Source organism: Telopea speciosissima, chromosome 10, assembly GCF_018873765.1.
Source record: "Telopea speciosissima isolate NSW1024214 ecotype Mountain lineage chromosome 10, Tspe_v1, whole genome shotgun sequence".
Classification (NCBI taxonomy): domain Eukaryota; kingdom Viridiplantae; phylum Streptophyta; class Magnoliopsida; order Proteales; family Proteaceae; genus Telopea; species Telopea speciosissima.
This window is the reverse complement of record NC_057925.1, coordinates 21984078-22056166: the sequence shown is the minus strand read 5'-3', so window position 1 is coordinate 22056166 and position 72089 is coordinate 21984078. Positions and strand designations below refer to the sequence as shown.

At 40.7% G+C, this 72089-nt stretch overlaps 1 protein-coding gene and 1 long non-coding RNA gene across 2 annotated transcripts; one reads left to right on the top strand and one right to left on the bottom strand.

Moving 5' to 3' along the window:
• The first annotated feature begins 11366 nt into the window (after window positions 1-11366).
• LOC122644157 (protein EARLY RESPONSIVE TO DEHYDRATION 15) lies at window positions 11367-13120 on the top strand. The gene is made up of 2 exons (XM_043837773.1): window positions 11367-11480; window positions 12532-13120. Exon 2 carries the CDS (start codon window positions 12575-12577, stop codon window positions 13079-13081), a length of 507 nt encoding a protein of 168 aa, XP_043693708.1. The 5' UTR covers window positions 11367-11480; window positions 12532-12574; the 3' UTR covers window positions 13082-13120.
• Window positions 13121-49891: 36771 nt separating this feature from the next.
• LOC122641876 lies at window positions 49892-67840 on the bottom strand. Its single transcript, XR_006329978.1, has 3 exons — window positions 67829-67840; window positions 66108-66110; window positions 49892-49967 (listed from the first exon to the last, which is right to left on the bottom strand). It is a non-coding gene; the product is annotated as an uncharacterized LOC122641876 (long non-coding RNA).
• Window positions 67841-72089: the final 4249 nt, after the last annotated feature.

Sequence of the window (72089 nt, the reverse complement as noted above, 5' to 3'; positions counted from 1 at the left end):
GGTTCGACACATACACAGCTTGCTTGTGCGAGCAAGTCTTGGACATATGCCCCCGCTTGTTGCAGTTGTAGCAACGAATGCCTAGGTGATGGGTTTGAGGTGTTTGTGAAAAGGCTCAGGTGAGCTTTTCTTTTGTATAAATTAGCTATGTGCTAATCCATCTCAATGTGTAAGCTTCTTCCCGTTCCTACACTTGCTTATGGTATGATTCTCTATTCAAAATGTTATTCGTAATGTGCCTAACCACAACTTTTATTTTTATTTTTTTTTTTTTGTAGACCAAGAGCCCCAGTTCTTAATTGGTATTGATGTATCTTGAAGTCGTTGGGCTTATGCAACAACAATCCTATAATGTATAAATTTTCCTAATATATACAATAGCTCTTTATGGTTAGACTAATCCCAATTATCATTGTATTTTACATCATTGTTCATGACTTTACCCTCATAAACTTTAGTATATATCTTTTTCTTTTTTTTTTTTTTTTTTTTTTTTTTTTTTACTCCTAGGGTTTAGTATGTAGTTTCTCATCATTTCTTCATTTCTAAACTGGTTTATGTTCTATGGAAGTCTCCTACCTTTATTTGTATTATCAAAGCATTGTTCTATCAGTAAAATTTATATATTCTCCCTTGTTCTACTGATTCTTGTTTGTGGATAAGGTTTTTAGTATTTAACCCTAATTTAGAGTAAATCGGGTTGTGTGAACACTGAGTTAGTCCATGAGGTAGAGCATCGCGCTCTGATACCAAGCTGTCACACCCCCATCCCTGAACCACGGGAAATACAACCGGAGCATACAACTACGCTCTCCAACCACCAGAATCATTGATGCAGTACCCAAGACTAACTCATTCACAACGATAGATAATAAGTAAAAGGAAAGTATTAATATTAATAACATCAGAGTTAGCAGAAGCTAGGTGATAGCATATAAAATATTGTCTATTCAAGTTTACCCCTTCAAGTACAATTCGTTCTAATCAGGATCTATGTATTATCACTGTTTAATAAATACACCTATCAAGAAAGGAATAAAATGAATACACCTATGAAACAAAAGATAGTTTGTCAAAGTGTAACAAAAGATGGCCACCAGCCAAGAATCACTGTTCCCTCGTGGAACACATCTCACAGTAGCACTCCGGTCCATGATCCTCATACTCTGAAGTCCACCACTCTTCATGACCTTCTTCAGGAGTCTTGAACTCTACGCCATCCTGCTCGAATGTACCTGGGGCAACTAAAAATATGTTTCCTCGAGGAGTGAGCTCCAACTGAGCCCAATGAGTGGCTAAGCCACACAAGCATACACAATAATAAAAATGAATGGGGTTGACTGCAAACCATACATGATGGACGGATACCCAGGTGTCCCATACCACAAGGTAGACCGTACATCACATACAATTTACAATCATGCTACATGAATGAATGATGTTGTATAGTTTTATTGTTATCCACCTAACACACAACTAAGTCAGGTATAGTACTATAGCAACACCTTAGGTAGCATCCCCGACATCGGTACCATAAACGGATGGTATACGGGCAATGACAAACCCGAGTTACACTGGAAGCTTGCCGTACCACTCTCCACCAAGAGATATACGCAAACCCCCAAGTCAAATCCCGTCCTGGCATTCGGCCCAAAATATGGTTGGTGCCCGAACTTCCCGGGTGGATATACCCGAATAAAGGTCAGAACCCACGGATTTGACTGACACCTAACCCCCTGTCGGTAAGGGTCATAGTACTGGGTAAACATTTATCCTAGCCAGCATTCACTTATTGTATGAGTGAGGTACGCATGTGCATAGGCCAGAGGCAGAGTCCATAGATACCGAAATACGATCGGCCGGCTATCCTCTCGCCCCTCTAGCCCATACGTACGTATACAAGTACGAGATATGAATACCGAAGGTAGTCGGTCAATCACCATCCCGTTTCCACCTAATGCAATGGACAACTCTAATGTAATTTCAAGTACGGCAATCTCAAGCCCAGCACCCACCGGCACTTGGATCCCGCTTCCGAAGCCCTAGATCTACATGCCATGAGTGAGTCCATATTATGGAATCTCCCGGTCCAGCACCAACTGGCACCCGAGTCCCATAACTAAATCCAATACCATTCGCACCATAGTGCAATAAAATAAATAATATCGCAAGACAAGAATGTAAAGTCCAATCAACATCTAAACATTTATATCGTCCTATATCTTACCAATAATTATACATTATAGCACACATGCATGAATGGCATTCACAAGACACGACACGTAAACATTTCATAAATTAAGACGTTTGCTTAACTCACTCACCTTGATTCTCAGTCAATCGTCAGTACAGAGCTCTTCAAATCGGCGTTCGATGCCAAGTACACTATCCCATGTACTAATACGCCCCCGAGCCGGGTCAGTCAACCTAAAGAGAGTGTACAACGTGGGGAGAGATTAGTGCCTTAGGGCTAGAAGAGTTGGGCCCCATAAGTTATCAAACAAGGCTAAAATAGGGGACCGGCACATACAGCAAGGCTATATCATGTGCCTATCCATGTGCCTATCCCTCTCGGACTTTCCCACTGGCAAATCTAAGTTCTCAGGGACTGGCACTTGCATGTGCCTGTTCCTCTCGGACCTCCCACCGGCAGATCTTTCTCAGGGACTGGCACTTGCATGTGCCTGTCCATGTGCCTGTCCCTCTCGGACCTCCCACCGGCAGACCTTTCTCAAGGATTGGCACTTGCATGTGCCTGTCCATGTGCCTGTCCCTCTCGGACTTCCTACCGGCCGATCTAGTTTCTCAGGGACAAGCACTTGAATGTGCTTGTCCATGTGCCAGTCTTGCTGTTCATGTCATTCTGAGAATGGTTTTACCTTGGGGTAAAATGGGGTATTCTTAGGGGTTTTTTGGAGGTCTCTTTGGCCATGAAAACAATTCAATCAAGGTGCCATAGCACACCCCTAACATGGGTTTGTAAACCCAATGATCGATTGATTGGGTTTTCCTCCATTAAAATACACATGGGAAGGGAACTCATGGGTTTGGGTATTGGGGTTTTGAAGTGTCTTTAATCAATGTTATTTAACACCCCTCAAACCACACATCTACGGTCTTCCATGAGGGTTGGTGAAACCCATAAATGGAGGTAAATCCCTAACTTAGGGTTCATAAATGGAGAAAGGGTAAAAGGGGGTTCAAGGTAGGATTAGGTGTCTTTATAACTAAGCTTCAAAGATTAGCCATTAAAGGCCTTTCCATTAGGGTAGATGAAGCATTCATGGCTCATAATTCCAAACCCTAGGTCTAAAAATTAAGAAATGTGTGTGAGAGAGAGAGAGAGAGAGAGAGAGAGAGAGAGAGAGAAGGCTCACCAAGGTAGGAGAGCGAGCTTGAGTTCCACCTCTCTCCTTTCTTCTTCTTCTTTCTTCTCCTTCTTCCTTCTTCTTCTTTCTTTCCTTCTCTCCTTTTTTTTCCACGATTTAGGTTTTCTATTGTGAGGTGAATAGTGGTTTGACCCCTATTTACCTCACTTTAGTCTTAGGTCATGTTTGGTTAGTCTTAAGTCCTTAGGACCATTTTCTTAGGGGCTTGTTTGGTTAGGTATAAGCCCAAGGTCTAGTTTAAGTCATTGGGCCATTGGATCCACTTGGGCCCATGGCCCATGGCCCATGTCCTAAGTTCTAGTTACAAATAGAAAGAGACTAAGCTCCTAAGCCCAAGCCCATTCTAGTTCTTATGCTTATTAATGGTCATGCATAGGCATGAATTATTCGAATAGTGACTTATTACCAATCATCGCTAAGTGGATAAGGGCGATTCAGGTGCGGGCCCCACAGATCCCTATCATAAGGGAATTCCAAGAATATGCTTTCGTGGACGATTTTCCCCCTGTCTCTGACGGTGGATCTTTCCTCGAGGACTTTCCCTGTTTCGCGGGCACAGATTCACGAGCGTACTCCACTCCTGGTTCTACGAGGACCCACAGTTCACGAGCATACTCCACTCCTGGTTCTACACAAAAGGTTCAAACCAGACCGGTGGTCAGATCGCGTTTCAAACCGGGTTTTGGGCACGAATTTAACAACTATTACCTCTTTGAACTGAATTCAGGTTAGTTCCCTTCTGTTCCCATGCTATTAAACATGTCTTCTCCCTCTCTTCTTTCCTCTTTTCCATTCTATACCTTTGGTAGCCATGAAAGTTCTATAAATCAAGCTTTGGAAATGGGAATTTGACCTATATATATCTGATTTAGGTTAGAAAAGGTTCAAACATAGTAGAAAATCATGGTTGCCTCCCAAATTGACCCTAAATCTGGTTCCAAGAACCAGATTTTAGAACCCTAGCTTTCCAATTTGGGTTAAATAACCAAAATCCCCAAATTGATGCTCAATTTTTGAAATTGAATCATTGAATGAGGTGACCCACCTTAAAAAATAGGCAATTTCAGAAATTGACAACGTGCATGTCAAGATCCATCAAGTATAGACCAAACCCCCAATTCTGGCCCTTGAACCAGATGCAAAATCAGGGTTGAACCGGTCGTCCGATTCAGGTGCCCTGTGAATCCGATTCAGCCAAATTGGACCAAAATACCCCTGACCCCTTGGATTGACCCCTGGTTATATTCTGATCCCCAAAGCTTGGTGATTTTCTGCTGTTTAGGAACTGTTTCAGCCTGTTCTTCGCTAATCGTGTCTGTGTTGCTGGGACCTTTGGAGGGTAGTTGTTAAAACCTGATCTACAGATTCAGGTAAGGGAATTTGTCTTATTTTATGTGTTTGTTACTTAATTGTTATTTATTTTGTGTACCATGTCATGTTTCATCAATAATACACTATTCATGTAGTTTGTTAGCTTGTTTTTTCTTTGCACTAGTTTGCATGTGATTCTGGGCTGCATTGGCATCTTGCATTTGCATTGATATCTATTATTACTGTTCAATTGATGAAAGTGAAGTACTATTTATTCTTACAACTCAACTATCCATACATGTTTCTTCATGCATAGATTGCACTGGGCTAGGTTGTTACATCATAACCCAGTACTACGCCCCTTACCAATAGGGGGTGAGGTGTTGGACAACCCGTGGTACAGCCGAAGGGTATGCTGGGGTACTATTCACTGTCCCATGTTAGCGTGTGTGCTCCGATGTGGGAACAAACAGTAGGGTTGGTCATTGGGGGTCTGTCGGGTCCGCTGCTTGGTGACATGCCGATCTGGCGGGTCCTCACCGTGGTAGAATGGTTTCGCTCGGGTGATCGACGTCTGGTTATGTGTTTTCGGGGCCGAGATTAGCATCTACCACATTAGTACTTATACCTCATAAGACTTAGTTTCCATGCTAGGACATGCTTACTTAGGACATTCATCATAATTGCTGCGATATGTTTTGCATGCATTCCTTTACTGGGCTCAGTTGAGAGCTCACCCCTGTGAATATCCCCATTTTTCAGGTGATTTAATTACTTTTAATGATGGATTTACGGCGCTGGAGTTTGAAGCGCATGATACTTCGTGCGCATGTGATGATTGCACATTCTTCTGATCTTGGCCTGACAGTCTAGGCTATCTCCCCACTCTTTTATGCTTATAAATATTTCTGTATAGATATAACATAGTTCTTGTATAGTTTTACCCTGTAGTACCTTTGAGAACTGTATAGTAGTATCACAAGCTTTAATCCTTTATATATTTGAAATATCACATAGATTTCTCTTACTATTGATGTTACCCTTATTATTTAATTATTTTCGCTGCCTCTAATTACTGTATTTGTGAGCAATGATTGTAAATAGGGTACTGCACTTGTGATCCTTGGGGATTGGTTGGATGTCAGAGACATCCCGCCACACTTGGCCCTTATTAACTGGGCCGGGGTGTGACACATGGTGTAAATCTAAGTGTGGAGATTGCTTGGAAGAGAAATCTACTTTTCTTAGATTGTTGGGGAAGTATGGTTTGGTTGTTGGTGCTTGTGGGGCCATGGAGCTTGTGTCTGAAGTTTCTTGAAGTGTATATTCCCATTTCTTTTGGGTCAGAGTGAGATGTTGTAATGTGACATCTCTAACTACAGATCATATTTATAGTTCATGGGAGCTCCTTCATTCTTTCCATGATCAACCTATGTTCGATAATTTTTACTAAAGAATACCCACCTCCTTAAACTTCATAAAGATTAATTCTGTTATTATACTAATTTTCCTAGTGATTAGGAGGTAATGTGTGACTATATCTCTATGAAAGGGTTTTTGAGTTATTATTATTTTGGTAGAAACCATGCATGATTTTAGTAGTTGCAGTTCAAGGCTTCTAGTTGTAGGTCTTATTGAAAATTTCAAAGATCCTCCTCTGATAAGACTTTAGTCCTTGGTTGAATTTTAGAATTAACCAGTTGACCTATGAATTTTGTCTTGTGTATATTGTAGTTGTAGTGAATATAGATGAATGTGTTCTAACATGACAAAAAAATTGTTTTGGGATTGTATCTGATGAAGAAAGCACTTCCATTCTTTCTAATAGTTAGATGATTTACATAGGGTGTTTATTGGAAGCAAATTTGTGAGGAATGTTTATTGATTTTAGTTTGCCAACTAACCAAATAGTCGGAAGAAAAATGTAAGAAAAAAGTTTGTGGGAATATATATAATATATTTTTTTGGATAAGTATTCCCCAAAGAAAATTGAATGGGTTAAACACGCTTACCCCCTAAAATGCACCCAATATTCCTCATGCTCCCCAAGGTTCTGACTAGTCCACACACACCCCCTGAAAATTCCACGTACCACCCCTACTTTTCTTCTCAAAGCCATTTAAGTCCACACGAGGCGTGAAATGCTAAAAAATGACCAAACTACCCTTTCTTCTATCCTTTCTAAAATTTGAAAAGACCTATTTGCCCTGACCTATTTACTAAAATTTGAAAAGTTCAAAATGCCCTCATCTTCCCCAATTCATCATCTTCTTTTATGTAGATACCCAATACTACCACCACCACACCACCACCGCCACCGCTGCCGCGGCCACCCACCATTAACACCACCACCACCGTGAAGCCCCACCTCCAGCACCACCACCAACTCCTCCACTGGTACCAATTCCACCACTGAGTTCCCCTCCCTTGCCTATTCCTCCAACACCGTTCTCCCTTACCAAATCCAACCCCAGCTCCACCACCCTTTCCAAACATCAGTAGTCCCAAAGACCAGGTAACATTTTAATCATAAATTCCTGAAATAATCTCATGTGGTAACACAAAAAGACAGCGGTAGTTCCAGATTTGGTTTGCATAGCCTTTTCTTGTATTTCAATCTGAAACTGGGGGTGCTGAATCACTTCGAGCAGAGGAAGGCCTTCCCTAGCTCTCAGCCCAAGCTAAAGTGAATTGATCGAATTCTAACAATTTCCCCCCAAAAAAAAAAAATCAATAGGTACCACCAGTTCAAAAAACAAGGGAAAATAATAGTAAGGGTGACAAGAAATAAGGGAAGGGAAAGAAAACACAGAGCAGAACAAGGAATAAGTTGGAAGACAAAGGAGGACTTGAAAAAAACAAAGAGAATAAGAACGAGGGAAGAAGAGAACCAGCCGAGCTCCACAGCCATAAGAGGTAAACCTAAAGTCAAAATTAATTCATACTTCAAATGAATGGTGCCCTAGTTACGGGCTTTGCAGATGAGAATGGAAAGGGCGGAAAGGGCCACGATCATGGAGTTGGTGGTGGAATCGAAAAGGTTGGCGGTGCTGGAGGTGGGTTTGGAAAGGGTGGTGGAGCTGGGGTTGGATTTGGTAAGGGCGGCGGGCGGTATTGGTAGAGGAATAGGCAAGAAAGGGGGATTCGGCGGTGGAATTGGTAGAGGTGGAGGAGTTGGAGGTGGTGCTGGAGGTGGGGCTTCACGGTGGTGATGGTGTTAATGGTGGGTGGCAGTGGTGGTGGTGGTGGTAGTAGTATTGGGTATCTACATTGTAAAAGAAGATGAGAGAATTTGGTCCTTTCAAATTTTAGCAAATAGAGAAATTTTCAGGGGGTGCATGTGGACTTGTCAGAACTTTAGGGAGATATGGGGAATATAAGAATATTGGGTGCATTTTAAGAGGGTACGTATCCGTTTAGCACTATCCGGATCCGTCCAAAAGCTAAACGGATGCGGATACGGATAGGCTATAGCAATCCGAAAAACTATATTTACATGTAAACGAATAAAATATCCGATCCGTATCCATTTAGAACTATCCGAATCCGTCCGATAGCTAATTGGATGCGGATGCGAATATAGCACTATCCGAATCGAATCGAATCCGTTTACAACCCTACTTATCGGTATCGACTGACACCGAAACAATTCCTAACCGATATCGATCAGAGCACGAAACCGCCGGAGGGTAAAATTGTAAAAAGTGTGACCCAATTCATTCCTTTGTGGGAGGGACCATTATCTGGACCTTTGTGGGTTCCTATTTGCCGCACTAGTCCTTGTCTAACCCCTACGTGGGGCCTACCACCTAAAAAAATATAAAACTTAATAATTTCCTAAGAAAAAGACGGTCTGAGCTACCTCAACTCCTGTCTCTATCTCTATCATCTCACCCTACCCCGCGTGTTCCTCGAACCCCTCTCTTATTGCTCCCATCCTTCTCAGAACACTCTTCTATTTCGAAAAATATCATTAGGTTCGTTAAACACTGGTTACATACTTACATGCTTATTTATGCTGAGCCAAATCGAATCTTATTTAATAACGATTTTAAAATTCATTTTTTTTTTCTAAGTTGATGTTTTTGCAGCGCAACTTGCGCCTAGACACATGGGCCTGCCATTTAGGGGGTAGGGGTCATTTTGCCACCTCATGTGTCTAAGCATAGAATACTTCCCCGATACAAAGAATATTTGCTTTTTTTTTTTATTGGATTAAATATACGTATCCCCTAAAATGCACCAAATATTCCTCATACCTCTCTAAGATTCTGACAAATCCATGTACCACCCTTACTTTACCCCCTTAAAACCATATAAGTCCACACCAGGCATTAAATGCTAAAAAATGATCAAACGACCTTTTCTTCTATCTTTTTTAAAATTTAAAAAAAATTAATTGCTCTGACCTATTTATTAAAAATTGAAAAGACCAAAATATCCTCATCTTCCTCAAATCATCATCTTCTTTTACCATATAGATACCCACCACAATCCACCATTAACACCATCACCACCGTGAAGCCCCACCTCCAGCACGACCTCCAACTCCTCCTCCTTTACACAGCCTGGTAGTTCCTCATGGAAATGCCACAAGCATGAGCAAACTAAAACACAGCCTGGTACTTCCTCAATCGAGATCTCATATAGAAACCCCTCAGCCAAACCAAACTCAGTGCGAAGAGAAGAGCCCCAGAAACCACAAAGAGACCCACAGCTCCCTCCCAAATGCTCCTTTTACCAAACCCAAAATCCCTAAGGGGACGCAAAGTTTGCCTCCAGATAGTCGCACGGACATCCAAAATAACCGCAAGTGGGTTCTTCCTTTCCGAAGAGGACGACGCCGGTGGACTCTGCCCTGTGTTGACTGAGTTCGCTTGGATGTGAACGAGCTTCTTCAATGGTCTATATGGCAAGAAGTTGCCGGACGACTCACCCTGGAAGTCAAACAGTGGAGTGCGCGATACAGGTGGGCAAGTAGACAACTGAACCCATTGCGGACCCAATCCACAGAGATTTGAATCAACACTCCCAAAACCTAAAAGATGTAATCTGTTTGGAATTTGTTACAAGAGGGAAGCAACACAACTCTTCCCGAGAAATCGACCTAAGGGTCTGATCATGAATCATCAGAGAAACGAGATGTACCAATCTCAGCAAGCTTGGAACCTTTTTCAACTCAGTCACAAACTGACTTGATGGAACCATAAAGTGGAGAAGGAAACCTAAAAATAAACTAGAAAATCAGCAAGAGTATCACCGTGAGGTAGAAAGACAAAATGGGAAAGTTTGAAAAGAGAAAAGATTAATAATGAGCTACGCTGTAAATCCAAAACAGGGAAATGGAACCGCAGTGGTCCTCTCAAAGCTAGAAATGCATTAAGACCTCCAAATCCGCGTTGTTAGTGGAGGAGTAGGCAAGGGAGGAGGACTCGGTGGATTTGATAACGGTGGCCGAGTTGTAGGTGGGGTTTCATGGTGGTGATGGTGTTAATGGTAGGTGGCAGTGGTTGTGGTGGTGGATATCTATATTGTAAAAGAAGATGATTTGGGGAAGATGAGGGCATTTTGATCTTTTCAATTTTTAATAAATAGATCAAGACAATTAAATCTTTTTAAATTTTAGAAAAGATAAAAGAAATGATAGTTTGATCATTTTCTAGCATTTAATGCCTAATGTGAACTTACATGGCTTTAAGGGGGTAAAATAGAAATGGTAAGTGGGTTTATCAAAACCTTAAGAGTGTACGAGGAATATTGGATGCACTTTAGGGGTATACGTATTTAACTCTTTTTTATTCTCCCAATACGTTTGTCTTCATTCCTTTTTATGTTGGACACGATTAAATAAGCGAGGCATAGGGAGTTCTCTGTACGGAATAAATCCTATCCGTTGATAACTACTAGATCATTGACATTCGTAGGACACCTCGGCTTCATGAGATCGAGCTCTAATACGGCGCAAAGGTCCGTCCCGTGCCAGACATCTTCTAGTGTGCAGAACTCATCACTTGGGCGAACTCTCATTTGAACGGCAAAGATCAAATTGGGAAAGATGAGTCTGGTACACATGTGATGGACGTTAGGAGATTTTAATTTTAAAATATGAATTTTCAACTCGATCCACACCGTCTATTTGAAAACTCATCCACATGGCGAACTCTGATGCCACGCCAGAAGATGTCTAACGTATCCCTGCGTCTAACGAACCCCGATCATCTTCCTTCACAGTTTCCTTACTAACCCAACGACCCAATCAACCATTTGAAAAACATTGCATGATTGGTGGGCCATGCATGCCCTTAGAGTATAATGTACAATAATTGACTTCAATCAGATAAATCCTGACCGTTGTTATAAACAATACCCATGCCTTTTTTTTTTATAAGAACAATACCCATGCCCATATCTACGATTCAGTGGATTTCTCATTTTCTTATTTATTTATTGTGGGACCCACACGGTTTGGATTAAAATATAATAAATACACAGCACCTAGTGGTCCTAGTCACCGACCTATGTGTGACGTTGTGAATGGGTGACCGGCTGCTAACCGGTTTTCTAGACGTTGAAGACAGGCTGTAGAGTGTAGTGTAGACCGTCTGACCCTAAACAATAGCTCCGGTGCTTCCGAATCTCAGGTTTGGAATCTCCGAACCTGATAGGTTCGGGATGCCCTTCTCTGCCTTTATAAGCGGGTTGCTCATTTAGGATCCTACACAAGTTCTAATTCTGGTTCATGGTCGGAGATCAGTTAGTTGCAGAGATATTTTTGAGAAGGTAATACATAGTAGATTTGTTTTCTATAATGAACTTATAGATTTGGAGTTTTTGCGGTTTTGATCGATGAAATCTTGTGCTTCGTATGAAACCTCATGGTCGAGATCTAAGATTTTTTTAGGTAATGAGAGACCTCGTCGTCTCTATCATGAGACCGTGAAGATTTCGGTTCTGAAATATTATTTTTGGTGAAAATTGTTCTCTTTTTTAATCCTTCCAGCAACGGATTTGGAGAGCCGCACTGAAAATCTTTGTTTCCTGAGAATTGGAAAAAATTAATCTTTTAGCTTGCTTATCGAGTAACTAGGTTAGCTCGAGTTCTGAAAATCTAAAAAATCTAAAGGGATATGTGATGATGGATCTGAATCCGTGATTATTTCCAGTTTGGGATTTTAGAAGATTTTGGCTTTAAAAATTCGAACTTTTAGTGGAAGCTCCATCGGCTTAAGAATTATTGGATGTTGGAATATATTTTTTTACCAGTGCTGTTGGTTTTGATTTTGGAAACGATTGTTCTTTATAAACCTGTTCGATCTATTTTAGGTTTTGCTTCTTCTAGATCTAATGTTCCACCGCTGTAATGTGATTTTGGTTTTCTCTTATTCCGTTGTTTTCAGTGAATGAAGGGTTTTGATTTCTCCGTGAGCGCTCTTAGATCTATTCTTAGAGATTTTAGTAGATGACTGCATATGGAACAGTTTTCGAAAATCTATGAATGTTTTACTTTCCTGCAATAAAAATTTCCTACCTCGGGTGTGGGTTCCTCTTAGATGAAGGCGTTTCCGTCTAAAACGATCCCTACGTGCTTGAATTGCAAGTGTTTTGGGACCTTGGCTATTCAGTAATTTTTGCCTTCGGTTACTGGTAGTCCCTTTGTTCGAATCCAATTGTTTCTGAATCACTCTGCAAATTCTCAGTAGATACATGATCCGTTTAGGAATTTCTTGAATTAGTTGCTAGAATGTAAAAGTTTTACTTTTGTTTTTTTATTGGGTCACCCAATTCGATTTTCTGTCTCAGCGCTTTTACATCCGGTTTGTCAAATATACAGATTTGATTGAAACGCAAATAGACAAGGTAATCAAGTAGAGGCGATGGCAGTAGTTTCAGGAAGAACATCAACTCTAAACCCATATGCCCCTGTGTTTATCCCAGCAGCTTTTCGGCAAGTAGAGGATTTCTCCCAAGAGTGGTGGGAGTTGGTGAAGACCTCTACATGGTTCCGTGACTATTGGCTATCCCAGCATCAGGAAGAGGAGAGCTTCATCAGCTACTCCGTTGATGAGGATGATGACATAGCAAATTTGCTTCCAGACTCATTTGATCTTGGCATTGATGAGGAACCTACTTTGGAGTTTCAAATGCAGGAGTTTGTGGGGTTTATGGAAGATTCAAACGAATCAGCTGTGATAGCAAAAGGGAGACCACGGAATGGCTTGGCGTCTGACGCTAATGAAGCTTTGATGAAGAACCTTGAATTGTTGAAATCTCCTAAGGAAAGAGGAGTGAAGTATATGGTGGAGCCTGCAAAGTATAGGGAGAAGGCACCCCAGTGCTTAAGCCCAAAGTGCAGCCCTCGCCGCATCCAACAGCCTCGTTGAAGGTTTGGAGACTTGGCAAGATTTGGATTTGGAACGCTGCCAAAAGGATTTTTAGGAGTTTGAATAGTGTCTCCTTTTCTTTCTGGACTCTTGTTTTGTTTTTTGTATAGATAGATCAAGGTCTGATAGTTGTAACTCTGGCTTAGTTTTCTTTGCCAATCATCATGTTCTTGTACCTCCGTACAACACTCCCAAAAAAAAAAATGTAGAAATTGAAAAGTAAAAAAAAAGGGTAGCGTTTAGTGGTTCATGTTCTGTGCGACTGTGGGATAATGTTGGTTTCCTTTTCTTATTTTCTCCATTTGATTGAGTGCGTGGTTGGCCATTGATTTATCTAGTTGATTCAGGTATTGAAAGAGTGGAATTGAGTTGGAATCCAGAATCTTCTCTCCCTTTGCTGTCGGCACCACTGCCACTTTGCAACTCATCGGAAGCCGGAAGCCGGAACACGAAGCCAATTCACTCTCATCATTGATGTTCAAAGAATTCGAAGGAAATCCTCTCATGTAGAATTTTAATCTCTTCCGTTGCAACACTCCCTCTGCAACTTCTCCTTCCCCGACCAATCCCGAAGGCCATAATAAAATAAAGGAATCAGTTGAAGTAATCAGCAAGACTATCCTTACTCGTATTCTACTTTGTCGTCCTTTGTTTGTTTGTATGCGTATGCCGCTGTGACATTCTGAGAGAGAAATGACTAAAGGATTAAAAGGAATATCAAATCAATGAGTAGTCGTCGCCCACTTGGCAAGTGTACTCTCCTAGTCTTTGTGACAACGACCACTCAACACTCCCTCACGGTATCCATGTGAGAGGTGTCTTTTCACATGATTTATTTTGGGTTTTCTTCAAATGCCCTCCCCCTGAAAATGGCCAAATGCACCGTTGCCCCCCTCGAACTTTCACTCATTCTATGTGCACTCCTCAAAACGGATCCTATTTTTGAACATTGATGGACCATTCTGTCCTTTGATTGGGTAAAATGACCAAAATGACCTTACCTAAAAAAACAACCCGCAACTCATCTTCCCTAAATCGGGGTAGAATGATCATTTTATCTTAATTACAAAGTCTTTCCTTTTATTTTTTATTATTATATTTGCACCTCCTCTAGATGACGGTGTTAGTCTGGTGTTAGTTATAGTTTGGAAAAGACTATTTTACTCTTATACTGAAACTTCATAAATTGAATGACAATGCTACCATTTTGATCGTTTGTTGGGAGGGGACACTCTGCAAAACCACTGAGCTCCAAGGTATCTTCTTGCAAACTCCGGCAAGAAAAAAGGTCCATCTCCGGTGAAGGTAAGTGTTGAAGATCTATGTTTCTTGCTTTGTCCTCTGTATCATTGCGTCCAGGGTTGTAAACGGATCGGATTTAGCTTAGATAGTGCTATATCCGCATCCGCATCCGCATCCGCATCCTATTAGCTATCAGATAGATTCGGATAGTGCTAAATGGATACAGACACGGATATGGAATGAATATTTTATCCCTTTACACGTAAAAATAGCTTTTCGGATAATTATAGCCTATCCTTATCCGCATCCGTTTAGCTTTCGGACAGATTCGGATAGTGCTAAACATATACGAATACGGATACAGAAACGATTTTTGGCTATTCATTTACACTCCTATTTGTGTCTCCTTTTTTTTGCCTCTGCAACCCTAATCATATTCATAGCTGGAGAGAGAGAGAGAGAGTCACACCTCTATCCCTGACTCAAAGGTAATGTGATAGGAATACCCCTGTATTCCACACCAAACCACAGGATCGACTCTCTGTTGTGTCATGTACACTATTCAGTTTCTCATTCAATGAATATGAAACTAATCAGAGTTACAGCTGGAGATAATTATAATAACAATCACATGTATTTAGGAATTCTAAGTGATATCATATACATAATTGTAAATTTACCCCAAATATTCACATTATCAATAGATTCCAAATACTAAATATCAAGTATAAGATATAAAGAAAAGTAATAATGTGCCAAATATAATCTATTACATTCATCGTTAAGTCTTCACAAAGTCAATAAAGTGAAGTCCATAAGGTTTGGGCCTAAGCCCAAACTACTGTGCTTCGTAAGCACACGCCTCACAGGCACAGTTGGGTCCATGCTCTTCTTCAAGCTGAGCACCCCAAGCCTCGTAGCTCTCTTCATGATAGTAAGCTGGATCAACCTCAGCTGGATCCGCTGTTCCTGTATCCATATCTAAAAACAAAGATTCTCGAGGGATGAGCTTCCTCTGCCGCAGCCACACATCACACGAGCGTGAGGTAGAGGCCGCGGCTCTGCTGCAACTGCACACTGTGCGGGCGCTAGGTGCAGGCCGCGAGCGTGCAGAGGCAGCAGTCCATACGTAGTGAACCTAGGGTACAAAATTTTTTTTTTATTTAATCTGAAATAATGGGATTTAATCCTATGATGGAATAAAATATAATAATTACAAAATCAAAAAATTTAATCATCATACAAAAGTTGTTACAACAACCATAACCACCCATGTGTACATGATAAGGTTGTTACATGAATAACTATCTTGTAACAACTCATGTGTATGTGGGAAGGTTGTTACAACCATAATACAGGCCATGTATAACCATCCATAACCATATTCTATCATGAATATTCCATTAAAAAGATTGCATCCCTACTATGATAATTGCATACAATTAATTATATGACATCCATATATGAGAAAGGTGGCTCTGGTACCACACGGTCCCAGAAAATTGGAACTAAACACCCACTCCACCACCTTGTACTACTACTTGAATTAAAAGTGCCTCAAAGAGCATGAAACAACAAAGACCGACACTGCCCACATCCAGGCTTTGAAGGGGAAAGAACTTGGGAAGGAACCAAAGAAGGAGAGAAACTAGGAGTTCACTGAACATTCTTGACCCATTAAGTGTCCAAATACGTGTCTCTGTCCGGGTTATTAGGCTTTCCTCCATCTATTTATTTATTTAGTTATATTGGCAAAACCAAGGCTTTCCTCCAAACTAGCTAGCAAATCATGTCTTTATGCCCAAATCATTTAAAGCTTTCCGATGAATATGGTTGCCATAAAACTAAAGGTTCCTATGTTCCAACAAGTTGATGCAAGAGTTCTTTTGTTGTTGGCCAGCCTCATTATGCTCATTAAACAGATCTGCGGGGCTGATTGTTGTATAAAAAGAGCATAACGACTCTTTTTCCCCCTCCCCTCTCACTATTCCTTGTTTCCAGGTTTTTAGAAAAGGTCAACAGAAGAAAAATAAGTCTATCAGATATGGCAGCATCTCTTTCACTTGGAGAACCACTCAAACCAGCAAGCACTTGGGCAGTTGGGTCCCCAATTGGGTCAAAACTTAGGTCATCAGTTATTTGGGACATTCGATCATGTCTACATTGTAGACAAATATCCATTGTTTCGGCGAAAATTTCTTTCATTCCAGCCGTTTGCCCCTCAAAATGGCCAACCAAAACTCATAGCAAAAAAATGCACTGTTTCGGCTAAATTCAGGCATTTCAGTAAGGCCAAAACAAGATCGAAACCTGAGTTTTTGAATTATGCACCTGACTCCTATTCTAGTTGGGTCAACACAAGAACCCAGCTTGGATCTTTCACAACAGGAAGATTCTTTGGACATGTCTGGGATGGACAGAAACCTTTATGGGTCAGTGAATGGACTGCTTTTAGAAATATTTGCTATTTTTTTTTAACAGATGGTAATGCAATCGGCCCAAGAAAGAAGGATACAAGCATAACAAAAAATACAAGCTGAACAAGCGAAGAAAAAAAAATTGAAGATGAAAACCAAGGTCCCCATAATATGTCTGTATTGTATACACTATGAACAGCAAACATTAAAAGAGAAAACTGATATCCAAGTCTCTCATTCTCACAAAACAGAAAAAATATATGGAAGGATTTTAACTATTCAAATCTCTCCAAATCCTAATCAAGATACAATTAGGCATGACTTTTTCCCTGCACGTAACCCAAGCTATTTGGCTTTAAATACAGTTCAATGGCTAAACTGGATCCATGTAGCTGACCCTATTTAGTTGGGATAAGGCTTAGTTGAGTTGTAAATAGCCTAGCTATTAATGAAATGATTGATACTCTATCACTCCCCATCAGATCCAATAAAACCTAGTAAATACAGAAAGGTTTATTCTTGACATCCTCAATAAATTGTGCTTAATGTGGTGTCAACCATTCTTTCTAAATGAGGGGGTGTGAGATTGTTGACTGCTGGTGCAGGTCTCTCATACCCAAATTGAGGCCATTGAAAGGCCATGATACCTCTTTTGCATTCATGGACCTCATCACATGGAATTTTATGGAATTAAAAATAGTGAGCTACCATAATAATGGCACAAGATTCTGTTCAAATGCAATTCAAAATATGAATGCGTAGAGCTTCCAATTTGAAACTTAGATTTAAATTTCCATAGCTCAAAGAAGACAAAACCACCTACATGCATATAAAAGCCAACTCTGTAATCTCCCCCCCCCCCCCCCCCCTTCTTCTGATAGGCAAGGGAAAAGATTTTTTTATTTTTATTTTTAAATAGAGGGAAGAATGTAAAGATATGTAGGAGATACACAGAGAATAACCAAAGTTAAGGTTGCTCCATTGTGACTTGGCGGTCGCGAGTTCGAGTTGGGAAACAGCCTCTCCGCAAAGTGGGAGTAAGTCCACGTACATTATGACCCTCCCCAGACCCCTCAGTGGCATGAGCTTTGTGCACTGGGCACGCCCTATACAAAGAACAGCCAAAGTTTACATAACATGTACTTATAAAGTTTGGGGAAAACAGGGGAAAAAAGGTGGGGAAAACTCTCTCCCTAATGACATAGCCAAATTTGTCATTTAAGACCTACCATCAGCATCAGCCTAAGCCAATTTCTTGATTTATCAACAATTCTGTTTTTCTGTCCTTTCCAAATCCCCACCAATTTCTTGATTTATCAACAATTCAGTTGTTCTGTCCCTTCCAAATCCACAAGAAACACCTCTATAGAATAAATCTTCTAGGTTCACCACTGGCCTGGATGTATAAATCACCTTCAAACAAGGAGAACCCCATTCAACACCAAGATAGGACCAGAAAGAAGAAACATACCAATGCAGAAATATGTGCTCTGTCATCTCCATACAGCAGCAAAAAAAAAAAGGTAACATTTCCTATCTGACTTGAAATGTCTGTTCAGCAAAAAATCCAGACATCTCCAGACCCAGCATCAGATAAGGATTCATAATCTTCTTTAACAAAGAAATGACCTTTAGCACAATTCTTCCTTACTCTGCAATCAGGTGAAGAACATACAAAGAAACCCCTTGAATAGTCTGCAATGAGTTTGAAAATTCTCCAGGGCCTAGTCCATTAAATTCCTTTGAAAGATCAGGTTCCAGAAGATCTTCCCATTACAATTATCCAAATACTTCTGTAACACATCAATTTTATCCAAAGCCAGATTGTAGAGGCCAGCAAAAACAGGAGCCAGAGGCCTTTCACCAACCCAAGTATCACTCGAAAACCTCACCAAAGAAGGATCCCCCACCTTATAAGGCCTTTCACCAACCCATGCTTGGACATGGTAGGTATTGTTCATTTTATTCTTCAAAACCCCCAAGCAATGAGGAGCAGAAATTCTTCTGGAACCCATCCTCCTCCTACATGCATATGTAACCCAACAATTGAACATAGAAGGCTGTTGCGATTGCAATCTGTTGTTTGCGGGTTCGAAACTCGGAAACAGCCTCTCCTGCGGCTCGCAGGGGGTAAGGCTGCATACATTTGCTCCTCCCAGACCCTGCAGTAACGGGAGCCTCATGCACTGAGATGCTCTTTTTTTATTTTATTTTATTTGAACATAGAACCACTTCTACACTGATTTCCAAATACACACAGCCAAGGGGATTTTTTTTGTCAATTTAAAGTGTTTTAAACCCAATCCACCAAATTTCTTCAAGCTTCACAACTACAACATTTCACTAGGGGCACCTTCCTCTTCCTCTCAAAGACTTGTCAATACGAATGTTTCTCAACGTGCTTTGAATATGGGATAACCTGCCACCAATAGATAAAGTATCTTCTTTTCTACCCACCTAATCTTCTTTTCATTCTCTCAATAGTAGGATTCTAAATGTTTGATGCTTTCATCCTTGCACCAATGGGAAACCCAAGTTCATAAAAGGGGTTTCCATCATATTTACATGATTCTTTACATACTACCAACTCTTCAAGATATCCTAATTAAACTCTTCTTTGCAGTGTATTTTTTTAGTCCAAATAAGTGAGAACTGATCTAACAATCACTACAGGTTGCACCTCTTCAAGTTAAAACTAAAAAAAAGCTCTAACACACTCGATTGGGATGTGGGTAATCACTTTGCACAGTCAAATAACTGTACGAAGCCCTACCATACTGACGCCATATCCTGCATAGATCAACTAGTCAACCTTCACGGGATTTCATTGGAGGGCCTCAATAAAGGGCACCATGTCTTTAATTGTGGACAGCCCGGGGGTATCTCTCGTCTTGGCCTTTGTTCGCACTTATATCATTTGCCACCATTTTCTTGTGTGGTATTGCGGAGGTCGCTTATAGTGCATGGGCGTCCTTTTTTCATCGTCTCCTAAGTGACGATATCATCATCTAGGACCAAAAGGTAGCTCTATGCTGTAGAAAGTATCGTATACAGATCTGGGGGTCAAAGCCTTTCGATGCCGAAATCGCTAGTCTCAGATATCGGAGTCTTGGAATTTTCAAAGAAATTCCATGTGGCTCCGATCTCTCATTAAAATATTATTAGAGCTGCGACCCACGCTCTGTTATGGATGCTAGTACAACAAAGTTAAGGGATCAAACAACCACTGTTGGCATCTAACCTGAATAATTACAGTCATCCATACGAAATTCTAAAAACATTGTTCAAAACATATATCTAAGCATTCATAATAACGACCTTATCTAAACTGAAAGCCGAATAAGGTCCTCCTCCTCAATCCGACTAATCCTGCTCAATCACTATACCTTTTCCCTTATCCTTGGCTCCTTGATCTATAGAAACATTTAACAATAATGGGATGAGCTTTATAGCCCAATGAGCAAGATAAACAACTATGCACTAATACATATACATAGGTCGTGTAAACATGAAATAATAAGGATGAGAATCATGGTTCTTACAATAGATCATAACTTTCATTCATTCATGATACATTAATGTAACATTCAACATTAGCATGGAATGAATAATATTTACATTACTTACGTCGTGAAGAATCATAGTTTCATCGTTGATCAATTGTTTATACAAAAAATTCTCTTATAGAGGTCCTAGCCTCAACATCCCCATTTGATCATATAACACATTAGTTAAGACACTTCGGGGGGGGGGGGGTGAGGTATGAGATAGCAAAATGGACGTTTGAAGATTTTAGGTACATGATAGCATGGTAGATGTTACATATTTTTGTATACATTTTTTATGAAGACTGTATGAATCTTATTGGGAATGGTATTGTTATGTGTAGATGTGATTGTGATGCGATAGTGATTTCTAGCGACAGTGTTAGGGTTTAGTGCATGTGTTTAGGGTTTCGATGCCTGGCCCTCCCACGGCAGGGGAGGATCCTCCAGCTATCCGGCTGCCGCCGGCGGGCTGTTTGGTGCAGCCTGGCCCCTCCATGGCGCTGCTCAGATCGTTTGCAGCAGTGGTGGCACCTGCAACCTCGTTGGCATCCTCCCAAGTGCCGGTGAAGACCCCCTCCTCCCACTTGGGATCTCCGACAGTGTTTTTCTCATCCGAAGAGATTGCGATCTCAGAAGAGCCTTTCAAGTTGGCTCTTATTGCGAAATGCTCCTACGGCATGCCATCCTTGTTCGATGTCAAGAAGTGTCTTCAGGCTTCGTTCCATCTCGCTACGGATGTGTGTGTATCCTCATTGGACTCGCATCACCTCCTCCTTCGATTTCAGAATCAGATGGATTATGTGAGAGTTTGGCTCAAGGAAGTGGTCTTCATCAAGGGTTTCTCCTTCCATTTCTTCAAGTGGACCAGGGCTTTCAAATCTGGGCTGGAACCCCCCATCGCACCAGTGTGGATCTCTCTCCTAGGCCACCCGGTTAATCTGTATCAGGGTTCTTTTTTATGGTCGATTGCAGAGGTGATAGGGAAGGTATTGAAGATTGATGGGACTATGTTGGGTTGCACCAGAACCTCTACGGCTAGGGCCTATGTTGAACTCGACCTCAACGCCAATCATTCAAAACGCATTTGGATTGGGTGTGGGGATGTAGGGTTTTTTCAGCGAGTTATTTATGAGAGAATGCCTGTAAACTGCAGGGTGTGCTCTAAATTAGGGCATACAAGGGTGAACTGTAGGAAGGCGGCACGTGGAGAGGTGGAAAGAGTTAATATGGCTATGATCGCATGTGATGAGAGTGGGGAACCGAACAACATTCCCGTCGTTGCAGCCAAGCATGTGGTGTCCAAAGAGAAGGGTAAGGCTGTGATGATCAACCAAGAGCCAAGGGGGGATCTTCTAGTTGAATGTGGGTTAGCGAGTCCTGATGATAGTCCAGTTGTGTTTGTGCAGAAGGGTAACAGTTTAATGGTGGAGACCGCAGCCAAGGGGCCTCAGATGAACATAATAACCTTGTGGAGGTGTAGGTTTTAGGGCAGACTGGAAACAACGGGCTGAATGACCGGAGTGCTACGGGTGGTGGCCCAACGGATAAGGGGTTGGAGACGATTCCCGAATATAGTCAGGAGATGGAAGCATTGGAAGAGGGCCAAATTGTAGGCGATAATGCACTCGTTGAAGCACTAGTAATGGAGCAACACATGGCAGCAAACCTGGAGCCCACCCTCCCCTTAGAATCCAGAACTCTCCAACCTTTCAAGTGCATGGGTGCCTATACTAAGGATGATTCCTATGCTCCAAAGCTCCCTACTCGATGGAATGGCAATGAAACTAAGGCGGAGCTGCGTCAAGCCAGTGTCATGATGAACAAGGCTTATGCCACCTTTGTGGTTCGCATAGGATCGCAACGAGGCCCTCATGAATTGGATCGTGAGCAATCTGTTGCAGGAACAGTGATGGGGGAAAAAACCAAGCAGCCAGGCTAGGGTACAATGGAAAAGGCTGGACGTGTCACAAGGTCCCTTAGGACTGCCAAACCCATTTCAAGATACTCTCCATGATTAGTCTTTTCTGGAACATCAAGGGATTGGGAATAAGCCTTCTATGAGGCATTTGAAATCCATCATATCTACGTGCAAAGTAGACATTGTGGCGATAGCAGAGCCAAAAATTCAGTTTTCGAAAGCTGATCGGATCATGCGATGGCTTGGCATGAGTACAATGGTGTTTAATGGAGTAGATAATGGTGACAGAATTTGGGTCTTTTGGAAGGGTGATCTCTAGGCTGCTGTAGTGAGAACTCATTTCCAGTACATCTCACTGGAATGTATGGTGAACATGTCCGTGAAAGTGCTCATAACCTTCGTGCATGCTCTCAACTTGGCAGCAGATCGTCGGGCACTATGGACTAGTCTTGCGAAGGACTTGGCAGACAATTGGCTTCCCTGGATGATAGAGAGTGGTTTTAATACAGTTGTCAGCCCGACAGAGAAAGTAGGGGGAAGAGCAGCCTACTCTGCTTCGATTGAGGATTTTGGCAGCTTTGTGAGTGCGGCAGGCTTATTGGATGGTGGTTTTAGTGGAAGCTCCTTCACCTGGACTAATAACCAGGTTGGAAATGCCAAAATCTTGGCGAGGCTGGACCATTTTTTCTTTAATAACATGTGGGCCACGGCTTTCCAGAGTTCTCGGGTGGAGCATCTCATTCATGCCAGCTCTGATCACTCATCGATCCTTCTTGATTGTGCAAACCAGACTACTTCTAGGGTGTCGACTTTTAAATTCCAGCAAATGTGGGTGTACCACCCTGACTTTCTTAGTATAGTCAAGCAGTGTTGGTCCAATACGGTGGTGGGTTCTCCCCTCTACATTCTCTATGCAAAGTTAAAGCTCCTCAGAACTCATCTTCGGTCGTGGAATCAGAATACGTTTGGGAACATTCATTAGAATGTGCGCAATGCGGAGGACAGGGTTAGCCATGCAGAGATCACTTTTAACCAAGACCCATGTGAGGCTCATAGAGGAAGCTTGGCTGAAGCCAAGAAGAACCTTCAAGAGGTTCTATTGCAAGAGGAGATTTTCTTACGCCAAAAATCCAGAGTGAAATGGCTGAAAGAGGGTGACAGAAATATAAGATTTTTTCATGACTTGGTGAAAGCGAGGATATCACACCCTGAATTCTGAACCACCAGAATTTGTGACCAGAGCATACAAATACGCTCCCGTAATACCGCCAGGATCACAGATGCAGTATTTAAGCTAACTCTTCCACACCGCATAAGACCCAAATGATCAGGAGAGACTATAATATTTAATTAAATCAGAGTAACGGAAGCTAAATGATATTATAATAACATAACGGTCAATGTTTATCCCTGCTTAATAAATCGCCACAAACATACTCAAAACCATGATGACATCCCATCAGGACTTATGTATTACATAGTATATAAATAATACATTCTTCATGACGGGATCAAAATAATGAAGTAGTTAGTATCGAAAGGTAATATCCAAAAGAGGCCATCGGCCCAATGTCTCAAGAAGCTACTCTCCTAAGTAGCAAGTCTCACAGTAGCAGTCTAGTCCATGCTCCCCTTCCTCAGGGGCCCACCAGTCCTCGCCACTGCCGTCCTCAGGGGCCATAGGCTCCGAGCCGATTGGCTCCACCAAACCTGCATCATCATCGAAAAGGAAGTTTCTACGAGGGGTGAGCTCCACTGAGCCCAATGAGTAAATTAAATCATGCAAAGGGTTAGAATATGCATGGATGATAACGTTATGATGCATGGAGCAATAATTACATGTGCACCTAACTCTAACCTCTAAGTCAGGTATAGTACTACTGCAACGCCCTAGGTAGCATCCCCGGCCCTCCATCTCTCTCACGCGGATGGCCTTCCGACGATGTCAAACCCGAGTTGAGTAGGGAGCCTGCCGGTCCCGGTCCTCGATCGGACTCGTCGGTCCCAGCACCTCAATCGATACACACTGGTTTACCCAGCAAACCCCCAAAGTTAATCCCACTGCCACGGTTCCGGTCCTCGCGTCGGAATCGCCGCTCCCAGCACCTCAATCGGAACACACTGGTGTCCCCGTGGGGGATTATCCAACACGTAAACCCCTATTGGCAAGGGTCGTAGTACGGGGTACGATATCGACCTAACCAATGACATCTAGTACCTAGAAAAGGTGAGTATGTACACGTGTAAGCCAGGGGCCGAGTCCATAGTCCCTCCGTCGGGCTCGCTATCATCACGCTCCCCCCAGCTTTACACGCACACATACAATCACAATACAGATATCGATCCCAAGCCCGGCGCACACTACGGTACTTGGATCCCATCACGCTCACACATTCCATCATCATTAACCATTCTCACATTTCAATATAACGTCACATAATGTTATCCATTTCAACGCACACACCATATGCTCTCATGCCAATGTCATATAGCAATTAAAGAATTTAAAGTAAAATGCACCCTAGCTATACATGTAATATGTAAGCATTTCAATCAACACATTTCTTACAACACATGGTCCATCAACCAACCATGCTCAATAACCATTCATACATGTAAATAAAGGTAAATCACAACCATGAAACATAACACATTTTCAAACATAGGTTCGGGTATCCGATTTCCTCACCTTGAGTTTTGGTTTGATCGAGTCGTGGGTGATCCAGCGTGCTAGAATGTGAGTCGACCACCGTGTTTGGGTGCCCTAGATGCACAAAAAGACACACAAGAGGCTACTACTAAGGTTCCCAAAAGGATAGGAATCAATAGGAGTTCAGAAAGGTTAATATTGTAAAAAGGTAGAAGCAATTAATGAAAACGGTAGAAAGGTTTTGGGGTTGCTTCTACCGTTTTCATTCTATCTTTTTTAGGCAGAGAGAAAAAGGTAGAAAGGCAGACCGAAAAAAGGTAGAAGGGTACCTGGGTTGCTTCTACCATTTTCATTCTACCTTTTTTAGGCAGAGAGAAAAAGGTAGAAAGGCAGACCTGAAAAAGGTAGAAGGGCACCTGGGTTGCTTCTACCGTTTTCAGCCGACGGCATCTACCTTTTTACAGAAAAGACCTACATTGAAATATTTTGCTTGGGCTTTGGTTTCATGGCTTAAATGGGTATATCCTAGGGTTATACCATACTATTATGGTTAGAGTTATCACCCAAATCTAGGGTTTTAGGTCTCCTAAACAAGAGGGTTTATAAATCCAAGCTTACACATGAGATGGGTTATAGATTTAAAATCAATGAACCCTAGCTTATGTATTCTTGAGCTAGAGTTGACATTGATGGCTTAGGTCACCAAATGGGGAGGATGGAAACCTTTACTTACCACATCAAGGAGGTTTTAGTACCTTCCATTAATGGTTTCTCTAATAGGTTGGTGAGCCATTAATGGTAGGACACCACCCAAAATCCAAGGATGGAGAGGTTAAATGGAGATGAGAGAAGTAATGGTGGTTAGGTGAGGGACTTACCAAATGGAGATGGTGAGGGAGTGAATCCTCCTCCCTTCCTCTCTTCCTTCTTCCTCTCCTTCTTTCTCTTCTTTCTCTTCTTTTCTTCTTTTCCCCCAAATCAATTTAGGTTTAGAATGAGATGAGAACAGTGGTTTTGGTGCTATCTATCCCAAAAGGTCCCTAGGGCCTAAATGCTCTAGGGTCTGTTTGGTTGGACACCAAATCTTGGTTTCAAGTTCAAGTTATTGGGCCTCAACTTTATGAGGCCCACAGGCCTTCTCTATCTATAAATTAAAGGGGTGTTATACACCCCAAGCCCAATCATCTATGCTTAAAATGGAGTATAAGAATAATGACTTACTCCCAATCGTCGTAAAGCAGTACATCGAATTGGGCTGGGCCCCACGGGTCCGCCTGCGGAGGGTACGCCGAGAACACTCCCTTATTTACAAACTTCCCCCTGTCTTTGTCGATGAACCTATCCACGATGACCTCCCCCATCTCAAAATTAACGATCTTATGGGACGGTTTGAGAATCATTGCCCATAGTTGCCTGGAGTACCCCGCCGCCGATTCTACACAAGTTTAACCAGATCGGTTAGACCGGGCTTTGAATCGGGGTTTAGGCACAGATTTAACATCTGAATCGGGGTTTGGGCGCGGATTTAACAGAGGAGATGCAAAAAAGGATGTTGAGTGCATTAAGAATGACCTCGGCTATTGGGTCACGGGGGAGGCGGGGGTGACAGAGGAAGAAATAAAATATTTTTCTGACAGTTTCTCTTCTCAGGGTTCTCAGGCTGATGAAGAGTTGCTTGGCTCTATTCCCCATGTAATCTCTGAGGAGGATAATTGCGGTCTAGTCGGGATCCCATCCTTAAAAGAGGTAAAGAGCGTTGTTTTTTATCTGGCTGTGGATAGTGCACAAGGCCCAGATGGTTTTTCTGGGCACTTCTTCACCACCTGTTAGGATATTATTGAGGTGGATGTCTGGGAAGCTGTCAAAGATTTTTTCTCTAGCGGGTACCTGCCAAGAAGCTTCACTTCGGCGCATCTGGTCCTTATTCCTAAGAAGGACAATCTAAAGGTAATGGCAGACTTTAGACCCATCAATTTATGTAATTTTTCCTACAAAATCATTGCTAAGACTCTCTCTTCACGCCTCTCACCACTTCTCCCTCTCATAATCTCGGAGGAGCAAGGAGGTTTTGTCTAGGGTCGCAACATTCATGACAATATTGCTCTGGTTCAAGAAGTGGCTCAAGACATCAATAGGAAAACTAGAGGTGGGAAGCTGATTCTTAAGCTGGACATGGCAAAGGCGTATGACCGGCTTGAATGGAGCTTCTTGTACAAGGTGATGGAAAAATTTCGCTTCTCGGGGCAGTGGATTAATTTAATAAAGAAAACGATGGAGAATTGTTGGTTTTTCATTGTTTTGAATGGTGGGCCTACAGGTTTCTTTAAATCTTCTAGAGGTGTTCGACAAGGCGATCCACTGTCTCCAGCATTGTTTATAATTGCAGAAGAGGTGCTGAGTAGAGGGCTTCAAACTCTATTCCTTGAAGGGAGAGCTATATATTTTAGTTTGCCGCGAGGATGCCAAGGGATCTCTTATAGCCTTTTTGCTGATGACACTATAATATTCTCGAGATGTTTAAAGCATTCAATAAAACACATAGTATGCTTGATAAATAGATATGAAAAGGCTTCTGGGTAGCTGGTGAATAAGCAAAAGAGCTGCTTTGTGGTTGGCAACAAGACCACCGAAACCACATGTAGTATGGTGGAAAGAATTACAGGCTTAAAAAAGAAAGGGCTTCCCCTTACCTATCTGGGTGCACCCCTCTACTCGGGTAGGCTTCGCATATCTTTCTTTGATGATTTTTTGGCTAAGGTACGGCTTAAAATTGCAGGTTGGAAGAGCAAGTTACTTTCAGCAAGAGGAAGGGTGATCTTACTGAAACATGTTCTCTCTTCTATGCCAATCCACATCATTTCCACTCTGGACCCACCCAAAGTGGTGATCGGGAAATTCAATACAATCTATGCTAATTTTTTATGGGGGCAGTCGGAATGGGGTGGACGTCACCATTGGGTGAGTTGAAAGAATATCATGAGGCCTGAAGCAGAGGGGGGATTAGGGATTAGATGCATGGAAGATATTGGCAAAGCACTGAGATTGAAGGCATTATGGAGAACCATGGCTAGAAAGTCGCTGTGGAGTGCCCTGTTCAAAGCTAAATACCTTAGGCAAATGCACCTCACTTTGGCCACACCTAGAAATTCGGGTTCGATCTCTTGGAGGAGAGTCCTTCTTAACAAGGATCTCCTGCTTTCAAATTCCCGATGGCTGATTGGGAAGGGGGAACCCCTCTTTTGGCTGGATAACTGGTCGGGCTGGGGATCTCTAATTGACTATGTGGATGGGGGAGGCATCAATCTGAATCTAGAGGCTCGTGTCAAAGACTTCATCAACACTGATGGGTCCTGGAAGCATGACATTTCTTTATGGATTGACTCGAATGAGGTGTTGGAGGACATTCTTAATCGCAAGCTTTACCTTTCTCACAAGGAGGACAAGCTTGTTTGGGCGCTTGCGAGTGATGGTACTTTCTCTACCAAAGCTGTTTGGGAGGTGATTAGGGAGAGGAGCACTTTAAAGCCATTCGCAAAATGGTGTTGGAACCGCTCTCTACCTACTAAAATTGGTTTCTTTTCATGGCAAATTCTAACCGGTGGCAGACCCACGAATGATGCACTGTAGTCGTTGGGAATCTCGTTGGTGTCCAAGTGTCAATGCTGTGGTAAGCCTAAGTCTGAATGAGCCTCGCACTGCTTGGTGGAAGGGAAAACTGCCTCTAAGGTATGGAATGCATTTGAAAGAATTTTTGATGTGCCTTTAATTCACCATCAAACAGTTCACAATAAGCTTCTCTATTAGCAAGGACAGGCAGGGGGAGAAACTTAAGCGGGGTAATTATGGTCTTAATGCCTTCACTCATCATTTGGGAATTATGGAAAGAAAGAAACTGGAGGAGGCACAATGAGAAACGTCGACCTGCCTTGGTGATCATTGAGACAATCAAAAATTGGGTGAGTGAGATCCCCTTTTATGGATCATTTCCTAAACAACCCTCTACAAGTGAACAACTGCTCCTGCAAATTTTTAAGCCAAAACCCGTAAAGGTGAAGCCCCCTAGGGTGGTCTCTTGGCGCCCTCACTTGAATGGTTTTAAACTCAATATCGATGGGGCATGCAAGGGGAACCCTGGTATTGGGGGAGGAGGGGGAGTTATAAGGGATAGTGATGGGAGGGTCCTGGCAGCTTTCGCCAACTACTATGGAGACTGTACTTACTCAATTGCAGAGTTTAGGGCGTTGAGGGATGGGCTCAAGCTTTGCGAGGAAATGGGTCTCAGAGGAGTTGTGGTAAATTCGGACTCGGCCTTTACTGTGCATTGTGTTCTCATGAGGAAATGCAGTGTGTGGAAGCTATGGTACTGGTATAATGAGATAGAAATACTTATGGATGAGATGCAGGCTGATATTGTTTTTATGTACAGAGAAGGAAATAGAGCTGCAGATTGGCTTGCTAACTATGCTTGCATGTCAAGCACCAGCACCAAGTTTGGATCAAGCTTAGCATTACCTGAAGGCCTCAATCGCATTGTTTAGGAGGATTCCCTGGGAATCCCATCTGTTAGGCAAGGATTTTAGGAGGGATTTGTATGGGAGTGAGAGTATCTGAGTAGTGTGAGTGTCATGCTTGTAAGTGGGTTGGGGTAAGACGGGTATATCCCCCCCCCCCTTGTAATTGGTTTTTAGTCATGTGAATTTCAATAAAAGCCTAGGGGCCAGCCCGGGTCCTAGAGAATATTTGGGTTAAAAAAAAAAAAAGACACTTCGGGTGGTAGTTTGGTATCCAATCATGCCGGAATGGATCACCATCACATGATTAACCACTAAACGTGCCAGAATGCATCACACATTGCTCATTAAATGGCTGGAACCCCTATACCCCCAGTAATGTCGAGATGTATGTCGACTTTAGACCTATCTTTGTGCTTTCATTCTTGGGTCTTGGGTTTGACATTGTCATCATATCATTTCCTTTGTACATTGATCATTGTGATGAATGGCACTCAACACACAGAGAGGGGTGAATTTGTGTCTACTAAAATTTTCATGTTTAATTGTCCTGACCAGACCAACACTATAACTAGCTGGGCTGTTCCCAATTGTTTACCAGTTTGCAAATACATAGTCGTATGGTCATCCACCTATCATCACAAGATAGTGGCTAGGTTTACCAGTGAACCACACCCACTTTGCAAAACAAATGCACTTCAAAGAAACAATATGCAAACCATAACACTAGGATGTACTTGGTTCGACATAATGGCCTACATCTATGGGGCAAATACCTATCATAGGTTTCGTGCTTTGCTCTGCACTCTCCACTAATCAATGATTCAAGTTACATTGATTAAGACCGTATTACTTAGGTCTAGTTTTGTTCCGATTATATGGGAACAAGGAATCGTTCCTAACCACCAACCCTATTACACATGTTGTATAACCATATGATATAGGTTCAGGAACTATAGAACCCAAGTCCCCCTTACAAATGTGATTAAAAAAATTCACCCAAAACCCCACACTTAAAACATGCGCAAATGTCCTATTACACGCTCAGACACGCTACCCCATGTATTAAATAATAGTAAAAATCTTCTTCTCCATTGATATATCAAAATCGTACCATGGAAGCTTCAAAATGAAAATCAGAGAGCACCAGTGTGTTCAGAATGTCGAAAAACCTTGGGTAGGGTCTCTGCTCACATCTCGAAAATTGAGCCCCCAGTGCCTTAAAAATTATGTTAAAGTCTACGATAATCTGGGAATCGGATCAGGAAAGATCTGCGGCTGAGAGCACCAGCATACTCGAAGAAGTTGCATGGAGATTTTCACGAAGTCGCGTGAGATCTTGACCGTTGGATCAGTTTCCTAAACATGGGAGAAGATCAGACCATTAGATCAAGGGGCTTGTGACAAGACAAATTGCACTACTTAAATGTACCAATTAAGCATGTGCTTAATTTAGAGACACAGATTTGGAATTTGCCATCGTAGCCAGTCAGATTGAGAGATTTGAGATCTAAAACAAGACTTAATCTCAGCCATTAACTTTGTAGCATTTTTTGAAAAATGATGACTCATCCATTATCTGTACACGTGTCATAAAAGATGGAATTTTAATCTCCCACTCTTTGCCACGTGGGCTTCACATCCATACGGTTGGAATTCCAATTTAGTGCTTCGAAAAATCCACTAATATTCTAAGATATGCACATTCCAGAGAGTAAAGTTCTTAGCACCTTAAAAATTTTCTAAGGCATGGACCCTTCCACACTTGTTCGACGAAATGCCCAAAAGAATTTTCGAGTTAGTGCTGCTGCCTGGGCCTTGTGTGCGCGTGATGCTGGTGCTTTGCGCAAGTGGTGCTACTGCTGTGGTGCCTTGGTACCATGGTGCCTTGGTGCCATGGTGCTGCCCATACAGCCAAGCCCATGGTGCTATGCTACTGTGGTGCCTTGGTGCCATAGTGCCGCCCATGCAGCCAAGTCCATTGTGCTATGCTGCTTCACAGCAAGCTGCCCAGGTGGCAGCAAGTGATGTCCCTGCTTGCCATGTCTTGCCAGGGTGGCATAGCCATCTTGCGATGTGGCACCCAGATGGGGTCCACTTTCTCTCTCCTCTTTCTCTCTCTTCAAAAAAACCTTCAAAAATACTCAAAAAGAATCGCAAAAAAATCTGAAATATAGATCCTTGCTGTCCTCATCACTTCAAGCCTTCAATCCTTCAGAATTCATGCCCAAGTGACTTCAAACATATGTAGAACTCAAGTCAAACACCCACTGAAGACTAATTTGCTGAATTTTGGTCTTCATAAGGTGTGGTGAGCTATGTTGGAGCTATCTATGGACCTTTTTGCCTGCACAACACCTTGAGCACACAACAAACACTAAAAGAAATATTGTTAGACTATTAGAATAGCAAAACCACTGCTAGTTCTAAAAATCACCTATCAACCCAAGAACATAGCCTATACAACCCTACCAGACATATTCCTAACCAAACATAGAACCTCATAACCACTGACACGAGAGATGTTTTTATATCAAAGTACATCTGCAGAGGCTATTTGGATTGTCCAACAGTTGTGACAGGGTGCCAAACTCACACACCTCAATGCTATGCATGTAATGTTATGGAGTCTTGTCTAACATGAGAGAATATGAATGAATATGTATGAATGACCTATGGAATGCATAACTACCCTAAAGTATTCAACCAAAACAAGTTAAGAAAGATCATGCAACCTAGGCATCACTTGACATAGAGTATCATTGACAAGGATAATGGACTGAATTGAGCAATGTCTATACCCATGAACTATCTTACAAGGAGGGGATAGGCACACATGCTTTCTGTCCTCTTGTTTTTTCTTTTTCTTTTCTTTTCTTAGCTCAACATACATTAGTCATGCTTTCTGTCAATGTTTTTTTTTATTTCTTTTCTCAACTGATCATGCACTGGTCATGCTTTCTGTCAACTCATTGGGAACACACATGCCAGGTTCATTATTCTTTGGAGGCTCACGTGTTTTCTTTCCTCTTGCCTCCAACTTGCAATTCAGCTGAGCATATTTCTAAGCTCTTTGTTGTCCATCAAGTTGCGAACAATGACAACAATGCCATTAGGTCCATACTAGGTCAACAATCTCCCCCTTTGGCATTGTTGGCAACACACACTAGCTTAATCTCTCTCCCCCTTTGACAGCAAGACCAAAGGGACACATATGCAAATATAAAAATATGAAGAAAGACTAACTCCCCCTAAGCTAATGCAGGACTATGTAAAAAGGAATAAAAATACTTTAGGAGGAGGGAGAGGATACTACACCCAATTTCTTTCTAAGGTATGCAAATGTAGATGCTGGAAGGGGTTTGGTGAATATGTCTGCAACCTGTTCAACTGTTGGAAGATAATCCAGCTGAATTTCTCTACTGCTTACCTTTTCTCTCAGAAAATGGTACCTTATGGCTATATGCTTAGCCCTCGAATGCCTTACAGGGTTCTTGGATATGTTAATGGTGCTAGTGTTATCACAATGTAACAACACTGGTAGTGGCTGCTCTATTGTAGATCCTTTAGCATTTGCAGCATCCATAAGAGCTAAGTGCAGCAAGAAGTAGCTGCTATGTGTTTTGCTTCAACTGTAGAAAGAGAGACTGACTCTTGCTTCTTGCTATGCCATGCCACCAAGCTGTTTCCAAGATAGAATGCACCTCCACTAGTACTCTTCTTATCATCCACACAACCTGCCTAATCTGCATTTGAATAGGCTGTCAACTCAAAACTAGGGCTGCAACAGGGTCGGGTTGGGCCGGGCTTTATAGAACCCTAGCCCAACCCTAAGTCCTCTTAGCTGGGCCCAGGCCCGACCCGACCCTGACTCAGGGCCAGAAAAAATCCAACCCTGACCCGCCCTCAGGGTCGGGTCGAGCCGACCCTGATTGGCCCTGATCATGGGGAGGGGGAAAGAAATGCATGGGCTGGAATGGGCTGGGAAGAACATTAATAATTTTACATAAAATAACAATATAATAAATTATATTATAACACTTATTATCTTCATATATAATATATTATACAAAGAAATGTGGGTGAAATTTAAATTTATAATGTATAAATTTTGTCAATATATATTTTATAGTATAACATAAATCAGGGTCGGGCCGGGCCGGGCCAAACTTAGCTCGAGGCCTCAATCCTAACCCGACCTGACCCGCCCTCAGGGCCAAATATCTCAACCCGAACCCTGTTCGGGCTCAGGGCGGGTTAGGGCGGGTTTGGGCCAACAGGGCCAAACTTGCACCCCTACTCAAAACCATTACCTAAATACCAGAGACCATAGTTTAAGCTACCCTTCAGATATCTGAGAATTCTCTTTACTGCCATCACATGAGTTTCCTTAGGACAAGCTTGGAATCTTGCTACCATACACATTGCTTGGAGAATATCAGGTCTAGAGGCTGTGAGGTACAATAGGCTGCCAATCAATTGCTTTGTTGGAAATGGTTTGTGTTCATTCATTTTAATTTTTGTTATAGAACTTGATTCTATGTTACTCATCGTCTGATATTTTATCTCCGGCCCATTGGGCTTTGTATTTGTTGATCTAGAAAATCCATTGACATTAATATCCTTTGTGGATACCCATAATCAATAAATCCATTAATGGATCAAGACCCAGCTCTGATTCATACTGTTAATTAAGCCCAATGCAGTAATATGTTCAAGTCAAGTCTCATTATAAAGTATCAATTTCCTTGGACCAGATCAGGCCCATTTAAGATTCTGTTATAACCCCCATTAAGGGCTAATTCTTAAACCAACCTTATTTTTTATTCGGTCAAATCCCAGTCAGGCTTATTGGGACCTATGCTGTGACATGTAAAAATCTCATCCTTAAGCCAGGTTAATCTTTGTCCAATCGAGATCTTTTTAGGCCCATCAATGGGTTTTAATACATTTCTTTTCGATCCATTCCAAGTGGATATATTATAAATTGCTAAGGCCCAACCGGATTCATTCAAGAAATTTATTAAAGCCCATTGGGTTTTAATTTCAAGATAAATCTGTTTTTGATCATTAAGGATTAGTCAGGCCCATTGATAGGTTTATCCATGAATCATTAAAAATCAGCCCACGAATCAGATCTGATTCTGCACAAATTGAGACCCAATTAGGCCCATCCGATTTACTTTTGTTAAGGTCCACGTAGGGGATCAACCCCTGAATCATTTTTGTTTAGTTGAGGCTCAGTCACGCCTAATCGAGATTTCTTGTAATCCATAGAGGGGACCCCCCCCCCTCTAGATCTAGTCATTTTCCAGCCGAGGCCCAGTCCGGCCCATTTTAAAATAACCTTTGTTTTGATTTTTTTTTTTTTTGTCTTTTCTTTTATACTTTGTTTTCTAAATCATTTTTTTCTTTGATTTCAAAAATAGTTTTTCATTGCCATCGATAAATGGCTTAGATCCATCATGATCTTTAACCCAAATCATTTGGCATACATTAACCGGCCTAGGAAATCTCCCTTTTAATCGACTGCATCCCGAGTCAAGCTCATAAGAACTTGGGATACCTAATCCTTAAATCATGCATGTGGGCTTCTATCAAGCCCGTCATCAACAAATCATTCGAGTCTCATCAAACTTGTAGGCTTTCAAATAAGCCAACCAAATGATTGGTTCAAGACCGAATCCAATTGGATTTCTTCCCTAAAACCATTCCCTTTTAAGCATGTCATTTCATTTGGAGTCGATCTGTGTATTGAGCTGCATTATAAACAAGAGTCAAGTTATTTTCTGCATACAAATCGTCCTATATTGGCCAGTCCAATATCAAGACTCCCCTAGGACCATCGGGTTTCTCTTGTTTTTAATCTCTTTGTATTCTATATTCACTTTGAGTCCCCTTTCTAGTTGTATTCGGCCTTTTCAATTTAAATATGTCAAAGTTTGAGTGTTGGGAGTTATAGCCTTCCAAATTAAGGCCATGACTGATAATCAACGACAATCTAGTATATAGGATCATATTGGGAAGTGAGTGTACAATCTCGGGCACCCAATTCCTTTCGATTAGCCATTCAAAGATGGCTAAATGGGTCTTTAATTAATCAACGTCGTCATAATCTTTGTTTTATTGTCTTGTACAATTTTGAATTCTCTTTAGTCTTTTTTTATATAGCCTTGCTTATGATCCATCATTGTCTTTACTTTATTGCTTTCCAATGATAAGATAGAAAGAACATAGAAATTTAGCTTAGGATAGCATATGCCATAGAATATACCAAGCCTAGGAAAAGTGCCTTTTAGAGAATTGTTTAGGGTCTATCAACAACAGGGAGACCAACCTTTTGGTCGGGTAGGTTGGGTGCCTAATACCATCCCAACTTGTAATTTGACACCCACCCAGAGTTCTGGGAATGACCAAGTACTTTATCCATTCTGAAGTCAATGGTTTTTTATCTTCTAAAAGAAGAGAGACATTCTTTAGGCCTTAGGCCCTCCAACCTAGGTGGCGACTTCTTTACATTTGGCTTGATGGGTCCTTTTGTGGCACCAAAATGGCCCATCTCATAGGAAACCCCTTCTACACTGCATATGACCTTGCGGTACAATTCCAATTCATCCATCAAAGAACTTGAGGGATGATTCATTGTCTCTACAGAAGAAAAACATAGAAGGAAGGCTGACTGAAGAAACAATCCAAGAAAATACTCTTAACACGAACGGATTCTTAGACAGAGGCACGAACAGTGAATCCGTTCGTGGATCTGTTCTCAATAATATCGATACAGTAGCGAACGGATTCTTGGAACAGGGGAGAAGAGACTCGAGCCAGTTTGTGGTTTATATAGTATTATGTATAGGCTTCCCATTCATACATCTGATTTCTCCACCATGTATTTAGCGTAAGGATTGGAGAAGAAGATTCAAATTACGTTGAATTTCCTCTTGTCCCTTTGCCACATGTGAATGAGCAATGTTTATGGCAATGAAATGTCATTTAATTCATTTGTTTGGAAATTATTTAGGTCCACACACACACTGACACTGTTATGTTTGTATTATTGTGTTTGGTTGTGTATATAAGTACATGGTTTTGTTATCTTCCCCCCTTTTCCTTACAAGGTAGAGTGGGTCACTAAGTATCATATTAAGATCTGTTATTTGGGTTGTTTGTTTGCATTTATTCATGCCCAATCTCTCACACCCACAATTATGTTTTATGTTTCATATGTTCGATTGTATAGATGATTAGTTTTGCATAGGTTACATCCATGCCTAACATAGTGTGAGTCCTTGGGAAGATTTAGGTTTGGGGTAAAATCCCATTTGGTGCTTCTATTTGATCATGGCACACACACAATATATTTTCACTCAATTCTTTATGGTTCAAATCATTCGTATTCTTAAAGTTCACTATGCTTGATCACAATGTGTTATGTTTTTCCAATACTTTGGCTGATATAACAATGATTGAGTCATTTCAATTTTGTTTAGAATATATAGAGTTTCCATTCTTTTAAGTTTTTATGACTATCCATGATTAGTCATGGAAGCGAAGGTTTCAACTCTTGCTGTATTTTTGTTTGAAACTAAGGAAGGTAACTACATGTAGTCTTTGATTTAAGCCATCACTAGTTTATAGGTTCCAATCATGTTAAGGCTGTTTGGATAATTTATTTACATTTCTCATGGCAATTTTTCTTAACTTGTTCTTTTGTAGTTAACGTCAACAATAGTTCGAGGTCAATTAGCTACCATCCACGAGCGCCTAGAATGGATGGCCAAGGACACCCATCACAGTGACACATTTCTATGCCATGATGCTCTCATAGATGCTGAAATGAAGAAGATGGGGAGTACTACTACTCCGAGGAGGAGGGCAGCGACATGGAGGATTAGGTCTCGTGTCACACCAGAAGATTCTCTTTTATACTGGCAAGCTTTGGTTATGGAGCAATTTTACTATTTTAATATTATTTTAACTTTTCTTAGGTAAAAACTCTTATATTTTAGTAGTATTAATAGGGTTTTTCCTTGTTGTTCAAGTTTCGTATCCACCTCAGTAGGAGGCCAGGTAACAAACAATGGAATCCTATCTCTTACTTAACTAGTGTGTATTGTTATCCCTATTATGTGCTACTGTTCTCGATTTTCACACCAATCAGTCATCTTTTTAAGTTTGCACGCACATCAATTTATTCCCTTTGAAAGCTTTTAATTTAGAGCCTAATCGTATAGAGTAAATCAGGTGTTTCTACTAGACTGTGATTGGTGCAAAGCATCACGCTCTGATACCATGTTGTCACACCCCCATCCTGGCAAAGGATAAAATACTATAAAAGGGGTATGACTAGGATGCTTACCAACATCCTAACCACTATCAGGATCTCAATACAGTGGCTAACTCACAGTCTTAAACTAATATTAAATTACAGTGATCTCAGAGTGTGAAATGTAAAAGAATATTACATTTTAAAATATTGAAAATAAGCGGAAGCATTAGAAACACAAAAGGATTCAAAGTCTACGTAATAGATAGTTTAATGTGTTTCATTTCGACCCAAAAGATTAGCTGAAAACTGAAACAACAGTATTACTACCAAATATATAAATGCTTATGATAAACAAAATAACAAAAGATATAATTGTGCCCTAATGACTGACACAGTTCTTGAGTGTACACCAACATCCAGATCCAATATCACGGGCTTCGATCAGTCCACATCAAAGGAAGATCACCATCATACATTACCTACATATAACTAAAAAGGGTTGCGCAACGGGGGTAAGCTCTACTGAGCTAGTGACGGGATGGGTAATGCACATATAAAAAATTTACACATAGTTCATGCATTAAAATGTTAATATATATTTTTCACCTAACACACAATTCTAAGTCAAAGGTATATCCTACTATAATAATTCGGGAATACACTGTGGATCCTTCCATGTTTACCACAATACAACCTCAATTACCACACTGGAGCCCTCACAGGCCGTAGTTATCACCACCCAGAGGCAGACCCCGATAACCATTACTACCTTGACTGGCCTCTCTAACTCTCCATAGAATCAAGTGCTCTGGTTACCCAACACCTAAACCCCTGTTGGTAAGGGTCGTAGCATAAGGGAACAAAGATCCTAACCGCAGATATACTACATGCAAGTTCTATCATCTCGAGAGGTATTTCAGATGCATCAACATCCCATTCCGTCTATCACTTGGGTACCAGCATGGTATGGCACGTATAGACCAATATGGCAAGCAATAGAAGATAACATAAACATATCAAGGGTTCCAGCACCAGTACCTCCCGGCACCATAACCCAACATAGTTCGCATCATCATAATCGTCAACACAAATAAGAAATAATGCAATTATGCAATCATGCTTATAATGATGCAAGTAACAATATACATGTATAGATATAATAAGCAAGCCCAAACAGTCATCCAGACCCACTCACCAATAGTTCAAATATCGTTCGATATGTTTGGTATGGATTGCCTTGATACACGCTCTCCCACACTAGCTAGATAGCCTAGGAATACATGAAACATAATGTTAGGAGGTGTGGACGGGTCCCAAGAGGAGCCCCAAGTGTTTTCATCGTTTTATACAAAAGATAGCAAGGACGGAAGCAGGGACAGAGGCAATCGAGGTGGTTCCATTCTTGGTTCCGCCCAGGCCATGGGCTTAAAATACATGGGACGGATCCACGGACGGAATTATGATCATGGTTCCGTTCGTGCATCCATTCCAAACCCAGAGAAAATACTGAAGGGTTCAGAACTACGAACGGAAGTAGTCAGAGTGGTTCCGTTCGTTGTTCCGCCCGAGCCTGAACATGAAATCCTTAAGTCAGTCAGATTCCTAACCTTCTTCCTTGAGGTCCAACAGCCGTAAGGGCTAGGGGAAGGTGTCTAACCTTCCTAAGGACACAATGTAACATATCATTCATTGTTCTTGGGAGATTCCATGGATTGGTCTCACCTTAGGATTTTCCATTTCTAGGTTGAGGTCATAAGTCCCTTGGGACAGCAAGGGGGGTTTTGAGGGCGTCAAGGGTAAACCTTAGCACCACAATAGGTCAATTAGTATATCTAGGGGAACTTTTTGGTGGCAATTCACACCCATTAAAATTTATCAAGTCTTACACAAGCGACCACGATGTGGGCGAGGTCACCGGATTAAGGTTATGTTCTAAAGTTGCTGTCAAAACATAACCTTGGTGTTTGGTACCACTTTTGAGGATTTTTCATTTAGATTGGGTCCAAGTTTCCCTCATAGTAAATATATCCCTTTGAGTCTAGTTTACAACGCAACTTGAATTGTGTCGATACAATACGTATAGACAAAGTTATGGTCAAAAGACTGAGCAGTGGTCAAGCTGTCAGTACAGACGGATTTACGGATGGAGGCACTTATGTGACTCCATTCGTGGTTCCGTTCACAGATATGAGGGTCTATAAAAAACACTAAACAGTTCGTAGCTATGGATGGAAGCAGGCAGAGTGGTTCCGTTCGATATTCCGCCCAGTTCAAATCACGAATATTCACAATTTTACACGGGACGGATTTGCGGGCGGAACCACGATGGTGGTTTCGTCCCTTGTTCCGTCCACAGCAGAAATGAGTATTCAACTTCGAAATTCCTCCAAATTGGTTCTTAAGGCCATCAATGGCCTCAAGGGCTTATAGGGATGGTTCCTAATGTTCATTAGGGTCTTAGTGATCCCGCCTAAGCATTGGTCATAAGGATTAAAGGGTTGGAATCCTTTCTAGGTTCATTTACATGGGGTAGGTCATGAGGACCTTAGGACAGCAGCTTGGTTGTAGATGAGGCCTTTCAAGGTTGAAATTAGTGTACAAAACTCCATTGATGGAGTCCTTTACATGGCCATGGTCTCAATTGGGGTCCCAAGTGGAACCATAGGTCGGCCCATCTCTTGGAGAGTTTCCCCCAAAACCAAAAATAGAATAGAGAGGGAGAGAGAGAGCTTACCTCAAGATGAGCTCCACTTCAACCCTCCATCGATCCCTCCTTCCTCTTCTCCTTTCTTCTTTCCTTCTTCTTTCCTTCTTCTTTCTTCTCCTTCCTTTTCTCCTTCACTTTCGTTTTCAGCAAGAAAGAGAATGGGAAGCTCTACGAATGAGCTCCCCCCCCCTATTTACCCTCTTAGGCTGAAATAAACAAATAAAAAGTACTCCCTATACTACCCTTACCTTTATTCCTTTTCCCCTACAACAAGCCATGGTCCAATTATTGGACCAAGATTAAACCCATGGTCCTTGAACCACATGCTTCCCTTGAACCAACCCAATTTCTCAAACCTAAAAAAGAACCTATTGTCTATAAAAGGAAAAGGACCTTAGGGCCAGTTTGGTTGGCAGCCCAAATCTCCAAAACCCATTAAAGCTCTAATTGGCAATGTGGGCCCACCTATATAATCCAATTAGGTAAGGTAAGGATGGGGTGGGGTCACCATGGCTGAGAACATAGCCACTGTGTCTGGGACACGGGCACGTGGGTCCCACCCAAGAAAACACACAAAACAAGCATGACAGCACAAACGGAACATCGGGCGGACTCACCAGCAGGGGTTCCATTCGTGGTTCTGTCCCTACTCTCAAGGCCAAAACTTTAAAGAAAGATGACGGGCTTCGACCCGCACATCAAGGACTTGGAGGAGGGTATGTGTACCTAACATTTAGGGTTCAAAGCTTACCCATTGTGTGGTCCAATCTCCCATCAAGGTGTGAATTCCAATCTTTGTTTCAAGCTTTTCCTCTGACTGTCATAGCTCGAGGTCACAGGTGTCGACACTTGGCTACATCGTAACACTCGTCAGTACAAATTCAATTTGCTCCGGGAAATTAGGGTGTATTTTGGGCGTGGGTGTAACATAATTGATTAAAAATCCTAAACTTGGATTTAAATCAAACATTCAAAATCATTCAAAAATATTTACAGGGTTTAGAGGCCCAAAACTGTTTATCATCCATCCACTTTCAAAAAAAAAAAAGGGTCTACTAGTCCACCTTGTCCTCATTAGATTCATCTCCATCCTCATCATCATCATCCTCGGTCTCTTCCCGTTCATCCTCGACCCGAACCCCGTGGCCACCGACTGGATCATCAATCTGGATCAACAGAGATCGTGGTACCGAAACCTCTATAGCTGGGTCAATCTGGGCAGCAACCAAGGCCTCATCCCTTTCCTTCTGAAGCCGATTAGTAGTCACCCTGTACCACAAAATGTTACCCTCCTGTATTACATAACAAGCATTAGCATCCATACATTTCAAACTTTACTTCCTGTTGTGAGAGCCGATTCAGCATCTCCCTCACCTCTGACACTGAAACCTTTCTCTCCTTGGGATGGGTATTATCATCTAACCACATCCCAGCTCGAGGAAAGTATGTATCATCTCTGGCCCTCAATCTAGGGGCCTGTATCCCTAGATGATCATAGCACTAGCAATGCAATCAATTCAAAGAAAATCAATACATGTAACATATCAAAAGCAGTTGCAATTTAAATTAAAATACAAGAAAAGCAAAGACAATGGATTACCTTTGGTATGAATCAAGTGCTACCGGCGCACTGGGTGCGCCGTATGGCTAAGGAATCCAGTGTCCTCAGCATATGGGCATAGCTTGCCCAACCTAGTCGAAGGACTTCACCTTTGACAAATCCCTGAGGTACCACACCATGGAGATGTGGATCCTCATGCCACTAGTGCTAACCCAGATGTTCCCCAACAGATAGAGGATGAGACACCTCGCCAGCTGATCCAGCATCTCGCGGCTGGAGGAGTCGGTCATCGTCTTCTTATCCCACTCACGATGGAACCACTGCACCGCTACCTTTGACTCAGGAGGAAGGGAACTGAGCTGCTTCTTTAGCTCCTCGTTGAACTCCCAGGCACCAGGGCGCCCGTCATGGCCTCGCCACCAAAAGAAAGGCACGTATACAAGAAGTAGCAAAGGGGCATGATCGCCATCTCACCCACAAGTAGATGAAATGTGTGGGTGGTAGGCTACCACCGCTCAGCCAAGGCCTACGCCAAAGACATATCGAATGACCTAGTCTGAAGAAGATCTAGATCTTTAAAACCAGCTGCCATAATCCACTGCCGAACAGCACTACATAACTCATCATACCAATTCAAGATGTTAGAGCATGACCCATACTTGTGGTAGGTCACAGGTTCCTGCAAACAGAGTAATAAATCAAGAATAAGCTCAATACATCCCCAGTGGGTCAAAGTTCATCACACACATTAAATGGATTGGTCCTCAACAATGAAAATCCATGGAATCCAATTCTTTCAATCCCCAGTGGAATCCATCCCATGGCTGACCACAAAGGATGGACCTAATGCTCTTCTCAAGATGATTCAACCATAGCCATAACAAGGGATATCACATAACAGAAGGCAGTCAATCCCTAATCAATCTCAATGGATCCCAATAGGACAAGTACAGTTCAAAATAGAACTAACACTGACAATCCAATTAAGGGTTCTAAAATGGGTTCATCCATACACGAACCTAGAGCTAGGGTTGAACCGATCCTCAACAAGCAAACTCATTGGGCAATGCAAAATTTATAAAATGGAATTCAAGGGAATTGAAGGCTTACCTTGGGCGGCTTCCAGGCATTGCTATAGATATGGGACGGTGTATCCCTGAGTAGGCGACATTCATACCACGGAGCCCTAGATGACTCCTCACAATCACTCAACACGTCCTCGTCCGGCCCCACCTCTGGACGGCTAGCAAGATCACCTCCTTCCCAAATCACAACGCCCAAACTCCACTGCCTCTTGGGAAGAGGAGGTGTACCATCAGACCCCATCGGCCTCTTGCCTTTGTCTCTCCCAGACATGGTGAAGAACACAGGGAGAATAAAGAAGAACAGAGAAATCCAAGGAAACTTGGGCTTTTCTAAAAAATCCACACAGATGGAAATGGACGGGAGGAAGAGACAATCAATCCAAGCCCTAAGACGCGTGATTTGATGTACAAATAGTCTCACACGGCCTCAAATAGGAGAAAATCTACACTAGAGCCCTAAAAATCCAAAATTAGAAGAGTTTGAAATGAAAACGAATTGTGACTCTTCGTCTTCATAAATAGATTTTTCCCCCAGAATCGACATCGAACCAGGTCCCCCTTGACATCAATATCCTGTTGAATAAAGTAGCTCGATGTCGACGCGCGCTTTCACTATCAACAAATCATTTTTCACTATTGAAGAATAAATTTTACCACGAATTTCAAATTTTGAACAAGTGGGTCCACCCCCATGGTGACTTGGCACCCCTAGCAAGCCAATGACCACCTACAATCAGGCAAGATTCCCAATCTCCAATCATGCCCACACAATCGATGATTGCCAACTTAGGATCTCAATCGGCGTATCATGCATACCCTACACCCGCAGAATTACCAGTATGCTTTCACCATGGTCAGAGCCACACAGTCACTTGTAAATTACAAAACAACCCCTTTTTAAGTACACATCGCCCTATCAACAACGAATTTATCCTCTAAAATTCCCGTACTATCAGCAATCCTTATACGAAGTACACCTCGCCCTGTCAAAGGCAAACTACCCCCAAGAATGCCCGTACTATTGGCGACCCTTTACAAAAGCTCCATGCCCAACAACGGATTACTCCCCAAAACGCCCGTACTATGAGCGATCATCACTTACACCCTTGCCCTTTCAGCGACAAATTTATAACCTTAACGGAAGAGCCCGCACTATCGGCCAGTCACCCTAGTCAACGCAGCCCAAAATATAGGCAACTAGAACCTTAGTACCAGTTCAACCGATGGAGCCACTTACGTAGGTACTACTCTATCTCCCACACTCCAGTGTCCCTGAGCAAGGCACTGGTGAGTTTTTGCTCAATTCGATAAGATGAAGTGTTCGCAAAATCATTTCTTTAACTTACAACTATGCACAGTCTCAGTCAAAGAGGGGCATTCAATAGACACCTTATTTTGTCTTTCCCCTGGAGGATTCCCATAACAATGATGAGCACCCTCCAAGGCCTAGATCTAGTGTATTTGTGGATGTAGCATCAGTGTGCACTATCCGAAACCATCTATCGATCGCCTAAACCCCTTGGAACTAGCCTGGCCCAGCCAAAAACCTGGTCCAAACAGTCCAAACCATGCCTATTGACATTGAAACCCACCTCGACACTTGAAGGCCCCAAGTCGACATTGAGCCCACCAGCCCTCGATATCGAGCCATGCCATTTCACTGTCAAACAGTGCATTTTACTGTCTATCCCACTTCAACATTCAGAATTCAATTTTTGACACTCAGAAACCACCTTTGATGTCTAGCCTTGTTCATCGATAACCACTCGATGTTGATTGTACCCCACTTCGATGTCGATTTGGGCACTTTCACTGTCGAATAACTGCTGATCTGAGAAGCCCAAACCTTCCATGTTTAGCTCCAATTGTGATTCCTTTGATGTATTAGCCTATTTTTGGCACTTTGGATCTCAATCTTGATGCCCTTAGCCCTAAGAAACACCCCCAAAGGTAACTAAACACTTGTCACCCATCCATTGGTCCTTACCTTGACTTTACACCCACCGTCGATGCAAAGACACCTCCGTTGAACTATCCGAATGAGCCCAGCCATACCTACACAAATTTGGGGGTGCATACACCCCTCTACATCTATAAATACACCCCCCTCTCACGTTGAGGAGGGTTTCCTAGCCTTGACATAGCCCTTGCATAAGCTGGAGTTGGCCATGTACACCTTGCTTGCTCCCTTCTCAAGTGTTTTTAAGTCTCTAGCCTTTGGCCTTGACTTAGCCTTAGTCCATTGCCTCCCCAACACTTAAACACCACAATCCATCATTGAAACCCCCCCCCCCCCACATCAAGACTTGAAGACACCTGACCAGAAATTTTGGCGCTTTGCTAACAAAGCATTGAAGTAGGAGAGACAAGAGAAGCCATAACAAGCGGCGATACTTGCTCGGCGTATAAATCTCTTGAGTTACACAAGGGAAACCTCCACGCTTTTACTTCAATCTTCTTTCACTAGGTAGGTCTTTGGTCCTTAATCTTATTCAATTGTTATTATTTTTCTTATGTTTATAAAGTCTTGCATTTCCAAGAGGAGTGTGAACCCGTCTTCCTAGACGATGATCACACCCTATTATTTTCTTCTCTCCCTCATGCTTTTTCTCATGGATTGTACCTCTTTCATGCATGCATCTCCATGATCCCAATCCCCCGTATTTTAGACTCCCTCATTCATACTCACCATTGGCATATATTCTTTTCTTTTTCTTATTTTATTCCCATGCTTCCATGCATATGTACTAAATTATCATCTTTGCTTACATACATTCATCACATCATTATGCCTACCCTAGAGTCGATCGTGTTTAGGTTATTTAGACTTGTGAGTCCTTTATTTTACATTCTTGTATACTAACCTTTGCCTTGTAGTCAAACCTCAGGGTATGTGTTCCCTTCACTCTCCTTGTATTCTACTTTCTTGCATTTTCACTTACATTTTACATTCTATCAAAGCATGTCATGCCTTCCATAATGCCTAGCAATAGAAGACCGGCAAGTCTGGGTGGACTGGGGTACCTAATACCTTCCCCAGACCGTAACTTGACCCGTACCCAAACCAACGGACCATTTGTCCTCAAAAAGGCGTCTTATGAGAGTCATTACATTTACATCATGGGTCCTAGAACATCCTCTAGGTGGCGATTCTAACATACATCTCACCTCTCTCTCTCTCTCTCTCTCTCTCTCTCTCTCTCTCTCTCTCTCTTCTTCCCCCCAAAGAGGGATGAGGTGGAGGACACGAGGTGATCTCCCTCCATGTATTCATTTGTCCTCACAACAGCCTTCTTCATACCTCTTATGTTTTGCAATTTTTCTTCTTTTGAAGACGTGTGGTAACACCCTCAACTCCCGCAAACTCAAACTCAAACTCCTTAGCCACATTATCCACTTCTTTGACTTCTGGGAAACTTAGAGTAAAACGATATGGGACCAAGGTCTGGTCCAACCTACTCACAAGGGCTTGGCCAGACCCAACCCGCGCGTGGGAGTGAGAGCTGACCATTTAAGTGGAAAACTCTCTCCTCCCCCTTTTTGTTGATTCCTAATATGAGTCTAAAAGGGCGGGCCTTGGGTTTTGGTTATATATAGAGGACCTCTAACCCTAAGGCCATATAACTGGAAACCAAATTTCCTCTCTCTCTTTACTCTCCAAGTATTTTTGTTCTCTCTAGGATGCCATCTCTTCCAAAGGATTTGTGGTGTGGAGTTCTCTATGGAGAAGTTGTTGGATTTAACCCAATGGCGCAGCGGAATCCGATTGGGTCAAGTACTTTTCATTCAGATCCAATAGAGGGAGAAAAAATCTCATAAGTAAATATTCATGGTTATCTTAAAGTCGCAAGTCTAACTCCTCCTATTGCTAGTAGTTCTTCTAACTTGAGCAATCTTGGAGATTAATTTTGTTTCAACACTTTGAAGCCCTTGATTAATCCTTGCAACCTTGAAGTAGAGAACAATTCCCCAAAGTATTTGGGTTTCTAAAATCCAACTCTCACTCCTTGCACACACACCACCACAAGAGAGGGGAGGGAGGAGAAAACGTGGAAGGGGGACAAAAGCCACCAAAAACGTTGGAGCTTCTCCCCTCCTCTTTTATAATTTCCAATGACCCTTTGATCAAGAAATTGCCTTCCATATTGATTTTTGGCCAACCTTCTATTTTGGTGATTTAGTGAATCTCTACTATTTACAACTCCAATTTGCTACTAAAGTTGAAGACATAGAATCTCAAAAGGGATACAATCTTTCTAATTTATGGTTCATGAGATATTCTCATAATATCTCTTATCATAATATAAAAAGATAATTAACCATAAATATGTTATTATCTCATGTGATGTCATGTGTCCAACAAACTCTTTTATTGCACACAAGCCCTTCCACTTTCCTAATATCCCATAATGAATTATAGGCTATGTACCGCTAATAGTAGCATATATTCATTGAGTTTTCTATATTTCTATTTCTGTAATGATGTTGTTAGATATAATGGAAAATTAGTGCATACATTCAATCTGTATTTCTGTTCCAGTAATGCTGTTGCTGTAATGTTGTTGATGTATTACTAGAGTTCCTAGGCTATCGCCTTGTCGCTTAAGCGGTTAGGTGGCCCTCCAATGCCTTTTGCCCCCTAGGCGCCTTGACAATTATGTTTCTATGCATCATTTCTTATCTTAATTTTCCTGTTTGTAGGTATTTTCGGCCAGCTCCGAGGTTTATTATTGATAAGGATTCCAATTCTGCACCTTACAACTTTCCTTGAGCTGTCCGATATCAAATGTTTTTGCTCAAGGTGAGATTAATATGTTGAAGAAAGTTGCATGCCTTGAAGCATGCAGGAAACTTCATGAGGTTGGCGCTCTAACAGATAATTTATTACCAAAACTAGTTGAGGAAGAAGCAAATGCTCAAATAATAGGTAAGACTTCTTTCATCTCTATTAATGTTTTAACAGATTGTATGTGAACCTTTAATCTCTATTAATGTTTTAACAGATTGTATTTGGGATTTTAATTGTATTTAAACCTAACAATATCTCTTGTCTATTCTGAACATTCAAGTTGCACCATGTAATTCCCACCAAGAGTCCTCCTAGGATCGGACCTGCACAAGAGAACAAGATGGACACCAGAGAGCCAGTTTTTACCAGTGGAGGACTCTCCGATGCCTAAGTCAGATCTCTTTGAGCAACAATTGAGAATAGTGAAGATGATCCTGAGAAGCAGTTATACCTGGGTATTTATAATGTTAGCCCAAAGCTAGGCGGTTCTTGAGAGAGTCCTAATATGGAAGTTTCTATTCTTTATGAGAATATTTCTAGGAGAGATCTCTTTAGGAACGAGATCTTTTGTTTCCTTTCTTCCAATCTCTTCTTTAGTAGTTTCCATATGGGAATGGATGACTGTGGGGCTTTTGGGAGCGTGTTTGACCGGTTCTCTTTTTTGAAAGAGTGGTGACTTTATCTCCACCAAGAATCTGAGACCTCACCGATTCAAATTCCCTACGAAGTCCACCCAAAAATACCATAACAGCAAGCTGTTCTCGCTGGTTTTGCATCGCTTGCACATCCGATGAAATAAGAAGGACAAAATTCAGCTCCTCATACAAATGTTTGAAGTCAGCAAAATATTGAGTAACATTGAGATTCTTTTGTCCAATTTATAGAAGCCTGGGAAAGATCATATATACGTGATAGGTTGTCCTGTCCAGAGTACAAGATATTCAAATATTCTCATAATTCCTTAACTGTATCAATATGAGTCACCAAGTCTGCAATCTGATTTTTGTATTGATTTTAGGGACATTGCCAATCATCTGTGTTCGATCGTCGCCATCGCTGGTGACAAAATTCAGTGCCTATAGTTTACCCCTCTTTGGCGGAGGCCTATGCCAACAGCCGAAGGGCAAAGACAAAAGATCGTCTGATTTTGTCGCCAGGAGCATGCATTACCGCCACTTTGCTCATAGATGATGAAGTTGAATGACAAAACCTCATTTCGGAAAAACCATTCAATGAGTGAAAACTACTGTCACTTTGCTCATGGGCGACAGATTTTTTAACAACACTTTGGCAAACCATTTGGTAAATCCTTTTTGAGAATTCAGACGGCATTACCTGAGTGTGCACTTTACCTAATGGGGCAACATTGCTCGGCTGGGTTTTTTCTTGGTGTTCGAACATTTGCCTGCAGGGGTTTTGATCTCTGAACATTGGTCGGCCGAATTTCCTCCTGGCATTCAAACATTGCTTGGCTGGAACCTGATTTTTGGGCATTGCCTCGGCTGAATTTCCTCCTGCCGTTCAAAAATTGTTTAGTGGGAACCTGATCTTTAGGCATTGCTTGGCCGAATTTCCTCCAGGCGTTCAAACATTTTCCTACAGGGATTCAAATCTTTAAACATCTCGGCCGGTTCCAATTAGCGTTCGAACATTGTTTTACCTAAACTCTTGGTGATGTGTAGGGGTGTCAATGGGTCGGGTTGGGCCAGGCCTGCCTAAACCCTGACCCTGACCCTAGAGGCCTTAACCTAAACCCTGACCCTGACCCAACCCTGGTAGGGCCAAGAAACCCTCAACCCTGACCCGACCCTGTCAGGGTCGGGTTGGCCCTGATTGACCCTGATTGACCTTGTCCCTGACTTTAATCTTCCACTAAAGCATAAAAATTCTTCAATCAAATGAACTATTCTAGCAAATGAATCAAAAGACAGCAAAATAAAACGCTAATTAAACTTATAATTAAACCGATAACTATCAAATTCACACAACAGTTTCATCTAAACAAAAAAAACAAACAAATCCACACAACAAAAACTCATAAAATTGCTCACCATGAAACCAGAATGAAGAATAAGGAGAAGATGAAACCAGAATGGAGATGATTGGGATTAGTGGCGACCACCTCAAACACTCCACTTGTTGGGTACTCATGGGCTCCAAATGCATACTCCATACCATGTACTGCAAGTCTGCAAACCAGACTGAAATTAACACTCCATTCATGTTCACTAAGAAAGTCATTCCCATCCAATTCCTTACCCCAAACCAGATAACCTCTTCAATTTTCACTGAAAATCACCCCATCTATTTGACTTTAAAAAAAAAAAAAAAAAAAAACCACTGTCGATTCCAGCGAAAATGCCCACCACCCCTTTTTTCCCTCTGAAACTTTGATTAACCCCTTCTAGGGTTCGAGCCAGTGAAAAGGAACACAAATAAAAAAGAGAAATAGCAAAGAGAAGACAGCGAGAGACAGAACCAAGAGAGAGATATGGAAGAAGAAGAACAATCGCACATACCTGGTTGGTCCAAACTCGCCTTGCAATTCTCCTCGTCAGCCTTCTCCAAAGTCCAAACGAAAACAATTGAGGCTAATCCAAAGTCTTCAAGAGTGACATTGCAGTCCGCAGGAAAAGAGATGGGGTTTCTTCGAAAGGGAAAAAGGAGAGATGGGGATGAATTAAAAGAATTGCTTTTAGGGTTTTCAGTTTTGACGCTTTTGAGTGTTTTTTATTATATATAATATAATTAAATATTGTATATATAAAAGTATATATCTATATATATTATATATATATGCTTATAAAACAATACAGGGTCGGGTAGGGCCGGGCCGGGCTCAACCCGAGGCCTAAACCCGATCCCGACCCGACCCTGTCAGGGTCAAGTTATTTCTAAACCCTAACCCACCCTTCGGGCTGAAAAATCAGGGTCGGGTAAGGGCCGGGCTCAGGGCGGGTTCGGGCCGAGCGGGCTTTTTTGACACCCCTAGTGATGTGATAGTATTGTAACAATGAGACGGCATAGCGACAAAAATTTTTAAAAGTGTAATGATGAGATGGCATCACTACCGAATTTTGAAAAGAGCAACGATGAGACGACATCGCGATCGAATGATGATCGTGTACAATGAGGCGGCATCGCGACCAAATTTTTGAAAATGTAACGATGATATGACATTGTGACCAAATTTTTGAAAGTATAACGATGAGACGGCATCGCGATCGAATTTGGAAATTGTAACAATGAGACGGCATCGCAACCACAAATTTTAAAATTGTAACGATGAGACGGCATTGTGATCGAATTTTTGAAAGTGTAACGATGAGACGGCATCGCGATCAACTTTTTGAAAGTGTAATGATGAGACAGTATCGCGACCAAATTTTTAAAATTGCAACGATCAGATGACATTGAGACTGAATTTTTGAAAGTGTAACGATGAGACGGCATCGTGACCCAATTTTAAAGTTGTAATGATGACACGGCATCGCAATTGAATTTTTTAAAAACATAACGATGAAGTGGCAACACGTTCGGATTTTTTTGAAAACGTAACGATGAGACGGCATCGCGATCAAGTTTTTTTTTTAAGTTGCAAAGATGAGATGGCATCTCGATCGAATTTTTGAAAGTGTAACGATGAGACGGCATCGCGACCTGATTTTTGAAAAGTGTAACGATGAGATGGCATCGCGATCGAATTTCTAAAGGTGTAACAATGAGACGAAATTGCAACCGATTTTTTTTTTTTTTTTTTTTTTTTTGAGATCTTACCTTCTCAAAATGAAACCAATCTAGAGTGTCCAGCTTGGTGATATGAGGGATTCTCGGGATTACTATGAGAACTGCAGCTATAATCAAGCTGAGGAGAACAGACATCTTAGGAGATAGTTTACGTTTACGGGAATCACCCCTGCCCCATTTGTGCCGCATGATGATGAGAGCGGTGATGATGAGGGTTATGCTTATGATAATGATGATGATGAGGTGGTGCCAGATGCTGAGACCTTATCCTCCAGTGATGAGAACTAGCTTCATCTCCCTTCTTACATATTATATACTTTTTCCTTAGATTTTATGTTTTCTTTTTTCTAAATGTGGGAATATTGGTGGAATGATTGGACGATGCCTTTTTTTTATTATTATACTTCATAGAATGGGAACAATATGTTGATTTATTTGAGACACTTGCTTTTTCCTTTGCAATGCACAATTCCAGATACTTTCATTTAATCCCTGATCATTACATGCACGGAAATGGTAGAGGGGTAAGGAGAACCGAAAAGGGTGGGGAATTGACACATAGACCAACAATGTCACCTTGTAATTATATATTTCCACCATAGTTTATCCAGTAGATTCACAATCTTCGTCGTCAATTCTTCTAGTGGCTAAATCTTCACTTCAATCACCTTGAGTGGTGACTAGTACTGTGTGGGCACTAGTCGAGGCAAGTAGAAAGTAGTATGTGTCAAGCCCATTAACCTCACAACATTGTAGCCTGGAGTCTCAAGAACTGGGGTTTTCATGTCCCACCAATGGTAGTTCCATTGAACCTACTCATCTGTTCTTCTAAATACTTCTTCCAGTCCTTGATTGCACAGAATTCCTTCGTCTCTCTTCGAATTTGGAAATACTTCGACTGAAATCTAGCATCGGTTATAGGTTTGACCAACTGTAGTCTCTCCATCAACCATATCTACAAGATTGTGGGTGATCCTATGCAATAATCCATTCCATATCTTCGAGAAGCACTCATTTCATCTAGACCCTTGAAAGTCTCCGCCAGTATGGTGGGGACGATGTCGCACCCATCTAGGAGCTGCCAAACAAGGTCCACCATCACAGAGGGAACACCCCTTTTTGGAGTTCGTAACAAGTATCTTCCAATCATGCAAAAGAGATATGCTCTCCTTCTGTTCTTTTGTTGAGTTCCTCTGGCTCCTTTTTGCCTGGAGAAAGCCCTGCTACCTTCAAAATATCCACCTTTTTATAATTCATGATTTCTTTCACTTCCCTCTTGGTCCATCCAATGAAATCTTGTAAAATTTCTTCATAGTTGCTGCGCAAGGGGGGGCAAAAGAGTCTCCCTGGTGGTGGTGAGATCATGTAAGCTCGGAATTCTTCAACTGTGGGTGTTGTCCTTACTTCTCCAAATCTGAAAACATACAGGTTTGGATCCCAACATTGGTGCGCTTATCAAAGGATGTCATGATGAATCTCTATACACATCATCCTTCCTAGGTCGGGTAATTGGACGTCTTCCAGAAGAGTTGGATTGCCAGAATTCATGTTAAGGGTCCACTTTCGCAAGATCTTGTCGAGGGAGGTTGCCTTCTGTGGATGACGTATGTTACCTACACTCAGTTAAAGAACTTCCTTAATAAATTGGAACAGGTCTCTTTTTTCTTCTTTTTTCCTTTTTTTTTAGACTCAAGGATTAGTCAACTCCTATTTGAAACACAAAGGAGAATGCCAAATGGTGAATTTTTTTTGTAACAAACAGAAGAGCCGAGTGGCAGAACTGGCGGAAGGGGTTCTTGAATGACAGAAATGTCGGATGGCAGAATTAGAGGAATGTCCCGGGTGAGGACTGGATGTTGTGACCACACTTGAGCATGCCAAGTTGCCTACGTATTCTTTGGAAAGGAATCAGGTCAAACGCAGTTCATGTAAACTAAATAGCTACACGAAATATTTTTTAAGTTGGTCCATATTGGCAAGGCCCTTTAGTTCTTCTCCACCCAAGTCAATGAGACGAACTGCTTGCCCAGTCAAGATTTCCTTCACATAATAAGGTCCGCTCCAATTAGGCCTGAACTTGCCCCTTGGGTCATGAACGGGTGCTCACCCAGATGGGCCAGACCAAGCCCGACCCAGATGGGCCATACCAAGCCCAACCCAGGTGGGCCAGACCGAGACCGATCCAGTTGGGATAACCAGGACCTAACCCGAGTGGGTAACCCGAACCTGAGCTAAAGGGGTTGACTCGGATCCGACCCAAACCCGGTTGGTCGGGTCAATCTGACCCGAAATCCGATCCAATCCAGTTGGACAGTCTGGTTCGAACTAGGTTAGGACGGTTTGGTTCAGGTCGGTTTGAACCAGGCTTTTTGCTTAATGCTACTTATCCCCAATTCATCATGTAAGTTGATTGAGAGAGTATGTAATTGTGATCGGACGGCTGTAAAACTTCGAAATCAAAATCCAATATATTATATATATAAAGTTTATATAAAAAATAAGTTTATAAAACATTTCGAATAAACATTAGATCTAGATTTATGCCAGACCAATCACTTTCACTCTCTTAGATATTCCCCGTAAACGGATAGTGGATTCCATGTTGAGCCTCTTTGCTTACAATGCAGGATCATGAATCCGGTATCGGTTTATAGTCCTAACGAACATCAACCATTGGCTTACCAAAATCCGTAATGCCACACTGCAACAAATGGAATCTCTCAGGTTAAAGGGCCATCAAGTGGCAGGTAAGTATATCTCTCACACAACTCGTAGCACTACATATGATATTGGACACATATAGGCCTGAATCTGTCCAGTGATTGGGCGCCTTCCACCTTTTAAATTAGGCTGATAAAATTGAGTTATATACTAAGCAAGACAGATGTGCTAAGCAGAGATTCATGGCATCAGGAATGATAAGTCAAGTTTTACTAGAGGCAGAATTGATTTGATTTCATTGCTCAAGATGTTACATGTGATATGAAAAATATATAGATACAAGAGAGAACCTTAGAGAGGATCCTCAACATTTGTCCTTACTTTGAGTACACATTATTCCTTCCTTACATATATTAACACTAAACTGGAAAGTTATACCCAAGAATATTTTTCAGTAATATGGAAGGTGAATAAGAGGTAGCTTGATATCCATTTCTTGACAAAGATGGGTGAAGAAGTTGAAGGTGTTCTCCCTATTGTTTGCCATGTAGATAGATGGAAGCAAAAGGAGAACAAGAGTGATGGAAGGAAATCTCTGACTTGGCGTAAGAGTGCGGATGGCAATAGACATGGAATCTTAGCCTCCGTGAGTGAGCCCTCATTTCAAGATTTTTTGGAAGATATGCTGCAACGCTTTTGCTACGCGGGATTCTCCTATAAAGTCACGAATTCCATGTCTTCATCATCATTACCATGTTCATCTGAAGAAGATGTCCATAGGGCGGCTCGCTTCCTTCTTAGGCTTGCCTCTTGTAGAAATAGAAGCTGTGAGACCTGTGGAAGAACCTTTTCTTCCTACCAAGCTTTTGGTGACCACTGTACGGGCCACTTGAAAAGACTCAAATCTGATAATGAGAAACAATCTGATCTTGATTACATCATCATTAGTGGCGGTCGAAATCTAAATCTTCCTCATGAGAAGAAGCATGCGTGCAAAATTAGTGAAACATCATTTTCTTCTGGTCAAGCTCTTGGGGGTCATTTGAAATATTATGGGAAATAGAAGACACTTTTTCCCCCTTTTCTTCTCCCCCCCTCCACTTCCCACTCTTCACTCCACTGTCACACACTTTTCTCTTTCCAGCGAAGGCATTGGAATTAATTGCTCAAAGGTAACTTTTTCCTGCATGTATGAAAAAATATCTATAATCTATACATATACACACAAAAAAGAAGAAACTATTATAGGAAGGTAAGTCTAATGATATACTTACTCACTCTAAAATTTGGTAAATCGTTGATCCAATGTAAGTTGCCTCCATCACCTTTATATGCTTTTGCAACTCTATCTATTGGTGCGATAGCATTTGTTGTCATAATGTTAATTTTTATTTCTCTGACTGAACCAGGGGGAAAAAAAGCAAACCAACAAATTCAGTAATATTCCTAGCTCTTTTTAGTTTAAAAATAATATATTTTCTTAAGCAAGTGAATCCTTTTTGTAGATAAAACACAGGTAAACACAAACACACATTAGAGAGGGAGAGAGAGAGAAAGAGGTATCAATCTCATACATAATTGTCTAGCCATCTAAACATTTTCAAACTTAAATTCCATGAAGCATATAGGTGAATTTGAGAACAAAAACTATCAGTTTGTCGATGGTGATAACAATTCTTTAAGGAGGTATGGGGACTGAAAGTGGTTTAGGTTACTAAACTTGAAGGGTAAACCATCTAGTATGAGCACCCTTAATATAGAATTAGTAGAAAGTGGTAACCAGCAAACCAATAAGCTGGTTTCCTCAGTCCAAATCGTGTCAAAATCTTTTTAAATTTTACATCAAAATTTTTGGAAAATTATGATTTATTTTTGTCGATATTTAAGATCAAAGGAACGTTGTTCTTCAACGCCCACAATATTCCATAAGACATCCAAACTCATGTTATCTTTTTGGCAAAATTATTTATATCCATCGATATTAAATCCGAGGAAAGTAGTAAATAGTTAACCAATGTGCTGGTTTCTTCAGACCATATAGCTCTCAAAGTCTTTTGAAATCTCACCAAGCCATTTTTTGTTAAGATTTGAGGAACAACCTTTTGAAATCTTACCTGGAAGTGTTTGGAAAAAATTAATTTTATTCGGTCAATTTAAGATCTGAGGAAAGTTGTTCTTTAAGGCCCACAATATAGAGAAACCGAACCCATTAGTAGAGATATAAGATCGATACCACGGATACACCGCCCTAAAAGCGCAAGAGGGCTATCTAATCAAATACAGGAAGTCGCCACCTAGGTTAGGGCCTAAGGCCCACTATACATCTTTCTTTTTCAGGAGAGGTAAATTAATGACTCAATGGGATTAGGTGCTGAATCTGTATCCAAATCTCTGGGTGGGTGTCAGGTTACAGGTTGGGAAGGTGTTAGGCACCCAACCTGCCTGACCATAGGGTTAGTCTCTTTATATTTGGACCTGACATTGCATACATCCTATTGAATAGGTCACTTGCCCTATGCTAGGTATCTAGACATGATATGATATGATGTTGTCCTAAACCAAATTTCTAAATTCTCTTATCTTAAGGCATATATATGAAATAAAATGTGAATAATTTAATTAAAAGGTTATGATGCCCTATTATGATCTAATAAAAAAATAATCATGGCTTGATCCTAATTAAATTGATAAGAGGATTATTAGACTCTAATTAACCTAGTTGGTTAAATTTCTTTTAATTAACTATATTCTAGTTTACATGAGATATGAAATAATTGTTTAATTCTGAATAATCTAATTTCACTTTGGTTAAACCTAAATCTAAAATGTTAGATTGTATGCTGTGAAGGCTTATAATATAGATATTTAAATAATAATAAACCTTAGATGGTTGTAAATGTATAAGGGGTTATGTCCATGTAAGTATATTTGCATGAATATACTAGTATGTACCTAACATACTTGATGGGTCTATGACCAGACCCGATACATGTTCAAAACTCAAAAAAAAAAAAAAAAAGATGAAAGAGAAAGGGGACTAAAGCCCCAGTGAGTGGGCTGACTCTAAACCTACAACCCATTGGATCATGATGATTGCAGAACAAGGTTTCCGGGCCAAATAAGCCAACTCTAATACCCAACCTGTTATTGTTTATAGACAAAGGCCATATTTGATGTAGGCCAAATGATACAATGCTATAGATCAAGAATGATCTAGCCCAAAAGATCCAAGTCTAAGCTAACAAATTTTTTTTATTTTTTTTAAAAATTTAGAAACAAAACAACAAAAGAAAAGAATGAGACCATTGACCCAAGAACAGGTCTATCTAGTCCCAAATCATAACAAAATAACTTAACTCAAATCAATAAACTCATAAGAAAAAATCAGTAGAAAAATCATGAATGCTTACATTAAAAATTGAAAATCAGTCGAAAAGTCCTCAAAACATCCATCCTAAGACGAGAATTCGGCAAAGTGGTCATAAATGCATTCATGAAAATTTAGTAAGGAGCTGATGAACACAACTATTCTAACAATCGTAATTCAGAATAAGAGTCATGAGCTCATCCATTCAAAAAATGAGAAACGATATGGGGAAATCACACATTTCCATTCTAAACTAAGATTTTAGCAAAGGGGTTATAAATGTTTCCATCTAAATGGGAAAAACAATGAAGAATTCAATGAATATTCCACTCTAAACTGTCAAAAAAAAAACATTGAGATAGATATAACCTTGATGAGACATCAAAAGGGGAGAAATTTTAAGAAAGAGAAAACTATATTTAATGAAAATAGAATCTAAAACAAAATAAAAGCGTAATCCGAAGATTTAGATATTGAAAAGGGATTAACAACCTAGACGTAATAGCATGGTCTAAAGCCAAACATAGAAAATAGACTAATTGACTAAACAACAAATTTAAAGGAACAATGACAAGAGAGAAAACTAAACTAAAAAGGATCTAACAGGGAGTTATGTAAGATTGATAATGAACCTACTCAGCCACGAATATCATCAAGTAAAAGCAAAAGATTGGAGATATAGAGGTAAAATCAAACCGTACATTGAAATAAAGCATGAATCACTAAATTGAAATTCAAATTAAAGGAATGGAGATGTAAAAGTAAGACCAGCAATGTAAACATCAGAACAAAAAAAAAAAGAAATAGAATATTGCACATTAGACCATGTATACCATATTGGAGGTAGACAATCAAAGATATGTATCAGAAGCGAACAAAGCAAATGACTTATAAGCAAAACTAAGAGACAAAGTTACAAAAAAAGATAATAGAGAACTCACAAGAAAACAAAATGAATTATAATAGACAAGAATAAGGGACAGAATTTTCAAAGGAAATAACAAAGAACTCACAAGCAAAGCTACAGAGAACAAGTATCACATATGGAAGATCAGAAGACGTAATTAACTTAAATTAAAGGTATGCACATTCAAGGAAAGATTAGAAACCATTACGCAATTACAGGATGCAATAAAAATAAAGAACATGGCAGGTACGCACAATTATACAATTGAACTTAAAAATTGTACGCGCAATCAATCGAAAATAGGAAGGTAATAGATCTGACCATAAACAATTAATAGCTAAAAGTAGAATAATAGATCTGAGTAGAAAAGTTTATCTAAAAATTTAGAGAGAGTTCTTACCTTAGAGGCTGATTTCAAGACTCAAATGAATATAGAAGAAATGAACTTGAGGAAATTACAAGATATTGAACCCCTCATAAAATCTAGAAACCCTACCTTCCAAATCGAACCAAAAGAGTTGAAGAAGAAGAGAAGGAAAACCAAAAAATGTTTGGATCCCTTTTACTCCTAGGAACTCCCTTATATAGGGTGTTATCATGCGCCGTTGCACCTCCCAGCTCCTCAGAGGCGTTGTGTGCCCCCATATGCTGTCTATAACAGCCCGAAGAACCTTCTGGAGGGATCGTGATGCAGGTCCAAAATGATAGCATACCACATGGAGATCCAACTCAGTCATCCTAAATCAATACGGTGGTCTGAACAGCTAAGGGCCAAGAAGGAAAATCAAACTCAATCTGGAACCAGCCCAGCTAGTTCGGTTACCCCTTTACTAGTCTGAACGGGTTGCACATTAAGTAGTAGACTGTGGGTTGGACACTCATGCTTGGTTAGGAAAGATTGGATTTGGATTGTTGAAAGATCCTATACGTGGAAGGGTGAAAGAGTTCAAACTGTGTGGACTAGGAGCTTCTCAATTGCAACTCTTACTTTAATTGTGCTTCTTATTTTATTGGAGTTGATTTCATAAATTTAATCCCTAGTTATTAGGATTTATTCATCTCTTTAGTTTCCTTGGATTTTATTTTCTATTTTCTTAATTTTGTTTGATTATTAGATTTGATATCAACCATAAGATCTTTAGGGTTGAGATTGGGATGGAGATTTCAATCTTTAGCTACCTATATGTTTGCAAAATGGTGTATTGACGAACAACTTTGAATGAATGAATTTTACACCTCCATGGGTGCGTTTTACAACGTTGAAGAGTTTTAAATTCAAAACCTTAAAGAGTTTGAAAAATGCTGCCTGCACCAGTCTTTCCTGGATTTCCCAGCAAGCATCCATCAACATTAAGCTTTACCCAACCTGGTGAAGGGACGCACCAACGGACTTCTAAGAACTCCCTTAGTTTCTAAGGAATGACCCAAATTCTCAAGTTATTAGCACACATCAGATCACTTACCAAAGAGACTGGATCTTTAAAATGGGGAGTTAAAATTTTTATTTCCCTCAACAACATGTTGCAAACCATGCCCGAAGTTCTAGTCTTCTCTTCAAAATGTTTGGAGTTCCTTTCTACCCATATAAGAAATGGAATAAGGATCAGGTCCAACTTCCACACATCCTTGAAACCAACCACCTTTGCTCTATGCTTCCACCAAGTGCTCAGCTCCATAAAGGTCGGTTTCGATTGCCATCCCAACCCAAAGAAATTAAGGAAAAAAGACCAAATTTAAATTGTAAAGCTGCACTCCAAAACAAAATATGAGAGAAAGACTCAGCCTCAATACCACAAAGTGAGCTATTGATTTTATGTGTCCATCAACCCGGTTTGGTCCGGTTCAATTCTGTTTTACTTTGTATTGAACCTTTATACATTTTGGTTTAATATTATCACATGCAATATAAACTTTTTTAGCATTATGTGTCCGTAAGTTTTACTTAAAACGGTAGTCACAACTAGGGTTTGGGCTGGGCACCCTTATCATATGGTCGTCACATTGGGTATGCCTAGACATGTGATGTCAGGGTACGAATGCGAGTATTGACATGATCGATGTGTGTATTGGCGAAGAACCTACTTTATTGATTTCCTCATGTATTACTACCAGATGTAGGAAGGGATAAACATGTGTCACCGACACCCTTTACCTAAGGGAACCCTGTCGCTGCAAAGTGTGATCGCATTTTTTGGTCCATCAATGACGGAGACTCAAGTGAGTCAAAGCCAATGTTCTGGGAATGCGCGAACACTTTGTGAGTGAAGGAGTTACTCAACATGGTCACCACTACTCGATTGGGGAACACCAAGATTGAGGTTGTCTGTGTATGATCGAATTGGAATCTGGATCCAGTGCCGTTTTGAAAATAGTTTTTGCAAAACCTATTCTACATAAAATAACAGATTATATGTAATTATTTGAATAAAGTGTTTTATCGTGTTTTGCAGGACCCGATCAAATGCATAGACACTCTTATATGGACATGTACTATGGAATGGGGTTTGGCAGTACAAGTGTACATGCCCTAGATTCCATAATGATGGTGTTGATTAGTGGGGGGTTGTACATGATAATTTATTTTCATATAGAGAGTTATTTGGAATTTACTAAAATAATTGATTCTTTATTTAATTAATGGATATGGTGCTAATTGTAATTATCCATAAATTAAATAAAGTAATTAATTATATCATTCCCTATTAGATTCTGCTTCTTCCCCAGTTAGAAGCACTTTGAGTTTAAACAGAACTGCCAAACAAAGAGAGAAAGAGTCTGACTCTCACTGGGTTTTTTATTTTCCCATCTAGGGTTTTAAAAAACCCTAGTATTATAAAAGGGACCAAAAATGCAGAGGGGGCAGTGCTCCATGTTTTTGCTGCCCCCCCCCCCGCTTAGATGGTTTTTGGCTCCCCCTCTCTCTCTTGTGATCTCTTCTTCTCCTTCTTCTTGCTCTCTACTTGTTTGAGAGTTAGGGTTTTGGAAACCCAGATCTACTTGAAGAACTGAAGAGCATCTAGGATTGGCTTGAAGAACCTTGGTTGCACCATTGGAGCTTCCGATCTGTTTGTTTGAAGTGCTCATTGGAGGAAGAACCATTGTCTATTGGAGGAGCAACACTTGAGGCTCATCAGGTTAGCAATTCTCTGTTAATTTCTCTTGTTTTTAATTATTGATTATTCATGGGATGCGAAAGAAATCCGAATTGATTTGTTTTCGATGGATCCCACTTTCCATGAGATGGAATAGAGATGAATTTTTCCATTTTTTTTGGGTTCCATAATTCCATGGGACACAAAAGAGAAGGACAGGGCATTGGTTTATCAGATCAAACCCTAATTGGGATGCACCAGGGTTTCCATGGGCGACCATGGAAAACCCTAAAATTAAAATAGGGTGCCCATGGGCAACCATGGGCTAACCCAGGGGGTGCAATACCCTAATTGGTTTATAATTGATTTCCTAGGGGAACCATGACATGATGCTACGGCCGTAGTTTGACCTACAGTGTGGTATCAGAGCCACCTTTCTCACCTATGAATATCATATAATTAATATTTTCATATAATTATCATGTATGTGATGTAAGTTGTCAAATTATTGATTGAGTTTGTTGAAGATGCACATGGGTGGTTATGTGGTTATTGTAACAACCTTCCCATGTGCACATGGGGTAGTTACAAGGTTGGTAGAATCTAGTAACTTGCCCATGTGGTTGGTTATAAAGACCATAGATTTGATTGATGTATTGTTCCAATTAGTGACAAATTGTATCCATAAAAGGGGAAGAGAAGTTTTATTTAATTAAAATTTTTTGTGACGGAGTTGGGGATGGAGCGCATGCTGCCAACCATCTCCGCATTAATGCCCTTGCCCATGCCACCTACCCATGGCCAGCAAGGTGCGCAGGCTGCTGCCTAGGGCCTGTGCACCTGGCGCACACGGCAGCCACCTGTAGCAAGCCACAGGCAGCATCACGCGCACATGAGCGGCCTGCCTAGTACGGGCTGCGCGCAGCCCGTGGGTGCTACCCACAGCTTGTGCCCTTTTTGCCCTTGTGGTTTTGAGCAGAATTTTTCTGTTATGTTTTTCCCTCCTAGTTTTAATAAATTAAAAAAAACGATTTTTACAAAAACAGAATTTTTAATATTGTGGAGGAAGAAGATGGGCGAAGATATTTTTCTCTCCACCCACTTCGAATTAAAATGAGATTTTAATTGATAATGAGCTTGGATACATGTTAACACATGTGATGTGGTGGTTCAATAATTGACGAAATCCAGTGTTATGCTTGCTTACTGTAATGATGTCCATGCATGATGTTATATTATGATGTGATTATGGGATTGACTTTCTAATAAAATGGATGATAATTTGATGTATGTGATGCATTGGGATTATGGGTGGATGTGATGCTTTTCTCTCTTTCTCTCTCTCCCCCTTTCTTTTTTATGAATAAATGTACTCTACCCCATGAGCAGCCCAAAATGGTGGGTTGGTTTGTCCATGCAGGGTTTATTTATTATGGAAAGGAAAGTGTATAGAATATTTTTCCTAGGTTTTGATTGTAATTTTAGAGGAGTTAAGACTCACAGGGCATGTTGATGATGATCCACATGTGGCACTCAAAGCTTATGGAGATGCAAGTCAGCTACTTTGAAGACGTGATCGGGCGGAGGAGATGATCGAGGCATGGCATCCATGGCATGATTGATGCACCCATAATTAAAAGAAAGTTATTAGTTTTATTTTTATTAGGAGGGTTCTTTAAATTGATTCTGATAAAAATGCCGCCATCCCATAATCACTTTTAATTAATATTGATTAATTATGTTATTTAATTCCATCCATGATATGTTTGTGAGAGTTGCTTAATCCCTCTTTAATCATAATACATGTATGATATGGACTAGTCTAAGTTAGTAGACATGTCTATGACCTCCTATTGAAGATAATGTAGAGATCGTGTGATATGACCCCGCATACGTCGACAGAACATTGCCAGACTTGTTATCACATGGTTATCGATATTTATCGCTAGCTAGATACATTAGGATATGGATAGTGAGAGGGCACTGCGACAGTGGGTCATCTTCCATGATTCCATGATTCTAACTAATGCAATAGGTAAATGCATAACTTAGGTGTATGTTCGTCGACAGGATCTGGGCATGACACCCAGGTGGCCAAAAATATTAGAAGCCCATGAGGCGAATAGTTTAGTCTACACTACCACGGTGTGTATAATAACTCCCGACAGGGTAAGTTATGCATGCAAGGGTTATAGGTATCCAATTCATTTTTTGGATAATGAGGGAGACCTAAATCATGAATGACCGTTGATGTGTATGCTCAATTTTTATCAATGGTTATTAATATGCATGTATTTTTACTTATACAAATGTGGATTATTACTCAATGACTGTCGTTGATTCCAACCTATTAACACTCATTAGCGAATACAAATTAAATGGTACAAATTATGTCGATTGGTACCGGAGCATTAAATTGCTCCTGACTACAGAAGGACTATACATAGTTCTTGATGAACAAGTTCCTCCTCAACCCGACCTAAATGATTTTGAGACACATGAAGAGATGCAGGATTTCCTCAAGAGGGACTCCAAGGCATCACTTTACATCCTAGGATCATTGAAAAAATCAGTTCTGGATTCAGTCAAGGATATACGCACCTCAGGCGGTAAAATGGATAAGCTTGCTGAATTATTAAATAGGCAGCTGACACATGCACACTCTGATATAGTGGGTCAGATCCATAACTACAAGATGTCCCAGGGGACTCCAGTGATGGACCACGTCATGAAAATGATAAATCTGTTTGAGAAACTAGAATCCATGGGGACTGATTTTGGTCTATGATACAAGACTGATGTGATCTTGGCATCACTTACTTCTGCCTATGCACCCTTTAAGATATCTTACAAGATGTCAGATAAGGAGATAGAGCTCACCGAGCTTGCTAATGCATTGGTAGAGGCAGAAGCTTCCTTGAAAAAGGACAAGGCTGAGGTCAATGCGACTAGTATAAAACCTTCTTCAAATGGGAAGAAGAAGAAAAAGGGAGATAAGGGGAAGCCCCTGAAACCCAAGGGTGGGAAGTCTGGCAATAAAGCTAAAGGCAAGTGCTTCTATTGTAAGGAGGGTCACTGGAAAAGGAACTGTCGTGCATTCCTGGCTACTGTGAAAGATAAAAAGCCAGATGAAACTGAGGCAGCTAAAGAAGATACATACGATGTTTAGATTCTTTATGAGTCTAAATTATCTTTTGAACCGACCAACTCTTGGTTGGTGGATAGTAGTTCCACTATTCACATTTGCAATGATTTATAGGGGTTTAAGGAGACAAAGAATCTGGAAAGAAATGAGGTGCGTCTTCGGATGAGTACAGGAGCTGAAACCATGGCGATGGTTGTGGGAACTTATATTTTAAATTTTAGTTCAGTTAATTTAGTTTTAAAGAATTGTTACTATGTACCCTCTTTTAAGAGGAAGATTATTTCAGTTTCAAAACTCGTTTTGGACGAGTATAGTTTCTCCTTTAATTCTAAATTGATTATTTGTTTTAATAAATCTTTTATGGTGTCTGGATGTGTGCAAAGTGGATTGTACTTCCTAGATTGCCCTATTAGAATGAATGTTGTTTCGAATGTTGATTTGAAACAAAAAGCAGCTCTAGTGAATTCAACATATCCATAGCATCTAAGATTAGGTCACATTAATTTGGATCAAATCAGTAGATTGGTAAGGGATGGGCCCTTAGATTGTCTGAGGGTGGAACCATTCCCTACATGTGAGTCATGCCTTTAAGGCAAAATGACCAAGAAATCCTTTAGCAATAAAGATAGTAGAGCCACAGAGCTGTTCGAGTTAATACACACTAATGTGTATGGGCCCATAAATATACAAGCAAGGTATGGGTATGAGTATTTTATAACTTTCACTGATGATTACTCTAGATATGGTTATATATACTTGATGCATAGAAAATCAGAAGCCTTTGATAAATTCAAAGAGTTCTAAGCCAAGGTTGAAAGATAACTCGATAAACGTGTCAAGTCCTTACGATCAGATCATGGAGGGGAGTATCTATCGAATGAATTTAAAGAATATCTCATATCGCAAGGATAGTTAGTTAACTAACTAATCCAAGAACACCACAACAAAATGGTGTATCCGAATGACGCAATCGGACTCTATTGGATATGGTCCGGATAATGCTCACTTATAGTGAGCTACCTCTCTCTTTCTGGGGGTACACTTTAGAAACGGCTATTTATATCTTGAATAGGGTTCCATCCAAGTCTATAGCTAAGACACCCTTTGAGTTGTAGAAAGAGGGTAAACCCAGCATTCAACACCTTAGGGTATGGGGTTGCATAGCACATGTGCGAAAGTAATAGGCAAACAAGTTGGAATCCAGGACTTTAAGATGTTTTTTCTTAGGCTATCCCAAAGGCACGATAGGTTACTATTTTTATGACCCGGTTGACCAAAAGGTCATTATAAGTAAACATGTCACATTTCTGGAGAAAGAAATGTTGACCAAGAGGTCCAAACCTGTAGTCATTAAAGAGTTATTGGATAACACAGGAACTTCACTTCCTGAAGTGAGACAAATTGACATACCCGCTGAAATACCAACACCTTAAGAACCTCGACGCAGTGGGAGGACTATTAGACCACCCACCAGGCTTACTCTTCTTACCGAAGAGGAACAAATAGTGAAAGAGTTCCACATGGTGTCAGTTGAATCGGATGATGATCCAATAACATACTCTGAGGCTCTTAAGGATGTTGATGCCACTAGGCGGCTGGAGGCAATGCGTTCTGAAATCGATTCAATGCATTCCAACAAGATCTGGACTCTGGTCAATCCACCACTTGGTGTTAAGCCGATTGGATGTAAATGAATCTTCAAGAGGAAGAAGGGCGTGGATGGAAAGGTAAAAAGATTCAAAGCGAGACCAGTGGCAAAGGGCTATACCCAGAAAGAGGGTATAGACTATGAGGAAACCTTTTCACCAGTGGTGATGATAAAGTCCATAAAGATTTTATTGGCTATCGTCGCATACTTTGATTATGAGATCTGGCAGATGGATGAGTAAACTGCATTTCTGAATGGATTTCTTCAAGAAGAAATCTACATGCAACAGCCATTGGGGTTTTCTTCCTTGGAGGAAGAAAGAAAAGTGTGCAAATTACAGAGGTCCATATATGGACTGAAGGAAGCTTCCAGAAGCTGGAACATCATGTTTGATCAATCAATCAAATCTTTTGGTTTTGATCAAAACATGGATGAACCATGCATTTACAAGAAGATCAGTGGGAGTGCAGTATGTTTTCTTGTTTTATACTTAGATGACATATTGTTGATGGGTAACGATGTGGGGTTTCTTTCATCAGTGAAATAGTGGTTGTCCACAACGTTCTCGATGAAAGACTTTGGTGAAGCTAGCTATATCCTTGGGATTAAACTCGTGAGAGATCGTCAGAAAAGGATGCTAGGCTTATCACAAGCTATCTATATAAATAAAGTCCTGGCCAGATTTAGCATGGAGAACTCCAAATGGGGAAGTGTCCCTTTCTGACATGGAGTCAGTCTTTCCAGATCTCAATGTCCTTAGTCTCAGACAGACATTGAAGAGATGAAGAGGATTTCTCAATGCCTCTATAGTAGGGAGTCTTATGTACGCTATGTTGTGTACATGGTCGGACATTTGCTATGCAATAGGTATCATAAGTCATTACCAGTCTAACCCTGGGCAAGAGCATCGGTGTGTTGTCAAGAATGTCCTTAAGTACCTGAGAAGGACTAAGGACTACTTCTTGGTTTTTGGATCTGATCAGTTGTCAGTTCTGGGTTACACAGACTCAGATTTCCAAACTGACAAGGATGACAGAAAATCCACGTCTGGGATGGTGTATCTAATGGGTAAAGGTACCATTATGTGGCAGAGTGCAAAACAGAAATCTAAAGCCGATTCCACTATCGAAGCAGAATACCTTGCAGCTTGCGATGCAGCAAAAGAAGGTGTTTAGCTGAGAAAATTTCCATCAGATTTAGAGGTTGTCCCTGACCTTACCAAGGGCCTTATTCCCCTATTATGTGACAACAGAGGGGCCATTACACAAGCTAAGGAGCCTAGGGCTCATCAGAGGAACAAGCACGTGCAGCGAAAGTATCATCTCATCAGAGAGATTATCCAGCAGGGTGACTTGAGTATCTCCAAAGTGGACACAAGTGAAAATGTGTCAGATGCCATGACAATGGGTTTGTCTCTTGGATTATTTGAAAAACATATGGAGGGCATGGGTTTAAAATGTATGAAAAATTGGCTTTGATGTACGAGTGGGAGATTGTTGGATTTATATGTCCATCAAACCCGGTTTAATCCGGTTTTACTTTGTATTGAACCTTTATACATTTTGGTTTAATATTATCACATGTGATATAAACTTTTTGAGCATTATGTGTCTGTAAGTTTTACTTAAACTGGTAGTAACGACTAGGGTTTGGGCTGGGCACCCTTATCATATGGTCATCGTATTGGGTATGCCTAGACATGTGATGTCAAGGTACGAATGCAAGTACTCACATGATCGATGTGTCTATTGGCGAAGAATCTACTTTATCGATTCCCTCATGTATTACTATCAAATGTAGGAAGGGATAGACATGTGTCACCGATACCCTTTACCTAAGGGAACCCTGTCGCTACAAAGTGTGATCGCATTCTTTGGTTCATCAATGACTGAGACTCAAGTGAGTCAAAGCCAGTGTTCTGGGAATGCGCAAACACTTTGTGAGTGAAGGAGTTACTCAACATGGTCACCATTGTCCCAATTGGGGAACACCAAGATTGAGGTTGTCTGTGTATGATCGGATCGGAATCTAGATCCAGTGCCATTTTAGAAATGGTTTTTGCAAAACCTATTTTTCATAAAATAATAGATTATATGTAGTTATTTGAATAAAGTATTTTATCGTGTTTTACGGGACCCGATCAAATGCACAGACACTCTTATATGTACATGTACTATGGAATGGGGTTTGGCAGCACAAGTGTACATGTCCTAGATTCCATAATGATGGTGTTGATTAGTGGGGGGGCTGTACATAATAATTTATTATCATATAGGGAGTTATTTGGAATTTGCTAAAATAATTAGTTCTTTATTTAATTAATAGATATGGTGTTAATTGTAATTATCCATAAATTAAATAAAGTAATTAATTATATCATTCCCTATTAGAATGTCCTTCTTCCCCAATTAGAAGCACTTTTAGTTTAAACAGAAATGCCAAACAAAGAGAGAGAGAGAGTCTGACTCTCACTGGGTTTTTTATTTTCCTATCTAGGGTTTTAAAAAACCCTAGAATTATCAAAAGGGACAAAAAACGCAGAGGGGGCAGTGCTCCATGTTTTTGCCTACCCCCCCCCCCTCTCTTAGATGATTTTTCGCTCCCCCTCTCTCTCTTGTGATCTCTTCTTCTCCTTCTTGCTCTCTACTTGTTTGAGAGTTAGGATTTTGGAAACCCAGATCTACTTGAAGAACTAAAGAGCATCTAGGATTGGCTTGAAGAACCTTGGTTGCACCATTAGAGGTTCAGATCTGTTTGCTTGGAGTGCTCATTGGAGGAAGAACCATTGTTTGATGGAGGAGCAATACTTGAGACTCATCAGGTTGGCAATTCTATGTTAATTCCTCTTGTTTTTAATTATTGATTATTCATGGGATGCGAAAGAAACTCGAATCGATTTGTTTGCACTACATATTCAGGTATGGGATGGATCCCTCTTTCCATGAGATGGAATAGATGTTGGGGTAAAATCCACACATCACCTTATATGGTTTTGATGATAACAAATAAGTTAGTTGAACTAACTTGTGTTTTAATGTATAGAGACCTTACAAGAAATAAGCATCAAGTAAGAGGGAGCTTTCACAACATTATTGAACCTAGACAAAGTATCAAAGTATGGTGTGAAGAAAAAGACTGAGAGAAGGACTATGTTCAAAGACCATGATCAAGCATCTCAAATACAAGAGTTTTTATAAGCATGTGTTCAATGTTTTTATATTACGATGTAGTTAAAGTTTAAGTACATTTGTAATACACACACTCACGCATGCATACATGTAGAGTGACCCTAGGAGGTGTTTTTATATGGACCTAACCTAAGCTAATGGCCCCACACTTATCCAAACATGGACTTAGCCATTTTCAGTAAAATCAGCTGATCCGGCATACCGAATCCTAATCTGGCATGCTGAATCCATCTTGACCTGTTTGTTTGCAATCTCAGGGTTTGCTTACAAAGAGCAATCGGAATGTGCTACATCTGATTCAACATACCGAATTGAGAATCCGGCATACCGAATCAGATCTAGCAAATTACAATATGTCTGTTGAGAATTAGCCGTTTGACAATGGATAGATTCCATGATCTAGCATACCGAATTGGGAAACGGCATACCGAATTAGGACAGAATTATATCCTAAAATGGCAATGAACCTTAGATGCTTTGAGCACCTTTGCCTATAAATAGGTAAGCTCGTTTGGACTAATGATAATCAATTAAGACTAATCAAAAGCATCGCAAAGGCATTCGAACTTGAACATTCAAAGTGTTGAAGCATTCATTCATCAAAGCATTCAAGTTCACTTCCCTCTTTAGCTAATTATATTCACTTAGCATTGAAGCTTCAAAGTGAAAGTTAGCTACACATTCACTAAAGTTGAGGTAATCCTTAATAAAGTTCTCTTTATTATATGTTGTGAGTCTTCTTGCTCAAAATCAAGAGTAGTTATGTGTTGAGTCCTCTTGCTCATTAATCAAGAGTAGTTGGTGGTGTGAGTCCTCTTGCTCCTAATCAAGAGTTGTATGAGTTCTCTTGCTCATTCTCAAGATTCTTTTTAGTGGAATTCTCTCTAAGGTGAGAGGAGTGGACGTAGGCATATTTGGCCGAACCACTATAAAATGATTGTGTTACTTTCGTAATTTAGTTGCTTTGTTTTATCAATTGTTTTATTTTCGCACTATTTCCACTAGCTTTACCTATTCATGAATTTACATTTCGTATCAGAGTGGGAGCTCAAGACCGTGATTGTTCTCAATCCATCTAAGAGTAAAGACCATGGGATCCTCTGTCAATCGTAAGGTTAAAGGATACAATATTATCCGACCACCCTTCTTTGAAGGTGAAGGATTTTCCTATTAGAAGAATCACTTCAAGAATTTCGTTTGTGCCAACAATGTCGATGCATGGGAAGTCATCGAAAATGGACCAAATACCATAGATAAGCCCAAAGAAGAATGAACCCCTGCTGAAAAAAGAAAGATGCAACTCAACTTTATAGCTATAAGCTATATTCAATGTGTTCTAGGAGAAAAGGAGTACAATAGAACTTGCATGTGTGACTCCGCCAAGGAGATGTTTGACAAGTTAGTTGTTACCTATGAAGGTACATCTAAAGTCAAACAATCTAAAATCAATATGCTTGTAAACGAGTATGAATTGTTCAAAATGAAAAATAATGAAGATATATATGCAATGTTTACTCGTTTTACTAATATTGTGAACAAGCTGAAGGGTTTAGGGAAAGTTTATTCTAATGGAGAAAATGTCCGAAAGATATTGAGATCTCTTTCAAAAGAATGGAGACCCAAGACTACGGCAATCAAAGAGTCCAAAGACATAGATAAGCTAAGCATATATGAGCTTTTGGGATCTCTACAAACTCATGAAATGGAGCTTAAACTTGACACCAAGGAAGATGAGTCTAAGGAACCAAAGAAGAAAGTTATGGCTTTCAAATATTATGAAATAAGTGACGATGAAGAAGAGCTTTTGGAGGATGAAATTACGTATCTTACCAAAAAGTTCTCAAGGTTCCTAAAGAATAAAGGCAAAATCTCATTCAACAAAAGGAGGTTCTCAAAAGATCAGAAAGGTAAGAGTCTCTCAAAAGATGCCACTGACTCCTCTTCCAAAGATATTATTTGTTATGAGTGTAGGAAAACAGGACATTTTAGGGGAGATTGTCCCAAAATAAAGAAGTACAAAAAGGCCTACAAAGCCGAACACACTCTTGATTCAAGCGATGAAGAAGAAGATGACGAAGTATCTCAAGATGAAGAAGAATAAACCAATCTCGCACTCATGGCTATTGAAGACAAAGAATCTCAAAATGAAGTAACCCCCACTTCTCCATCTCATAAAGATAAAGACTTTTTGGAACTAGAAGAGGCTTTTGAAGATCTCTAAAAAAATAGTTTGGAACTAGCAACCACAAAAAAGAATCTCTTGAATGAGGTCAACACTCTTAAAGACCAAAACACATTCCTAACTTCTCAAGTGAATAACTTAGAAAAAGAAAAGGAGAAATTGTGTAAAGCCCTAGAGTCATTCACAAATGGTAAGAAAACACTTGATATTCGACTTGAAAATGCCTCCAAAACACCTTTCAACAAAGAAGGGGTAGGCTATGATGTGAACAAGAGTTCAAATCAAACCAAAGAGGCAAGTTCAAGTAAAATAGCAAGTAAGAAGGTAAAGAAGAATAAGTATTGTAACTATTGTAAATAGAGAGGACACTCTAA

Excerpts from the sequence above, each read along its gene's own strand:
- LOC122644157 (XM_043837773.1), top strand. The coding sequence starts at position 12,575 with ATGGCAGTAGTTTCAGGAAGAACATCAACTCTAAACCCATATGCCCCT.